This window comes from Euprymna scolopes, chromosome 33, assembly GCF_053919585.1.
Source record: "Euprymna scolopes isolate OS-2025 chromosome 33, ASM5391958v1, whole genome shotgun sequence".
In the NCBI taxonomy this organism is placed as follows: Eukaryota; Metazoa; Mollusca; class Cephalopoda; order Sepiida; family Sepiolidae; genus Euprymna; species Euprymna scolopes.
In genome coordinates this window covers 13,451,225-13,523,313 of record NC_136514.1, presented here as the reverse complement: position 1 = coordinate 13,523,313, position 72,089 = coordinate 13,451,225, and the positions used below count along the sequence as shown (strand labels likewise).

Here is a 72,089-nt window from a genome sequence, read left to right as displayed (position 1 = left end):
TCCCCCCTCGCCAAACTTTCACAAGAAATACTCGTCTAGCTGAAAACACTGTCAATAATTCCCCCCACTCTTTATCTGTGCCTAAACCTAAACGTAGATTCCATGAACAAAGCTTCTTTCTTAGAACTGCATGCCTATGGAATTGTCTTTCCTGCTTTCCAGCTGACTACAATATGGTTGTCTTCAAGTCCAACGTAAACAAGTTCTTGATGAGCCATTCCACTTAAGTTAACAAATTTACCGAATTTTCATTACTAATGATTACTATATTGTCCAATTGACTAGTGTACACGCTTAGCCCTTATCCTCGAGTAGTCTCTGGGCCTTGATAAGTGGTTATGCCTATGTAAAAAAAAAAAAAAAAAAATTAAGTCGGATTTACAATGTTGACAGATAGATCCAATGAATTCTTATAAATCATAGTGGTATTCTTTTATACAATGCCTACTCCTTTCATATCAAAATGTTAAGAAGATATACCACTAACCAGGAGAAATACTAGATTATATTAACATATCAATTACTTTTTTTTATTTTTCAATTTTCTTTCAGTATGACTTTGATCTTGAGGAGAGAGTCCTGCGTGATTTCCAGTTGAGCATGCGGCTACGGAATAATCGCTTGACGAATGACACTGGGTGATGAGCTTTTTCTGCAGAAAACTTCACTTTCCAGAGATAAACAGAGAATCAAGAGCATCAGAAGAATCTCACATTAACTTTTTTTTTTTTTTTCAAGAATTGGTTCTCAGAATGCTTTCCTTCCATGCCCTTAATTAATTTTATTTTTTTTTTTACTTTTTGAATTTAATTTTCTTTTTGTTTAATTAAAGAGTTCTATTTTTTATTTTAAAAAGTTTTGAATTTTCTAATTAATTTTTCTTTACTTTTTTAATTTAATTTTTTTCAAACATTTTTTGGATTAAAAAAGTTGGAAATGGTTTTATATTTTCTGATTAGTTTTTAAACAATTTAATTTAAAAAATTTAATAAAAAAAGTTCGTTTTTTGTTTTATTCTAAATCTAAAAAGGTCCTAGTTTTATTTAATTAATCTTCCTTTACTTTTTTAATTTATTAGTTTTTGAAAAGTTTTGTTTAATTTTGAAAAGATTTTCATTTTAAATTTGAATAGGTTTAGCGATTTTAATTATTTTTTCCATTTTTAAAAAAAATTATATTTTTTAAAATTAAATTTTTTAAAATTATTTTTTCTCAATCTGCTTAAAATTGTTTTTTGTTATTTGTAAATGTGTATAAGTATTTGTATTTATTAAGTCGTGGAGTATCGTATGAACGAATTCAGCAGTTTGTTTTGTATGCACTATATAAAAGCTTTAATGTCTGTATGCCTGTTTTAATTAATGACGTCATCTTTTTGGGATGTCATACAATGTGTATAGATACAAACAAGCAGACATGATAACAAAAATCAGGCAAGTTTTACAGAGACTCCTATATATAATATATATATATGACAGGTTAATATATATATATATGTATGTATATATGTGCATATATATATATATATATATATATATATATATATATATACATACATGTATATATACATATAAATGTATATATTTGCATAATGTATATATATATATATATATATAAATATATATATATTTATATATATATATATATTAATATATATAAATAAATATATATTTATATATATATATAAATAAATATATATTTATATATATATATATAAATAAATATATATTTATATTTATATATATATATATATAAATATATATATATATATATAAATATATATATATATAAATATATATATATATATATATAAATATATATATATATATAAATATATATATATATAAATATATATATATATATGTATAAATATATATATATAAATAAATATATATATATTTATAAATGAATATATATATATTTATAAATAAATATATATATATTTATATATATATATATTTATATATATATATTTATATATATTTATATATATATATAGATGTTATTTATTAGTGGTGGGACGATTCCATTATTTTTCCTGATTCCGACACAATTACTGATTCCATACTAAATTCCAGATTCCGATACAATTACCGATTCTGATACTTTATAAATCTCTAAATATTTAACTATAAAATTGGTATTTTGTCCCAATTACTGTAAAAACATATCTTAAATGAGCATATATTTTCTCAAACGTAAAAAACACACTTGTGCAGGTGGGGGGGGGGAAATCTGTAGATTTTAGTTTTACTGGAAATTTACATCAATAAAACACTTATTATTTTATTATTACTACCAGAAATTAAATTTTTTCTTAAGCCAAAATCAAATTATAAGATAATTAAAGGAATCGTTTTGGTATCGGAAAATAGGCACAAATTTTTCTGATATCGATTCCGATACTCGAGAAAATTATGACTTTTTCGATTCTGATCCCGATTAATCGTCCCAACACTAATATATATATATATATATATATATATATATATATATATATATATATATATATATATATTTCAGAATAACTTTTAATTGTGATTTTCCATGTCTCACTGACTTTAAACAATTATAATTATTTGCTAATATTTTCTCCTCTGAAGAGATGATAGACATCGAAATCCTATAGGATAAGGAGTTAGAATATTTCAAACGTATTCTTTGTCTTACAACGAATAATAAAAATCTTTTGATTTGAAATTTAACCATTTCATGTCATAAATTTTAAAATTTATTGAATGACTTAAATATTATATATATATATAAATCTCTGTAAACTCAGAAGATAAAGCAAAGCTATATAAGAACTTTATTGCATTATCAAGTCAATAAGTGCTACAAAAAGTGGAATAAGGGAGAAACCATTTCAAATCTAAATGCTTCTCATCAGAAGAGGAGAAAAAATGACATTATACAAATGTAAAGGTACAAAGACAATGACTTTAAAAACATTTAGATTAGAAATGGAAAAATTATATATATATATATATATATATATATATATATATATATATATATATATAATTAGTGATGGGATATTTTCAATATTTTTCCCAATTTTTTTTTACAGTTACAGATTTCGATTCCAGTTCTTTTAAAAATTTTTTCTTATTATTTATACGATGACTGTAAAAAAAAACATGTAATATATGCATATATTTTTTGCAAACCTAAAAATACAGTTTTAGGCTTATCTATAGATTTTAATTTTATTGAAATGGTTATCATGTTTTATTAGGACAAGTAAAGAAAAAAAAAAATAATAAAATAAATAAATAAAAAGTTAAAAATAAAAAAACATATATATATATATATATATATATATATATATATATATATATATATATATATATATATATATACTAACAAAGATACTTGCGCTTCGCTATCCAAGCAAAGTCCCGACGTTAACCTTTGATCTTGACCTTGAAAAATAGTGTGCACCATCCCTAGGTTGGAGACCATCATCATGTCAAGTTTGGTCATGATCGGTTCATTGGTGTGGGCTGTAGGAGATTATATATACATAGGCTATGACTTTGACCTTAACCTTGAAAAATGGTGAGCACCATCTTTAGGTGGGGGACCATCATCATGTCAGGTTTGGTCATGATTGGTCCACTAGAGTGTGCTGTAGAAGTGTTGGACACACACACACACACACACACACACACACACACACAAGTACGCCACTACTTTATATATATATATCTATATATAATTTCAGGTTAATATTTTTCAGAGCTGAAGCAACCAATGAAGTTTTAATAAGATTCACACAAGAGTGCTCAATAGCGACATGACATAGAGCAAGATATACTTTTTATTTGTTTTACATAAGCATTTATATGTCACTACACATTCATAAGCATGTTTCGGTCAGCCAGTTACAAGTAAGTAGATAACTCTTCAGGTGATACTGCTTATACAAAAATAGAGTCCATATACTTTTGTATAAGTAATATCGCCTGAAGATTTCTCTACTTACTTGTAACTGGCTGACCAAAACGTGCTTATGAATGTGTAGCAACATATATAAATGCTTATGTAAAACAAATAAAAGTGTGTATATATATATATATATATATATATATATATATATATATATAATAAAAATACATATATGCGTGTGTATATGTATGCTCTGAATATAATTGAGTATAAAACAAATGTAGTATATTGTACTATTTATATTATATTGTTGTCTATCCTACTATAACTGGAAAATTATACCATTGGAATATTTACAAGAAAACTATAAAAGTGTATATATATATATATATATAATTATTTCCACAGCTGAACCAACATCGTAGTCCACAAAAGCCAAACCGGAAGTCCAAGACTCGAGTTTCGCCCTCATTTGGGCTCATCAGTTAGACACATCCGGACACGGGATTTGAAACCCGAGCCTCTTGCATGCTAGGCGAGCACTTCAAATCCCGAGCCCGGATGTGTCTCACTGATGACCCCAAATGAGGGCGAAACTCGAGTATTGGACTTCCGGTTTGTTGGCTTTCTTGGCTCTTGTGGACTGCGACGCGACGTTGGTTCATCTGATGAAATAATTATATATTCTCTCACACTTTCTGAACATTTTTATATATATATATATATATATATATATATATATATATATATATATATATACACTATGCACAATACTGCAATAAATTATCTGTGCCAAAACCAAAACGTAGATTCCATGAACAAAGCTTCTTTCTTAGAAGTGCACGCCTGTGGAACTCTGTTCCGTCTGCCTGTTTCCCACCTGACTACAACCTGGATGTCTTCAAGTCCAACATAAACAAATTCCTGATGAACCGCCCCCTTGAGTAGACACTTTATCAAATCTCAACAATAACGTACTGTCCAAATAATAACCCTTATCCCTGAGTGGCTTCCGGGCTTTGATAAATGGTGACCACCTCGTAAAAAAATAAATAAATAAAAAAATAAAACTACAACATTCTTTCACACTATGATATTTACTTTGAAGATTTTAGATGCAACTTTTTTATAACCTTCATCACAAAACAGTTACAGACAATTACTTATATTCATTTACGTATGACATTCCGTTTTTACTTGTTACACATCATTCATATGTTAGGATACATTGCAGCGAATTTATTGAACCTAAATTGTTGGCAATTTTTATCAACTAGTTTTGGCTGTCTTTTTTCTTTTTTTTTTTTTTTTTTTTGGCAATGACAGGGCTGATTAATCTCTTGTGCAAATTTATGTAAATATTAATTTATTTCGCCGATTTTTGCAGATTAGGATATGTTTTTTGTTTCTCAATTTTTGAGATGAGGATCAATAATTCGTATTATTTGGATTATATTTGGACTACTGTTCTCATCTTGGGTGTTATTCTCACAAGGCTCTGTTTGAGGTAACCTCTTACCTTCTTCAAGTGTATCACGTCGAACTCGGAAATCATTCTGCTTTCTTAGAACTGCATGCCTGTGGAACTCTGTTCCGTCTGCCTGCTTCCCACCGGACTACTACAACTTGGATGTCTTCAAGTCCAACGTTAACAAATTCCTAATGAACCGCCCCCTTAAGTAAACACTTCATCAAATCTCCACACTAACGTAATGTACTTGCAATAACCTTTATCCCTGAGTGGCTTCCGGGCCTTGATAAGACATAGCTGAGGGAGTGAGAGCACGATGTTCCTGTTGATTAAATAAACGGTTACGTTCGAAATTCCGTGCAGATTCCCAAGTTTAACAGAAAGATTTCTGAGTTTTCTAAGATACACCTGAAGAAGGTTGGAGGGTTACATTGACCAAGACGTTGTGAAAATAACATTCAAGATGGGAACAGTAGTCTAAAGAACCCAAATAATACGAATAAGTATTGGTTTGCAAGAAACAAATAATAAAATGAGCAGGTTTTAATAAAAACGACTAAAATTGAAATATATTAAATATATTAAACATAATAATAGAATATTAAATGCATTTTTATTTCATTTTAAATTAATGTTGGTTGGTGTTATTATTTGTTCCTTACAAAACAAAATATATCCTCCACTAATCCTGCCACTAACCCTAAGTCTGGGTGCCCCTTCACAAAAAATCCCTCCAAACGAACCGAGAAAGAGAAGTTATCAGAAAACAAATTAATATTTATTTGCATGATAACCTGCCAAACTCATAGAATAAATTAATACAAGTATTTGCAAAATAAAAAATAAATTAATACAAGTATTTGCAAAATAAAAAACAAATTAATACAAGTATTTACAAAAAAATTAAATTAACACAAATATTTACAAAAAAAAAAAAAAATTAAACAAATATTTACAAAAAAAAAACCCCAAAAATTAAAACAAATATTTACAAAAAAAAAATTATACAAATATTTACAAACTAAAAAATAATAAACAATAAATATGTGAACCATTAATATTCACACAATTGATTAAATTGCCTTCTCATTGTCGCAAAAAAAGAAACAAAACTAGTCTGTAAAATTTTGCAGCCATTTTTGGAGCTAACTGCTTCAATATAACCGGACATAATGATCTGTATCTAGAGAGAAATAAGAAAAAATACACTTTTGATGAATAATTTATATTTTTAAAAGACATCTTTGTGTTTATATAAACAAAACTTGTTAATATAATTAAGCGTGTGGAGTTGTTTTTATAAATTTTTTTCTGTTTAAAAATTTTATTATTTCAAATTTGAAATGATTAAAACGCAAAACAAACAATAAAAAGGTTTCAATGTATTCCAATAAAACAAAAAAATGTAATTTATTTTAATTGGAATACATTATTAATTAAAAAATCTGAAACAAAAAATGAATTTTTAATGTGTTTGAATAAAACCAAAATTATATATATATTTTTTTATTGAAACACATTATTAATAAAAAAAAAATCTAAAAAAAAGTTTTTTTGATATGTTTCAATAAAACAAAATTTGTATTTAAAAAGAATGGTAGCCATCTTGAAAAACAAAAGAAAAGAAAATTTGTTTGAAAATAAAAATGGTTGCTGCATGACACAAATGAACAATCTGTGATTAATAAAGATATATTTTTAAAATTTATTACTGAAACTTTTTCGAAAATAAAAAAAATGTTTTCTCCTTCATAATGATCATCTTCTCTCGTTCTCTGCTTTTTATGTTTATGTATGTTGTAAATTATGGCGGAGACTTCTCTTGCCAAAGAAAGAGAAGCTAAATTATTGGTATATGTGCTTTGTGGACATTGTAAACTTGATTTATTCACCTCTGGCGACATCAGTTTTGACAGCTTCACCCCCATATCTCAATGCGTTTTGGCTACTGACAGTGATTCGTGTGTGCGTGTGTGTGTGCATATTTTCAACATTTGACATCATTAGCAACAGTTAGGCAAACAGAAACAAATTGCTAAGAGAAGCTAAATTATTCATATATGTGTCTGTGGATATTGTAAACGTCGTCAGTGAAGTTTTGATTGTCATCATATCGTATGAATCTGAAGAGTCTATTGTTGGCATATTATAAGCATTGGTTTGCCTTTTTATGGAGAGTAATTTTACCCCGGAAAAAGGTTCAATTCTCACACATAAGAATGTGGCAACAAATTAAGGATAAGCCCTGAAACAGAATATTTTGAGAGTTGGCTTGTGAGAAGGAACAAGATAAGTGTGTACAATATTTAAAGCAATTTTTTTTACTTGGGTGAACAAATGGATGATACAAGAAAAAGTTAATTGTACAGAAAAGAAGGAAATTTGCGAAAAACGTGTTTTGCAAGAACTTATTTGGATATGGAAAGTTTGATTAACAACATGTGCGCGTCCCTCAATTTTGGCTCTTTTTACATCAAATTTGGTTGCAATCCAAGCAGGAATTCGGTGATAAATGATAGCTAACTTGTAACTACCATCTCGACTAGAGTTTGTTACGGATAGTCTTTAGTTGAGGTCTGTGAATTAAAAAAAAGGCGTGCTCATGCAAGGGTTTGTATAAGCTACCTAACGTGACCCTTAAAGCAGCAGGTACGGGAAATCCTACCAGCTAAAAGGGACAAGGAAATAACTCTTCAATGAGGAAAGAGTAGGGAGACATAAATTCTAATAGTTTCTCCAATATTTTTCTAGTCAGAATTCTTTCTAGAAAGACATACTTACAGGAGGGACCACGTGAAGGTTGCCAACATCCTAAGTGAAAGTGATTTTTGTGAAATGAACAGGATTCGAACCTGGAACCTGCAGGTCGTCAGTCCGTGTCATTAACTCCTTGATTGTCATCTCCCAGTAAAGCTTTGATGAAATAACACAGCTCAACACTAAAGCCAGCAGAGTTTAGGCTATTGGGTGCAACTACATTATAACAGTGAAATTCGGAAAACAAAAAAAATCAATAAAAAAAAAAGCAAAAACAATGGTAACTACAGACTTTTTATGTCAGTTTCAACTAAAAGTAATGATATATACTTAATTGTCAGAAGTACTTAAATATCATCGCATTATTAAAAAAACATGAGTTTTCAATCTTTATTGTAAAAGCTTGTCGCCAGGGGAGACATGATATAATGACAAGGGAAGTAACTCAGTTATGTTAAAAACAAGGTAAAACGCACAATTTATTACAAAACTAGCAATAGTTATACACCATTTACCTCTCTTTGGAACTCTCTGGTGTTTTTTAGACAAATATTTTATTTTTGCTAATTTTCGTCTAAAAATGTTTTCTTTAAGAACTTTTTTCTACCTTATCGTTTTTCGTAATTTTTGGATATATTCATTACTGTAACATGGCAATTACATAGGAATCATTGCTTTGCCTTGAAATTCATTATCAAAATTTTGAATTTCGTTATTATAGTGTAGTTGCATCTGCTATTGTTGCAATCCCTTGTTTCCTGCTGTCTGACTTGGGGCTATTGCAGTTCTAACAGGTCCACCCTCTCAGGCTTTTGCCTTTTTCCTTTGAGAAAAGGTTAGTGTGTGGCGGCTGAATCGTGAAGTGATTCCTATAAACACTAAAAAGTAACTGGCTCTAATTGCTTGCACTCTTTCTTTCTGTTTCTCCGGAATTCGCTTTCTTCGTCACTTTCTTCATGACAAGTAAGTTTTCATAGGAATGTGTGAACTCAAAGTATTTTCAACCAATGAAAATAACGCATCTATGTAATAAGTAATAAGTCAGTACAAACTTTGGAACTCCTATAAGCCCTGGTCAACAAAATCTGTTTTCCCCAGAATTCTCAAGACAGCTGCAATACCAAAAGACACCAACAACATTTGCTCAACAAAATATCTTCCAACCGTAATTTTGGGGTTTGAAGAAGGAAAGTTGAAAAAAAAAAAAAATCAATGACTCACATACTAGCTTCTTTCATCTCACACACATATTTCTACACATGTGATGTAGCCACGGTGAACGCTGGTAGTTTCTCGTCAGCCAGAAAACAACTTGCAGCACAAACGCGTTTTTCAAGAAAATATAAAAATATTATTTTATTTCTTGACTCATGTACACACACCCGAGCTGTAGATGGAGAGGAGAAGCAGGAGGGAGTGAATTCAACAGCGGGTTTGTCTAATATCGTTTTCTAACTGACTGGCTTGTCTTCCCTTCTGGTATATATATAACCTGTTTTCTAACAGGTGTTCCAACCCCGAAGGCTGTGGGGGTCAATTACTTGCGACATCAGTTTTGACAGCTTCACCCCCATTGCTCAGTGCATTTTGGCTACTAACAATCATTCGTGTGTGTGCATGTGTGTGTGTATGTGTGTGTGCATAGTTTCAACATGTGACATCATTAGTGACAGTCAGGTAAACAGAAACGAATTGCTACCTACAACCATATATGCACTAACAAGAACAAGGTAAACCAGCACACATACACAATGCCACACTGACAAATACTCACATACATATATTGTTTGCACACACATGTTCACACTATGAAAATATTGCCTTACACAATTGTAAGCCTTGTGATGACTAACCCAAATTTTTCCAGCAAGTAAATCACTGAAAAATCACTTTTATATTCTTATCTTTTGTATAAAAATGCTTTGCTATAAAATTTTGTTCTTCTCAAAACAGTAGGTTCTTTGATATGGCAGGGGCACGTTCTGAATGGATTTTTCTGTTTAGAGCACAAATGAACCATGATGATCTTCTTAATTTTTTCATTTACAAAATTCAGTTTATGTTTTAGGTAGCACTTGCTACCTGGTGACCCTTGCATTTTCTCAATGTTTTGTTTTATTCTCATTTTTCTATACATGCATACCCGTATGTATTCTTTATTTTATTCCTTTGCGAAAATAACATTTATAAACAATGTAAATTAACTGTCAGCATGGTTCTTGGCACTATTTAGAAACACTGTTGTCTTTCCAAAATAACCTCTTCCAAATCCAGGGACCACACCGCCATTGTTGCTATGACTTGTTTCTTGTTGACTAAGATATGGTTTTAGTCTTGTGTAGATCTACAAGACCTGCCTTCCTGACTTTGTCTTCTCTGTTTGAGATGTCTCCGTTCAGTCTCGAAAGACAATGGATACCCCCTGTAAGAGTAGCTGTGTATGTTATTGTGAGGCAAGGGTTGGGCGATCCCAACCATACCTCTCCTGAATTGGTACTGGTTGAGTCCAGTGGCAAGGAGAAGTGCTAGATGGATGGAAACAATGCCGAGATAAGCAGAGAGCACATCCAGCACTTGAAATTCCCAAATGGTCACCCATTTTAGTACTTACCAGGTTTAACGTTGCTTAACTTCAGTGGTCTGTGTTAAGGAAGCAGGAGTTCTAATATATTTCCAAGAAACATGGGCACGGACACATGCACACAGTCTTGTAAGTTTTTTTAACTTTTAAAGCTATATAAAAAAACTATTTAATTTTTATATTTTTTATCATTCGCTGGAAAACTATTTAGTCGGTATATATATATATATATATATATATATATATATATATATATAAATATAAAAGCGAAAATGTGTGTGTGTGTGTGTGTATGTATGTATGTATGTATGTTCGCTTTTTGTGTATGTCCGAGAAAGGCTTCTTTCCAAGAAGCAATCGGTCAACTCACTTCTTCTTAAAACTTTTTATATCACATCTAAATGATAATATCTATGAGTTAACAACGAGGGTCGCCTGTCTATTTATATGAAAAGATAAATATTCAACATTTTTCACTCACCGCATGTGGATTAGGCTTTTTCGTATAATAAAAGTGACACTAATTCTGACGGTATTTTTCTGGTCAGTCGCAATCGCCAGAAATGTACAAAAGCAATCAACTTTGATCAATGTGGAGTTTCTCCTTATATCAGACAATTGCTATTCAATTTTGACAATCCCCTTATTATGGGGAGCTGGTGTCGCCCCCAACATCTTGGAGAAACAAACAAAAAAAAAAAAAGCGTTCCTGCAGTAAGTAAAATACTACCCCGCAGTCAAAGTGTACCTCATTAAGTCATTAAAACGTGCACCTGCCAATTCTAAATACTTAAATAAATTCAAACGTGTTTCCATTAGTATTTCGTGGTGACCCAGTGGTTAACGTCACACGTTTTTTTTTTTCACACTTTAATTTCCAACTTTGCCTCAAGGGTTCGGGTTTGATCCTTCATACTTACCTACCAAAATTTTATTTTTATTTTACCCCCCCCCCCCCCGACTCAAACACCCGGGTGACCACACACAGCTCCAAACACCCGGGCAACGTCGGGTACCCCCCCCCGCTAGTATATATATAAGTGGAAAACGTCAAGATATTGTAGAATTGAATTCATGATATTTTATTCGAAACAAGGAATATGAAATAAAGGTAAAGGGTTTCTTATTCCATGGAGTTTCAAAGATAGTCTATTCTCCTCAGAGGAAAAAACGTTAACAAAAAATATGTATAGATAAATATCTATTTTTGCTGGTAAGCTCCAGTTTTGAAAACAGTCGAAAAAAAAAGGTTTTGACAGAAAATAAAAGTTTATAGGAAAAATGAAAAGGAATACTCAGCAATATATAACAATTTTAGCTGCAAATATCCAGTGAGATTCAAAAAGTTTGTAGTAAGTGTGGGGATTAGTAAACCCAAGAAGAGTTCGGTAAGATATCCTTTGAAATCTTACTCTACATTTTTAAATTAAGACCTCATATACCTCTCTACATTTAATTTCATAGATTGGATTTACTCCCACTCTTCAATGCACCTTTCCACGTTTTATGTTGCCTGAAAAATTCTGACAATTTCTTTGTCCTCATTTACATACAGGGTAGAATGATAAAATTGTCGCCCAAAAGAAACAACAGCTTTATTTTTAAATTTTTATTGAAAAAATCAATTCAGGTAACTTGATTATGTATTAGAGCTGACATTTATTCAATGTAGCCACCTTCAGTGTCAATCACTGCCTTGATATGGGTCTGGAACTGGGAGCATGCCTTTTTCCACAAGCACCAGTGGGAGCTCGACAAATACTTGGCAGATGGCGGTGATCAGGCTGGCTTTGGGGTTATGGGAGGTCATGTTGGTGATTTTCTCGATGTATGACTAAACAAAGTAGTCCAACAAGCTCAGGTCGGGGGAGGAAGGGGGTTCCCAGTGAAAGAAGGATACAAAGTGATAGCACTCCTTCTGACATCAAACCTGGGTCTCTTTGGACGTGGGCCGGTGCTAAGTCTTGCTACCCCACACAGCGTCTGCCAGTGGCCATCTGATTGCACCAGGGGATCCCTAGATTCTTCAACATACCCAGGTATACTTGGGTGTTGACTTTCAAGTTGATTTCGAAGATGTAAAGTGGCATAATGTGGCCCTCACTTGAAACCAAACCAAAGACCATAACAGTGATCAGAAACGTTTTTTTCATCACCCTGTGCATGTCCTTGTTATTCGTGGCAATCCAGCGATGCATTTTGAGGGTGCTGGCAATGGTCCTGTTGTCATAATTTGGATCAGTAGGGAGAATAAGTTGTACAGGGGCATGTCTCTGTTCTCGCTTGTTGAACATTGTGTCACTTTCAGACATGATAGAAGGCTCCTATTGCTCTGGGTATTTGTACACAACTGGCCAACTAGTAGATGGTCTGCAACAAAAAAAGAAAACTGGATTTCATCAAGCAGAAATGGAATCATGTCGTCTTTTCTACGGCAACAATTTTATAGTTCCACCTTGTATATGTACCTAGATACATGGGTGTAGGTGATTACATGTAGTTTTACTAGGACTTTTGTGTGTGTGTGTGTGGGGGGGGCTTCCTACACAAACTTAGAATTAATGGTAAGGCAAGTAATTGTTTTTTTTTTTATCTTACCATCTATTCAGCATAAAGTTAAACCAAGTTAAGCAATCACCTTGACAGCTATATATTTTTTTTCTTTGTGTGTCAATAAGATGTCTTATTTCCAAATAAAAGTCTGAAATAAAAAAAATCTTACAGTTTCCACAAGTTAAAAATGTCTGGGTGTCGTAGAGAATTTAATTCTATTGCATTTGCTATGAATTATTTGTTGTTTTTTATTTCTTGTTTATGAGTGACTATTCTGGACTTTTCCCACAAAAATACTCCCGGCAACGCCGAGTCGGGACAACTAGTTTAGAATATAATAAAGAATAGAAAAAACATGTTGATATAAAGCAAAAAAATTTACTAATGAGTAACCACTCATCAAAGCCTGAAGGCCACTTGAGGATAAGAGTTATTGAATTTCTTTTCAAGTTGTCGGTGAGGCAAACACTTTAAAGATTGAAGAAGATGGTTGATATTCAACAGAACTGGATTATTTAAAAGGACGGCTCAGCAAAAATTTGTTAACATTGGATTTTAGAAACAGACATGATGTAGTCAGCGGGAAAGCAGCCTTGTGGTATTATATTTCACAAACAGATAGTTCTTGGGAAGAAACTCTGCTCATGAAAGTTCGGTTTAGCTAGAGGAAGACAGGAAAATTGTCTACAGTGGTTGTATCTAGACGAGTTTTTATTGTGAATGTTTCAGAGATTGGAACACAGTTCATGACAAGATGTATTTAAATAATCTACACAGAGTTGCTTCCCTTCGAAAAATAAATTTTTTTTTTCTACTCTATATTAATAGAGTAGGAAAAAAAAAATCTAGTTTTCAAAGGGCGGCAACTCGGTATATGCCTTATTTTCCTTTCTTTGGTGACCCGTTTTCTAAGAGATTATTATAGAATGTAGGTTGACATTTTATATTAAGATAAGCTCCTATAATCTGGTCGTTGTTTATGACTTCCTCCTTACTTTTCCTTAGCGCCCACTGGAAAAAAAAATGAATTATTTAAAAAAAAAAAGAAAAAAAAGAAAAAAAAAAAGAAAAGAAACAGTGGACTATTTAATAATAAAAATAATGGACTATTTAAAACAAAACTGTTTTTAAAAATGGATTTTAAAAAAAAATCCACCACTTTCTTATGGTGATGTTAAGTAAAGCTGAGAGCTGAGCCTCTGGTCAGTACCAGATGGGTGACCAATTTGGGAATTCCAGACTCTGTATGTGGGGAACGTCGACACTTATCTGCAAGAGTTGCAAAAACCTAACGTCGTCATCTCTCATAACGGGGATATGCATGCGACTGGGGATTGCTGTGAATTTTATACTCCCATGGAACTTTCTCATTTGGTGGAAACCGTTTTTTGCTTTGTTTTGTTTTTGTTATGGTGATGCAACTGCAAATAATCTTAAAATGTATCATGATTCTAGAAGTATACAAATATTACAGGTATTCACTCCCAAAATTATTTTTTAAAATTAATTTTTTTTTTTTTTTTTTTATAGCTGTAAAGAAATACGAAAATCTGAGACTATCTCAAGGGAAATAACTCTGGTTTACTGCCGACAAGTGAAAATTACTTATAGCAAATTGTAGATAAAAACGTTTTAAAAATTACGAAAAAGTATTTATAACTATATTTTTTTATAGTTATTTGAACTATAAGGGAAGCCTTAAAGTATTTGATAACTTTATATTCATTTCTATTTAACAATACAGAATGTTTTAGAGATATAAAACAATATTGAATTTATCTAAGGGCGATAACTCAATTTTCTCATGATTGTATTCGATTGAACGACTTTTCAAGATAATTATGTTTTGCTCCTAATTATTAATTCAAACACACAAAAGAAAGAACAACAGCTCTATAATACAAAACAATTGAGGTTTACTAAACAGATATAGAAAGTAGATCGGCCAGGAACAAGTAAGCTGTTTCTTCGGTGCTGGTTGATATGCCAAATTGCCCAGTTAGTTGAGTCGTCACTCATCAGCTTCTCTGACAAGAGTTGTAGGTGTATCAGAAATTTGGAGGAATTTTTGACACCCCTAACAGAAAACTGCGAATAAAATATAAAAAACTCGTAATTTCGCTTTTTAAAGTGGGTTGTTTATTTTCTGTATGGAATATACTTCCAAAATAAACTGTTAAAGTTGTTTATAAAATAATAGAAATATTATTTTTTATTTAAAAAAAAAAAGCAGTGTTTAAAAAATGTTTACAAAATGCCGGCATGCCTTCATGCAGCCATTTTTTTTACGTAATAAAATCAATAGAATTTTATGAGTTAAATATTTTTCAATTTTTAAATTTTTAAACTTATAAAAATTTTTCTATTGGTTCAATTTTAACGATATTTTCAGGGTCAATGTTGCACGAGCCTTTTCTAGTTTCGCACAAAAACACGTGTTCACATCTCAAACCATATTTCTTGTCATATACATACGCGCACACAAACATATGCGCGCACGTACACACACGTACATATATTCACGTTCGTGTACATACACTCACATTCACGTGTATACACACACACGCTAACGTACACACATGTACGCACACATACGCACACATGGGCAACGTCACTTCCCCTTTGAAGGAAATCCACACATGCGCAAAAGACCACCGGAAACTACTATAAAAGCAAGAGACAAGCTGTTTCCTACCCTTTCCAATTTGGCTTTGAGCTGAGAGGTCGCCGGACCAGCCGCCTCCGTTTTGGGGCGCCTCACGCCACCTGCTACTATGTGGGGCAAAAAGCTAACAGACAGTACGTACACTTTATACGCTTTCTATCTACATAACTTGGATTGACTTTCTTTCTCTCTTTCTATCTACAACTTGTGCCTGAGAACACCTCCGTGTAGCTGACTGCTAACATGGCGCGCAGCTTAACTGATGTCAACCCTCTCTCTCTTTCTCTTTCTAAATGCCGGACGGCCATTTCTCGTTCCACTGCATTACTCACTCCTCTTTCCACGCACAAACAAACAATGGTGACTCAAACGTGAGATGAACACACATTTCCTTTTCTTTCTATACCACCAGTCCCGCAACAAACGATCGTAACATGGACATGAACACGTGTTATACCTAAAACATTCATTTTTCAACAGAAAATAAGCGACACGTTTATTTTGTCCAGCAATTGAGTTTTGTTTCCTTCATTCCATTCGTTTCACTATTTTCTTTTGTAGAGAGTTACGATATTTATTTCCTGACCCGCAACAATGTGAAATTTTATGCTCTTTCCAATAAACCAAATATAATATTTTAGACAAACGTTTTTTTTCAAATTCACCCCCCCATTTTGAAATGTCTATTAAAATTTTAATAATTAATTTACGTGCCAAAGTTTTAGATATCACAAATTGAAGATAAAAGATCAATAAAGAAAATATTCTAATTTAAAACAAAAAAAAGAATAGTTTTTTTTAAATTTACCTGTAAAGTCCAAAGTGTAAAACCATTTTTTTTATTTAAAAAACATGTTGATATTTTTTAATGAAAGCTCATGTTATGCTTACATCGTCAAGTAAATACCAGATGCTGACGGCAAATTTTTCTATTTCATTGAATGTTTTCTTTTTTTTAGATATTTAAAAAAAAAAAAAGATCAGCCGATAAAAAAGTATTAAAATATATCAATCAAAAACTCGTGTATTTCATTAAAAGAATTTTAAAAAAAAAAAATCGATGAAGCGGATTATTTGTTCTAGGGGAAAAACTTATAAGTGAATGTATGTTTCCTTTTAACTATGGAGGATGAAAAATACTAATTTTGGGTAACACACCCAATAAAAAAGAGACATTATTTATGTCCCTTGGACGAATCCATATTTCATATTAGCAGCAGGAGCTCTTTAAAGCTTTGTGCAAAACACGTTACATAAATGCGATTTTCTAGGACCCTCGCTTTAAAAAATCCTTTTATTTAAAAAATACATGGAATTTTAAATATGGATGAATTATTAACAATGAAGAATGGAACTACTCATTTAATAGTATTTTTTTTTTAGGTAAGTGATTTTTTGGCATTTATATATATATATATAAATATATTTATAAGCAAGTCAAAATATGTTGATTTTCTTTATATATTTTTTTAAAAATAAATATTGCATAATTTGCTATTAAACCTGTTATTTTTAAAAAATTTGGTCTTTGCTCTTTTAATTGAAAATAAAAATTAGGGTTTGAATTACATTTTTCAAGTAGTTATAAGCTTCGAAAAATAGTAAGTTGAATTATTAAAGTTCTGATCATCATTTTTAATGACCACTTTCTGATACACCTATTGATAGGCTGGTGTGTCCAGAGAACAGTGGAGAGAGAGAGAGAGAGAGAGAGAGAGAGAGAGAGAGAGCAAGAAATAAAAAACCGTAAATTAAAATTTACATGTAAAATTTATTTTATTTTTCAACAGAATACCTAGAACAAAGATTATTAATACATCCTTCTTTGGCTGAGTTTCAAAGAATGCCAAACTCTTTTCTTCAGAGGAAAGAAAAATAGACTTTGTGGCTTAGTGGGGGATGCCCTTTTCTCTACCCTGCAACCCCTCTCTCACAGAAGAGACGTTGCGAGCCTATCCTTGTTTTATCGTTATTTTCATGGCAGGTGCTCGTCTGAACTCCAATCCCTGGTCCCCCCTCGCCAATCTTTCACGAAAAACACCCGTCTAGCTGAATCCACTGTGAAAAATTTCCCCCACTCTATATCTGTGCCTAAATCAAAACGCGGATTCCATGAACAAAGCTTCTTTCTTAGAACTGCACGCCTGTGGAACTCTGTTCCGTCTGCCTGCTTCCCTCCGGACTACAACTTGGATGTCTTCAAGTCTAATGTTAACAAATTCCTAATGAACCGCCCCCTTAAGTAAATACTCCATCAAATCTCCACACTAACGTAATGTACTTGCAATAACCCTTATCCCTGAGTGGCTTCCGGGCCTTGATAAGTGGTGATCACTGTGTAAAAAAAGAAAAAGAAATATATTAACAAATTTATGGTTGTGCATTATGTAACAGTGGTCATAAAATGCAAAAAGATATTTATAAACTGTTTATAAATGAATAAAAACGAAAAACAAACCGAAATTGGTAATTCGAGAAGTTGGAAAGCTACAATAAACATCCATATGAATACTTTGACCTTAGTTGCTGATTTCAAAAGGCAAAGAATTAAAAGATACATCTGCCTATACTTTTAATGCTAGCTTTATTTATGGTGTCTTTTACATATATTAAAAACCCTTCCCAATACTTTGCTGATGAGGAAACTTTGTTTGTTAAAAATACTATATGTGAAAACTATTGTCCGTGGCTTAATGTCTACCACAATAAAAACATTGTTTTCCGAAACGATCGTACAAATTATTGATTTTGTTTTTGTTCCTTCTTGTGAAACGGATTTTTAATTTAATTTAATTCTAATTTGAATTTTAAATTATCAATCGCATTACTGAATATTATATATATATATATATATATATATATATATATATATATATATATATATATATATATATATATATATATATAGGACTATCCATTTATCTAGTGTTTCCTTTTCAGATTAAATATGTTTTTAACTCATTTCAAAGTGTTTTTTAACATATTTCATTAACTGTTTGCTCATATATATATATATATATATATATATATATATATATATATATATATATATTATTTGAAATTTCAATCAATCTCAATCCACAATGATGATTGTAATCTAATAACCCGCATTATTCGGGGACTTTCGATGCCGGATCTGATTTTATTTTAACTGCTTCAAATTATTCATTTTAACCACATGAGGTTGAAATATTACCAAGCATCATCATAAGACGCCCTGGGATGGCTGGTTTGAATGCAGATAACGGTATGCATTATAGTCTATTAATAGTAATAATATAAAACTACACCACTATCTTGGAATTGTATTCAGTTATAAGAATGAGTTCAAGAGAAAACCTGGACAGAGAGAGGGGTTAGTTTAAAAGGTTATTTTCCAAAGCCATTCGACATATTTAAAAACGGACGTGTAGCAGCAAACAAAATAAAGAACTATTTTCTTCCGCAAATAGATGCCTCTATACTAAGCAATTCACATCTATCTATCTATCTATCTATATATATATATATATATATATATATATATATATATATATATATATATATATATATAGTAAGTTATGAAAATATATATGGCAATTTAAGCTACACAGAATATTTCGTGTTTTATCCTTGTGAGAATTTGCCAGGTTTATCTACACACACACACACACACACACACACACACACATATATAAATATATGTGAATAGGCAAATCTGCTGCCCAATGTTTTGCCTCCAACTCCACTTTAGACCCAGAAGGCCATCCCCTTCCAAATTTCCCTTCACGAACAGCAGCCACAATCAATGATCTGAAAATCAGCCCTTTCCTTGTTCGTGATGCCATAATAAATCTAGACACCTTGAAGACATGTGAGCTTGCAAAAGAACTAACCCATTAAATTATCACCCCATTAGCCTCTTCTCTATTTTCGTCAAAATATTTGAATCCATAATTAATCAAGCTCTAGTCCATTATCTTACAGTTGCTAAACTTCTGACCGAACAGCAATATGGATTTAGGCAAGCCTGTTCTACAGCAGATATCCTAACTGTAATCTCTGAATGCAAATATCATACACTGGACAAAGCAAAGTTAACTTGCTTCTGAGTTAACGTGCTTTAAATTGCAGGAACTCAGCATACAAATCCGGAGATGTGGCTTGCAAATCTAATTTAAATCACAATGTGGGCGTATGCCACTTCCTTTGATCCGAGAATATCGATTTTTTTTATCTCCTGAGCTATTTGTGTGGAGAGGAAAGGAGCCAGAAGCGACTAAACCACCCTTATCTTTGTGCAGACCGATCATGGCTAACTATTGTAATGTGTGAGCTATTTGGATGACCAGTATAGCTGTTGAAGTCTGTCTGGGTGTTCCATGATTCCGGATACACCTAGATTCAAACTCTTATAGGGTCTATGTTGGGTTATAGCAACATTGCTAGTCTCTCTCTACTTTATTATTATTTCCTACAGAAAGTGTTGATTGAAATCTATTCTCTTCCCCCTCCAAAAACATTCACAGCAAGAACTCGTCTAGTTATCACCTCTTTTTTGTATACCCCAAACCAAATGGAGTTTCCATTAACAGAGTTTCTTTCTTAAACATTCCAATCAGTAAGAATCGTTACTATGGAGCTGCTTCTCTGCATGCAAACTACAACATGATTTTTCCTGTAGAAAGCAGCCATTTATTAAGTCGCCTGATGAAGACATCTGGTTTTAACTGACCATTTGTTCAAAAAATAAGCATCTTCAGTTTAATTTCAACTGTATCTCTCGTGGTTGTCAGTAGCCAAATGGTTCAGGTCATTGTTAATGAAGCCAGACATGACTATTGTTTCCAGGGTTTGAATCTCTCGACTGGCGCTAATCATGATGCCCTGCACTGATGATTCCCGAAAGGATGAAACACTAGTGTCTGTAGGTATTTAATTATTATAGTAAATAATCAAATATATATATATATATATATATATATATATATATATATTTTGTTGTGTCGTGGAACAACTGTGAAAATAAGAACAATTAAGTCGAGGTTCGGTTGAGGAACAAGTGTATTAACAATAATGTACAAAAATAGGAAAGCGTGTATATCTGCTGGGCACTCGGTTAGCAGTTGAAGTGCAGTCACATCTCTCTCAACCGGTGTTGGAATTACTAGCGCTATTTATAGTGCTAACTGGTGTAAATTCCTCTGTTCAAGGAAGGCCGGTATAACACCCCCTTTGAAAATATCCCATCTAGAATTAATTTTTGTTTTAAGTTCACCCTAATCAATTCTGTTATTTCCATTTTCTGTTTGATCTTCTGTTCTCCGGAGCTGTCTCTGGTATGGGCACCTGAAAAGTATCAAACACTGTGTCCATGATGTCCTCCTCGGCCGATCTGGTCACCTCACTGTTCGAGTATCTTTTCCGAATTGGGTTAGTGTGACGTTTGTGCACGAAGTCTGGTCCCTTAATCATGTAGACCATGTTGCCTATTTGTTTCTCAACAATGCCGGACTCCCAGAAAGTCTTATTTTTGTGAATCTTGCAGAAGACTCTTTCGCCAACTTTATACCATTTTTTTGTTATTGATTTTTTGAGGTTTGGCCTATCCTGGTTTGGTAACAACTTGTGAAAAATCGATCTAACCTTGCATCTGAACATAACCTCAGCAGGTGTCTTTGACATTTCGATGTTTGCATTCGAAGTGACTCTGTAGACTTGTAAAAACTGTTGGATTGACTTATCCGTCGGTGACCCACTAGCTTTTTTCAGAGCTCTCTTGAATGTGTCAACGAAATTTTCTGCTTGTCTATTACTTCTTGAGTGGTATGGTGGAATGGTTATATGCTCGATTAGATGATCCTCGCAAAAATGTTTAAATTCGGTAGACGTAAATTGTGTTCCATTGTCTGTAACAATGCAATCTACTACTCCAAACCTAGCAAACAGTTCATACAGGAAGTTGATAGTTACCTCGGATGTGGGATTCTTACATTTTAATACTTCCGGATATTTAGATAGGCTGTCTACAACAATGAGATAGTAGAACCCATCTAGTGGTCCTGCAAAATCTAAATGAATCCTAGACCAAGGTCGATTCGGTTTTGCCCACAATCCAAATTGAGTCGGAGGAGCTTTCATAGCTAATGCGCATCCTCTACACTCCCTCATTTTTCCTTCTACATCCTTATCCATGTTTGGCCAATAAACGAAAGAGCGCATAAGGCTTTTCATTCTTGATATACCTGGATGTCCTACATGGAATTACGACCTTGTCGCTAAATAACAATTATCGCAAATTGAATAAATTTCTTCATCCAGTTTGTTATTGTGGATCCTTTCTTTTGTGCGTATAATAAATTCGTCCACCTCTGCCTTACTCTTAATCTCATCAAGCGTTACTGGAAGTGCTCTTCTTGTGTCACATAACATATTTTTTACTTCAATTTCTGCTTGAATGGCTGCTATTACCATATCCTCCAATGGTTCTGTCTGCTTAGGTATTAACCACGATAACCCGTCTGCATGACCAAATTTTTTAGATGGTACATACTCCATTTGAAAATTGTAATTCAGGAGTATAGTACCCCATCTTTGGAGTCTATTCGCCATATGTTGTGGTAGTCCTTTTTTCGATCCGAAAATCGTTAATAATGGTTTGTGGTCTGTTTGTAACAGAAATTGCCTACCGTGCAGGAAACAATGAAATTTCTTTACCGTGAATATAATGTTTAGTGCCTTTTTTTCAATTTGTGAGTAGTTCTTTTCAGTTGGCAAAAGTGATCGGGATGAATGTGCTATGGGTTTCACTTTTCCATCATCCATTTTGTGTAAAATGCATGCTCCTATGCCATAGGAGCTGGCATCGCTTGCAACTATAATTTCATGCTTGGGATTATAATGTGTCAGAAAAAGTCAGACGTTAAAGTCTCTTTAATTTCCTGAAATGCTTCTTCGCACTCTTGCGTCCAGACCCATTTTTGGTCTTTCCTTAACAGTTCATTTAAAGGCGACCTTAGTTTATGCATATTTGGCACAAATACATTGTAGTAATTTGCCAAACCTAAGAAACTTCGTAAAAACGCAATATTTTCTGGAGCAGGCATATTCTTTATTGCACTCAATCTATCTGGATCCGGCCTTCTTCCATGTTTATCAATGATTTGCCCCACGTATTTTATTTTCTCCATGAAAAATGTACATTTTTCCTGTTTTACTTTAAATCCATAATCCTGGATCCTTTTGAATACTTGGTTTACATGAGATTTGTGTTGTTCTTTGCTAGCACTTTTCATTAACACATCGTCCAAGTACCCTACTGTGAAATCCAACCCATTTAACATAATGTCCATAATTTGCTGTAAAATCGCAGGGAAGACTTTGACCCAAAAAGGGAGTCTGTTAAACTTGTATAATCCCTTATGGGTATTAATACATAGCAGCTTTGAACACTCCTCATCGACTGGAACTTGTAAGTACATGTCACTGAGGTTGATTTTAGAAAAATATTTCCCTCCACTCAGTTTCGCAAATATCTCTTTAGGGCTCGGAAGAGGATAATGGTGATCTTGTAATGCCCTGTTTACACCTGTCGCGAAGTCAGCGCAAACCCGAATCTCCTTACTCTTCTTTTTGATGTAAATCATTGGTGCAGCCCACTCACTGTGATTAATTTTTCTGATGACACCCATGTTTTCGAGTCTTTCTAATTCACCGTCTATATGTTCCATAGCGGTGTATGGAACATTTCTTTTCTTTCCGAACACTGGCTGTTCATTTACTTTTACGTTAAATTTTGCTACCGCTTTTGTACACCTTGCCAAACCACCTGAAAATACGTCTGGGAAATTCTCTTTTAACTCCCTCTTAAGTTTTTCTATCTCCACATTTGAATCCTCAATCTTTTAGCAAAATGAGCTTAAAGGCAGATCCCATAGTCTAAACTTTTTGAACAGATCAGTTCCAAAGAGGTTTGATTTTCGCATGACACACATTCTTGCTTTTTTGGCCCTGTTCTGGAAAAAAAATATTCGTCAATAATTCTCCTTCGAAGGTAATTTTTTTGCCACTAACGCTTCTCACCGTTTCATGTGATTTAATCATACTGGGTCTCCCAAGCCTCTTCCATGTCTGTACATTAATAATGGAAATGTCAGACCCATTATCAAACTGTAGCCTTACTTTTTTTTTTTTAAACATTTTGACCTGTACATATTTCCGGATATTTTGTTCCTCAGGTTCAATTTTTGTAAGTTTAATGGATTTTTTCTACAATGCAATATTTATGCCCTTTCTGGTGGCAGTTGTCACATTGTTTGAATTTGTAGAGACACTCATTGTACCAATGTTTATTTCCACACCTCCAACATGGTCCAGGTGGATCTTTTCCCTGTTTCTTTCTCTGGTTATTTTCGAAGTCATATTTTTCTTTTGATGGATCTTTTTAATATGCGACACTCCGCTTTCCTCTAGGTCGTGACTGTCTTGTTTCAACGCAATAAACTGTTCACAGTCTTCCGCTAAGTTTTGTAGTTTTAAATTCAGTTCATTTTCGAGTTTATTTAAAACATGAAGCCTGATTTCAGCGCCTTTATTTAAGACCAGCCCTTGCATAAATATTAAACATATAAAATTATATGCTGATAATTCCCCCAGTTAAAAATCGTCGCAATACTTGTTCACTTCACTATACTTGCATAAGTAGTGTAGTCGTCTTCCTCTCTTCATACATTTATATCACCTATGGAAAACAGACGTTTTTGCAGAAAACAGTTCTGTAAGTAGCATAACTGTTTCTTGGAAGCTCAACTCACTGGTCTTTTTTGGAAGAATAAGATTCACAAACTTTGTATGCTCGGCTGTTCCCAATTTCCTTTTTTGCATCTGACCAGGTACCACAATCTGATATAAAAATATCCTCATATCGTCTATAGTACTGGACGAAAGTGACATCGTCTTCTGGATTATAATTGAAATTTTCAATAGCGGCCCACACAGCTGTTTGAGAAAATGCGTTATGATTAATTGTCTGCTTTACTTAACTGTGTCGCCTCCAGAATTTTTCTTTGTTCCTCCTGTGTTTTCGAAGCGTTTCTGTTGTTGTAGCATTTTTTATTCAACTGCTTGTTTAAATCTCTCTTCTCTTTCTACTTGTTGAATTTGCTGCTTTTGCAATGCGAGATTTTGCTCTGCCTGGAATTGGGACAATTCCAACAGTGAATCTTTGAATTTCGCATCCATCATGCGAATTCAGTTTACAATTTACGTTTGTATTAAATAAATATTCCTTAGTAAAAAAAAGTCAACCAAGTTTTCTTTTGTTTGAAGAACAACAGTTTAGCAGTCCTTTTATAATTTAATTTGTTGAACGCTATATAGGCCGATATCCGTAGTATCGAATATGCTTGTGAGGGTATATAGAATAAATAATCCCACAAGATCTGATGCCTCTGCAGAATCCTTGGCACCCATCGCCAAATCAAACGAATTTTTCATTTTAGTTTTTATCCATTGGTTATTGTTATTTATTAGACCTGATTTTCTACATTTTTTAATGATGTTGATTTCTTCCGAGGATATATCAGTGTATGCCTCGGCAAATTCTAAGGCAATGTTAAAAAGTTCTTCGGATATCGAGGGATAAAAGTCTATGGTGTCAAACTGTATAAACGTACATTTATCTTTGTTTTCTATATTTTTAAACCAGGTGATTGCTTGAGTGATATTTGCCCACTGATTTAGTTCTAGGTCTTGTTTGATTTGTTTGTTTACTCTAGAAAGTATAGTTTTGCTAATTCTACCTATTTCTGGTTTTGTTGGGTTTATCAGGCGGGTGCTGGGATTATTATTAAAGTCCCATTTGTGGTCTTTAAGCAGAATTTATGCCTCTCTAGGTTTCAATTTGCCAACTTTATTGCTAATTTTCGATACTACGGATATTGGCCTATATAGAGATGATGGACTAGCTATAAAAAAAACTCCAACAAAGTCAAGGGAGAAAACTTTAAGAAAATCATACACAAGGAAATGAAAAAATGAAAATGCATTTAACAGGTCAACCAATATCTACGAAACAGCCCTAAAAAATAGTGGATACAAAAATATCGATATCAAATATAAGCAACAAAACACCAACAGCTATAATAAAATTAAAAATAGAAGAAAAAGAACTATAATTTGGTATACGGCCCCATACAATCAAATGTTAAAAACAAAACTTGGCAAGAAATTTCTAGATCTTATTGAAAAACACTTTCCCGCAACCAACCCCTTACACAAAATCTTCAATAAAAATACTTTAAAGTTATCCTACAATTGTTGCAAAAATTTAGAGATGATAATTAAGGCACATAATAACAAAATACTAAATAAAAACAATGTAAACAACAACAACAACAAAATAAACAATAAAAAAAGTAGACACCATGACAAAAATAAAACTAACACTAGCAGAAATAATAATAATAATAACATAATAATAATAATAATAATAATAATAATAATAATAATAATAAACCAACCCCGGACAAGAACAACCATACTATAAATAAAAATACTAATAATGAACAAGATAAATGCAACTGTAGACACCGCACACTTTGCCCAGTTCAAAATAAATGTCTAACAAAAAGCGTAGTTTATCAGGCAACAATATTTGCGAAAGAAAACCTTAATAACAAGAAATATTACGTAGGCATGACTTCCTTAGATTTTAAAACCCGATACTATGACCACAAAAGTACATTCAACAATAAAAAACACCATATAAAAACAACACTAGCAAAGAAATACTGGGAACTCAAAGAAAGCAGACATTCGCCGGTAGTCGAATGGAAAATAATAAGACAAGCTACCATGTGTAGGCATCTAGATGACCCATGTAGATTATGCCTTCATGAAAAATTTGCTATCCTGTACTTTAAAGAACTCCAAAATCTATTAAACTGTAGAAGAGAAATAGCAAATAACTGTGTTCACAAAATAAAATTTACTCTAGGATAGCGATACAAAATAGTTTTAAAACTAACAAAAACAATAGAAAATCACAAATAAATAAATTAAATAAACATGAATATACATAAACGATCACACATATATGTATGTATATATATATGTATATATATGTGCATATATGTATGTACACATATGTATATTTATATATAAACTAAAATAAAATAAAAAAAATGTCTGCCTTAAACCACTAACCTAGTTTTAAAACAGATCCTTTGTTCGATAAAATGCATGCCCATTGGCTGATAGGAAAGGGTGCGGTGGATACTAGAAAGCTGATTGGCTAACTAAATCCTCAATAGAAGAGGACCATATAAAAACGATAAACAACCACAGAATTCGCGCATAAGCCTGAGGAATCCTAGAGTGGATGAAACGCCGAATATTCAGTGTAGCTTAATCGCCATATATATTTTATAAATTACTAACTAGCTCTACCTACGTATTGAGCACTTTTGAAGTAAATACTTAAAGTTTACGCATAAATCTATACTTTCGTATATTAATTTTATGTGAGTAAATGAAGTAGTTATATATATATATATATATATATCAAATGGGTTTAAAGAATATAGATACATTCTTTACATGGGGACTTATCAGGACAGGATAAGCTCAACATTTGAAAGTGGAGCATAACATAATATGAAATTTAAGACGAGATAAAATAAATCTGGGTATATATGAATTCATTTGTCAGTTTAATAAGGAAAAACATAAAAAAGAAACACTCATTATTCCTAGGAATTTTGAAGCCTAATACTTCTCGTCAGAAGAGGAGAATGAAGTTAGGTTACAGATATAGGGAAATACGACATCTAGCTTAGAATACATTAGGATGAAAATGTAAAATAAATATAAGGTCATGAAATGCCTTGGTATAAAGAGCGTTTATAACCTGTCTTTCTTTTTGATGTATTTCCTTATTAAACTGAACAAATAAATTCATATACATCTATATTTATTTTATCTTGTCTTAAAATTGTGTGTATATATATATATATATATATATATATATATATATATATATATATATATATATAATGCAAATATCCATGACCCACCCAACTAGCAGCAAATCTCTACCCCCCCCCCCCCCCCTCACTTCCTTGGTAGAGCTCTCTTACTCTAATAGCTTCTTTTGTTTTGTGACTTGTTTTTGAAATTCTCTTTCCGCTCTTTGTTCATCCAAGTGTAGCAAGGTGCGAACGTTTAAATGTAATGTGAACAAATATTTAGCTGATCAGTTACCTAGGTTGCTCTCTATAAATCTGGCCCCTATCATAGTAACCTCTCAAAGGCAGTATGTCTTGTTTGGGATGAAAAAAGAAATAGGAAAGGATGAGTAAAATGAACAGTTTTGCACCACTTTTATTTCCCGTTATGAAAATTAAAATTAAGATTAAAATTAAAATTAAAATTAAAATTATAATGTAATGATACTAGTGTTAGGACAATTAATCGGAACTTAGAAAAATCGGAATCGGAAAAATTTATGCCTATTTTCTGATGCCAAAAACGATTTCTTTAATTATCTTTTTTATTTGATATTGTTTAAAATAAAAACTCCTACTGCTGGTAATAATAATGAAACAATAAATATTTATTGATTTTAAATGACTAGAGAAACTAAAATCTATAGACCCTCCCCCCTCTGCAAGTATGTCTTTACGTCTGAGAAAATATACGCACATTTAAAATGTGTTTTTATGGTAATTGGGGAAAATAGCAATTTTATCTATAGATCTATTAAAGAGAGAATGTGTGTGTGTGTGTGTGTGTGTGTGAGAACACTTCTCAACCTATATACTCAACGAATTTTTGATCTACAGAGTTGAAATTTGTTATATAGGGTATGATCTACAGAGTTTAAATTGTTATATAGGGTATGGAATTTGTTATATAGGGTCGTGGAAAACTTTTTAATAGGTTTTTATCTGCAAAAAAGAGCGGCTAAGGAGTCAAAATTAGAAAAATTGGTATGTGGGAGTATCGAATTTTTATGTTTGCTAATAGTTTCATGACTGCGCATGCGCGGATCGTTCTACATTATGTTTAGAATAAGTCAGTTTGAAAACATTTTTTAAAGAACGTGTCAAGATGGCCTAATGGTTATCATACGACTAACTGAATTAAGGTTTCAGTTTCAGCTCGAGTATTTTTTTTTTACTTGCAAGAATTGGACTGTTTAGAAAAAACGTAATACTCACATGACCATGTCCTAGTTTCCCTTTTTTTTTTTTTTTTTTTTTTCCTTTTTTTTTAAAGGAATTTAGTGTTATGTTTAATGCCAGGCAACACCAGGTGTACATCTTCTAGTAGTTAAATATTTAGAGATTTATAAAAAATCGGAATCAGTAAGTGTAACGGAACCGGGAATTTGGTGCGGAATCAGTAATTGTATCAGAATCAGAAAAACATTGTAATCGCCGTATCACTAAATGGTACTAAAACTTATGTCTACAAATTTATCCCAATTTTTATCAAAATTCGTTACATGACTTTGATTTTGGAAAATACCTAAAATTTAAGGTTTAAGAAGAAATTGGAATTCAGGGAATCTTGTTTAATTAGTGTCTAAATACTATGGATAAAATTTAATGCAAATCTGAAATATCTGAATTTTCAAATGAGAGATAATGCACATATATTATGCAACCTCTAAAAACTTTTTACAGTATTCTAAAGAAATGGAAATTTGTGGAACATTTATTAGTTTATGTCTTATACCGATCGTTAAAATTTTTTTTACAAAAATCGGAGTTATTAGAATTATCAGAAAAGAACCTCATTTTTCTTTGTCCTTTTGCATAAAACCTAAATAAAACTAAATATAGTCCATATTACAACTTGTGCCTATCAACTATGTTCCAAAATTCATAATGATCAGTTAATTAGTTTAGAAGAGAATCCTGTGCATACAAATATATAAACACTAGAAGCCTGTCTGGCATTGTCCGGTTTTAAAATACACATAAATATTATATTTTAATTAATCTAAATTTATTATTTATTATAAACAGAAATACCATAGGTATTAAAGGTAATGTTAAATTCTTTAAAAAAAAAAACGAAGTAAAAAAAAAGAAACTGAGACATGTGTATATGGGTATTATGTTTTTCTAAACAGTTCATTTCTTGTAATCAAAAAAAAAAAAAAAAAAATACTCGAGCTGAGATCTAAACCAAAACTTAAAAACAGTGAGCCAAGTACGATAACCATTAGGCTAGCTTGCCACTCTCTTTAAAAACTATTTTCAAACCTACTTATTTTTAACATACAGAATCTCCCATGTGAACGATTCACGCATGCGAAGTCGTGAAACAGTTGACAATCAGATAAACAATCTGATGACTCCCCCAAGTACCAATTTTTCAATTTTAACTCCTTAGCAGCCCCTTTTCTGGATGAAAATCGATCAAAAAGTTTTCCACATGTCTGAATACCCTGTGTACCAAATTTCAAGTCTGTAGATAAAAAAATTCATTTACTATATAGATATGTAGATATTAGCGATGGGACGATTCCAATATTTTTCCCGATTCCAATACAATTACTGATTCCGTATTAAATTCCCGATTCCAATACAATTACCGATTCCGATTCTTTATAAATCTCTAAATATTTAACCATAAAAGTGTTATTTTGTCCCGATTACCGTAAAATACATATGATAAATGTACATATATTTTCTCAAACATAAAAAAAAACACTTGTGATGGTGTGATCTAGAGATTTTAGTCTTACTGGAAGTTTAAATCAATAAATATTTATTATTTTAGTATTACTACAAGCAGTGGAAGATGTTGTTTCTTAAACCAAAATCAAATAAAAAAGATAATTTAAGGAATCGCTTTTAGCATTGGAAAATATGCTCAAATTTTTCTGATTCCAATACCCCAAAAAGCTCTGATTTTTCTGATTCCCGATTCCGATTAATCATCCCAACACTAGTAGATATGCACATACCTAACGTTATATATAGCTAGAGATAACAAAATAAATAATTTAAAGGGTTTTAACACAAGTCTGACTTTTATATGTGCTGCTAAGTCTATTCGCGTTTTTTTTTTTTTTACTTTGGGCCAAATCAACAAAGTCTATGGCAATTTCTGAAATGGTCTTTTCTCTGTTGATTGCAGTATATTGCTGGTCCTGTGTAGTTCTAGGAAGTCCACTCTCTCAGATTTTGCCTTCTCTCTTTGAGAAGGGAGTTAGTTGATTGTTAATCACATGAGGCGACTCTACCAAGGAATGCCAAGAGGGCTGCCCAGGCAATTTTTATATGTCAGTGTTCCTCCTTTGGGGCCTTGACTCTTGTGTTATATTTCTGACAAGTGAAAGGAAGATAGATACTGTGCTGGTCAGGAAAAATCATTATCTTCTTTGGAGAATGTAAGAAAAGAAAAGAAAAGAAAAGAAAAGGAAAGGAGATAAAGAAAAGAATAGAATAGAAAAGAAATAAATAGCATAGAAATGATGAAAGAAAACAAAAAGAAAAAAGGAAAAGAAAAAAGAAAAGAAAAAAGAATAGAAATAAAAAGAATAGAAAGAAAAAAAGAAAAGAAAATGAAAAGAAAAAAGAAAGGACGAAAAGAAAACAATGGAAAAGAAAGAAAAGAAAAAGACAAAAAAGAAAAGAAAAGAGAATAAACAAGAAAAGAATAGAACGAAAAAAGAAAAGAAAAAAGAAAGGACAAAAAGAAAACAATAGAAAAGAAAGGAAAAAGAAAAGAAAAAAGAAAGGAAAAAGAAAACAAAAAGAAAAGAAAAGAAAAAAAGAAAATAAGGAAACACACAGAAAAGAGAAAATGAAAAAAAGGAAAAAAGGAAGAGAAAATAAAATAAAAGAAAAAGAATAAAAAAGAAAAGTAAAAAAGGAGAAAAGAAAAAAGAAAAAGAAGAAAAGAAAAGGAAAAAGAAGCAAAGGAAAAGAAAAGGAAAAAGAAGCAAAGGTAAAGAAAAAGATGAAAAAGAAAACAAAAGAAAAAGAAGAAAGTAAAAATGACGAAAAAAAGAAGAAAAAGAAAAAGGAAAGGAGAAAAAGAAAAGGAGAAAAGAAAAAAGAAAATATAAGAAAAGAAGAAAACCAGAAAAAAGAAAGTAAAAATGACGAAAAAAAGAAGAAAAAGAAAAAGGAAAGGAGAAAAAGAAAAGGAGAAAAGAAAAGAGAAAATATAAGAAAAGAAGAAAACCAGAAAAAAGAAAAGAAAAAGGAAAAGAGAATAAGAAAAGGAAAAGGAAAAAAGAAAAGAAAAAGGAAAAAGAAAAGAAAAAGAAATGAAGCAAGAAAAAAAAAAGAGTGAAAAGAAAGGAGTAATATATGTTTCTCTAACAAAGGGAGATAACCACGACGCATAATTCTCTGCCCTTGGCAACTAAAACTACGTCTTTTTAAATAAGGAAAGTCAGTGTCGTTGTAGCCGTCGCCGATACCCACGCACTCCTGCCGGTCCTGAGCAGCAGAAAAAGGTAATTTTTAAAACTTTTTTTTTTTTTTTTATCTCGGTTTCAACTTAAAAAAAAATAATATATATATCACTGTTCATAAAAACCTGTTTAAATCATTGCTTTGTTTTTTTGTAACGTTAATGGTAATTTTAATCAAGAGACTCTCCTTGACTTTAACCTCCGACACGCTACACCGAACAGAACATGACTCCGTTTCAAAAAAAAAAAAAAAAAATGTTTTCTTTTTTTTTTTTTTAAATAAGTGTCTGTTTTTGCCTTAAATATTGATATTTATTAATACTTACTTAAATATTTTCTGCTATGTGTTTTTTTTTTAATATCCATTCGAATATTTAACAATAAAAGGGTACCTTTTTACGAATTAAAAATGTCGCATAAAAGAAATACTAAACCGATGCGCGTGCGAATATTCATGTTTTAGACAAACAAAAATAAGCCATCATATTTGGAGTTTTTTTTTTATTTAAAAAATTAAAACCAGAAAGTATCATGGGACGGTTTTAAAAAGAGTCCGTATGCAGAATACGGGTCGTGCTGAAATAATAGTAATATTTAGAAACCTATTCTTAACATGAGAACGGCATTTTGTAATTAATCTCTATTTTCACCCAACAATTTAATAAACAAGTTATTGTAAAAATTAAATTTTAACTTAAAAATCTCATCTTAAAAAATGCGCAGTTTTTAATCTGCATTAGTATTAAAAAGGTTTGTATTACAATCCACAGAGGTACGAAAAATTTGTCAAAACATGTAATCAAAGGCAAGATAAGTTACTTTTCTACCTAACCGGATGAGTTTTTAGTGTTTTTATTTCATGTAAAATGTTTAATCGGTCCTAAAAAAAAATAATGAACGCTACCGAACAAGAAAAAAATGGTCCGATATCTCTTTACATCTTTGAAGTCTCAACAATCACGTCGAAATAAGAACTGAAACAAAATGGTGGTAGAAATCTATCCATGTCACAGTAACATTTATTGGGTTGGTTTCTACCACCATTTTTTTTCTTTCTTATTTTGAAGTCTTTGAGACTTCAAAAATCTCACGGCCATTTTTTTTTTTTTTTTTTTTTTTTTTTTTTTTTTTTTTTTTTTTGTGTTCTTCGGATTTTTCGAACCGATATAAAAACACAAAACTTATTCATTTAGGTAAAAACGTAACTTATCTCGCCTCTGATTACATTTATTTATATTTTTGTTTTTTGACAAATTTTTCGTGCCTCTGTGGATTGTTAATACAACATGCTTGCTTCGCTTTCACTGCTTCTTCAGTGCTCTCTCCACATGGGGTTTCTTCGAGCCTGTCGAACTGAAATTGGACATTTAAAAAAATATCTAATACAGATTAATAAGTTTTTTTTTTGTGCTTGTTACGTTAAAGTCGACAGATATTTAAAAAAAAAAATATATATATAGGTAATCGTTTTAAGCAAAAACGATATTACGTACTTAAGCCGAAAACAGTAATATATCCCAAAATTACGAAAATTCATCTAACTGCTTTTGCTTTTGTTTATTTAGTAAAGTCTTTCGCTAAAGGCTACAAATGTCTGAAGCACATTAATCTAGTTTGCGTTCCGAGTATGTATGTGAACTCTTCATCGTCTATTTTATAACATCTAAGACAAATGCAGTACTTATGCACTTTTGTTACCGTGCTATTTTTGAAAAATATTTTCAAGTTTTAAGGTATCTTATTAAATTGTTAGGTAAAAATACACAATTACAAAACGCTTCTCCCCACTCATATTAAGAACTACTTTCTAAATAATAACCATTATTTCAGCATGGTAACAAAAGTGCATAAGTACCAAAAATGCAGTTTTGCCGAATTTACGGTAAAAATTACTTAACTATAAATAACTTCCTACTCTATTGATTTTCGTAATTTTTATATTACTATTTTCGACATGACAAAATAAGTACGTCATATTTTTTTTTTTTTTTTAAAAAACAATATATTTAGAAGAAAAATCAATCTGTCGATCCTATCTTCTTAACAAGCACCAAAAAACTTAAAAAAAAAAAAAAAAAAAAAAAAAGGCAAAAGGCCGGTTCATTGGTATTTAAAATGTGATTTCTGTTGAGAGCCTGTCATAAGGAATACCCACCATCAAAAAGACATTAAATTACAGCAAGTTGAATTCGTACACATGAAAATGCAAAAATAAAATTAGCCCAGGAAAATATAAATTGCGTGAATTTTTTTTTTTTTTTTTTTTTTTTTTAATTTTTTTATATAATCATGCTTCCTGCCCTGCATTTTTCCTCGGTAATATATCCGAACTCCATGATCACAATATGAGAAAAAAAAAAAATCTAACTTAATTTTAAACAAAACCAGGAAGTACGTTTATATCTGGATTTCGGACACTATTTTGGCGTAACACTTTTTTTTTTTTTTTTCTGCTAACTTCGAGTCGAAAGACTTATTTCATGTCAAATCTAAAAATATATTGCTCTATCTAGTGTATTAAACACTTCTCGATCAACATATAATACTTACCAACTCCCAGGCAACGTGGAATTTCCTGAAATTTCAACGTATAACGTTATTAATTTCGTGAACATTTTGGTCTTTTCCAGGTAAAAAAGTTTTTCTACATGCTCATAAATTTTCTGGGTACTTGTACAGTTTAATCAAGACATTAAAAAATGAAAATATCGAAAAAAAGTTATATTGTACGTATCCGTTTTGGACTGAAGATCTCTGGAAAAAATTTCACTTAATTTGATCGAGTATTTTTATTTTTTTTACAGCTGAAAAGCACGTTTTTATGACAGCGCGCTGGAGGCAGCCATGTTTGGATTTTTAGAACACGCCATGGGGAGATAAGTCTGTCTAAAGCGCCAACACCCCCTCCCCATCTTAAATACTAGTTTTTCTTCCTAAAAATCGAAACATGGCTACCTTTTGATCAATTTCATAACAAATTTTTTTTTTCTCGGAGAACTGAAGTTCCATAACGGATACGTTAGCAATTACAAGAAAATCCATTTTTTTAATCTATATAAATAAAACGGTAGTTGTCTGAAAATATTTAACTGATGAACTCTTAAACACTGAAATTAACAGGAAATAGTAATCATTAATTGGGTACGTGCAATTTACATGTGGAAACTGGTCGGGGCATATGGTTTTAAAAACCGGCTTTTTATTTGTAGGTTCCCGATTACCTTTTGTGTTTAAAATATTAAAGCTCAGTGGGGGAAGCAAATAAATACGCATGTTAAAATCCATCAATTCGGGGGATGGGGGGGGGGGATCTCTAAAAAGAACAAATTTACACGTGAAAGTCATAATGGAAAGTTTTCATGGCAGCGTCGGAAACCCGAAAAGTTAAGCTAAATTTGAAAGTTTAATTCATTGTAAAAAAAAAAAAAAAAAAAATTCCTTAAAAGATAAAATCTGAGACTATTTCAAAACTAAAGTCTAAAATTAAAATATAATAAATATAAAAAAAATCAACTTGTTTTCACATAAAAATAAATTAGCTCCCAAAAGTGAGAATTTAGCAACAGACTCGGCTTCGCACACTCAAAATCGCAGACAAAGCGTCTATGGAACCCCAAAATCTCAGTTTTAGTTAAAAATTTATAGAGGAAATGTAACATACCTTTTTTTTTTTTTTTTTTTTTTTTTCCCGTATTTTTGAAGATTATAAAAAATTAATTTAGGTAATCTAATTTTTTTGTAATAAAAAGGAAGTGTTTATTTCATTAGAATTAGTTGTGTCAGAATTTTTTGAGAATTTTTGACACCCTTAACACAAAACTGCGAATAAAATATACAAAACTCGTAATTTCTCTTTTTAAAGTGGTTTGTTTAATTTCTTTATGGAATATACTTCCAAAATAAACTAAAGTTTTTTTTTGAAAAATAATAGAAATATTATTTTTCATTTTTTTAAAAATTATTTACAAAGTGCCTGCGTGCACTCATGCAGCCATTTTTTTTTCTATGTAATAAAATGAATTTAATTTTAGGAGTTAATTTTTTTTTCAATTTAAAAATCTAGCAAAATTTTTTTATTGGTTCAATTTTTACAATATTTGCAGGTTTAATGTGAAATTTTATGCTCTTTCCAATAAACCGAATATAATATTTATTCTAGACAAACGTTTTTTTTTTTTTTTTTTTTACCCCCCCATTTTGAAATCTATTAAAATGAAAATAATTTTCTCACCTCAGATTTATATATCACAAATTGAAGATAAAAGATCAATAAATAAAATCAAATGTAAAACAGAAAAGAATAGTTTTGTGCAAATTTACTTGTAAAGTCAAAAGTTTAACTTTAAAAACCACGTTGATTTTTGAGTGAAACTTCACATTTTTAAAATTTTGTCCTGAAAAGATTGAATGCCTCCAATTTTTCTGCTTCATTCAATGTTTTTTTTTTTTTTTTTTTTTTTTTTTTTTATAATTAAAAAAAAAAAAATTTTACTCCATAAAGAAATAAAATATATTAAATCAAAGACTCATGTATTTCTTTAAGAGAATAAAAAAAAAAAAAAATGCAAAATTGGTCGAGTGGAAATTTTTAAACGGCAAAAACTGATAAGTGAAATTTGATCATTTTTAAAGTACGGTGGCCCATATAAACAAACTTTTGTTTACAGCAAACACATGCCAGAAATAGAAATAAAAGATTAATTCTGGCGCTTACAGGCCACCAAAGTTCTCAACTGGAAGAAAGTGAGACATTTGTCTCCCTCTTTCTTCCAGTTGTGACCATCTAATATCGTATTTTTGAATCCTTACTTAAAAAAAATTCTTTTATTTAAAAAGTACATGGAATATAAAATATAAATATGGATAAATTCTTAACAATGAAGAATGGAAGTACCCATTGATTAGTATTTTTTATAGGTAAGTGATTTTTTTTTGGAATTTATATATATTGATTATATTCGAAGTAAGTTAAAAATTTGTTGATTAATCTTTGTTAAAGAAAATCGATTTAAAAAAAAACATTGCATATTTTGCTATTAAACCTGTTATTTTAACATTTGGTCTTTGCTCCTTTTATTGAAAAAAAATTAGGGTTTAAATTACATTTTTCAAGTAGTTATAAGTTTAGAAAGATAGTAAATCTAAGTATTCAAATTTTTATCACGCATTTTTTAATGGCGATTTCTGACACTGCTACATGAGAATAGAATTTACTTTTTTACATGACTCTATTCTCATTAATGTTGTAATAAGTTAATCCTTTTTAAATAAAAAGTGCATTTTTAAGTACAAAAATCAGTTAAAATCATTAATTTCACTACAATTTATTTATTGAAAAAATAAGCAAAAACAATTTCTTAATAATTGAAGAGAATACGGCAGGTGGGATGCAAATTCGGGGAGAAAACTGCAATTCTTCCCTCTTTGTCAGAAATTTTGCTCATAAAATGAGGGTGAAAGTCACGTGCGTACACTATGGTCTACTTTCTACTCTATTTTTCTAAGTGCTTATTTCCCCCCCCCCCCCACCACCACCACTACCACACATTGCTTTCAATCTTTCTCTACTAAAGAATTTTTTTTAATTTTATGGCAGTTTTGTTCAATCAATAATTAATTAATCAGTTAATATCATAAATCTTGTATTTAAAATAATTTTAAGCATTATTATTGGTAGGTTGAAAAATGATAACCAATTTGTGTTTCAAAAAAAAAAAAAAAAAAAACGTAAGCCAATGGAGATGGATATCTGCATGGTGATGCTATTGAGGTTTTGTTGCCTCGGTGATATCATTGATGTAGGAGCTACTGTGATTGCAAGAATTGGGAGCTTCTATCATTACTAACCAGCAGTCAACTTAATGGCAGTCTAACAGGTATGCGTATGCATTTTGATGATGTATGGAAGTGAAACCTTTCGCTAATGAATGCAAATCGCATTCACATTAAATCCTGTACATCTGGTGTTACATGGTGAACCATGCAGGTTTCCTTTCGTGAAAAATTAAGTTATTCAAAAGAAAAAAAACATCAAGATTTACAAAACTGGATAAAATTCTCCCGTTTTTGCAAAGAGAATCTGGTTAATATCTTGATTCATAAAAATAAAAAAAAAATGTCAATTTGGTGTAACTGAAATTCACCAAAAAGTTTACAGAATCTTGGAAATATCCCCCCCCCCACCCTAGAAAAAAAACTTCAAAAAAAATCATTTTGCGCCTGTTAAAGTTTTTTTTAGTTATTTTTTGATCAATGTCAAATATATCTGTAACATATTGCAGATGCGCTTATGCAAATGTAGGTGAAATGCTGTCACTGGTTAAAAAAAAAAAAGATCACGTTTAAAAACTTGAACGTTCCAGATCACAACCGAAAAACGAGTTGGAAGTTTTTTTTTCTATTCTTTGTCTACTTTGCGACTGAGGCAACGTGTGGGTTCCTCAGACAATGTTACACATCGTTTAACACTATTTTCTCGGTTGTTTTTAGAGTTTTGAAGAAAAAACATTCTTTCCAGTTTTACTCCAATGTTAAAATCTCTTCATAAAAGGAAATGGTACAAAAATTTTATATGCTTGCATGTTAGATTTTAAAAAAAGACAGTACAGTAGAAATTACGCAAATTTATCTACTTTTTATTAAAAAAACATTTTAATGGCGAAATGTCTCGTCTGTCATTTTCTGCTTGCATTCAGGTCTAGGGCCAAAGGACATAATTCAAACTTTAATTCAGTCATAATAATGCTGGTTACAAATGGTTTATGAATCAAATTTTTTATTTTATAAAAAAACAAATAGATGAATTTGTACAAATTATGGTGTACAGCTTTTTTTTTTTTTTATTTTTATAATTTTTTTATTTACCTAAGAATAAAAAAGTATTTGTACAATTATAATTAAATATTTGGGTGAAAACTGAATAAGCTCAGTTTTGTTACAATTTGACCTGAAATCCCTATTTTTGTTGAATTTTACCCAGAAGAATTATTTAGTGGTAGTATTTTCTAAAGATAATCTTATATGCTTTTCAAATTCAAGTTATCGACTGATAATGGGCATAAATTTATGAGTTCCTGAAAATGGTTATTGTTTGAATCAAAATGATTCAATTGCTATGCTCTAAATCGAAGAGATTTTACATTACCATGGTGCAATAACGTTCAGTATATGAGCAAAATAATTTCTTCTTTAACATGAGTAATCCTCATAGTTTGATGTCAGTCTCTATCAGATAATTGAAAGAAAATGTTACATGTTATAATATACTATTTTTGAGGTTTTAAACATAATCTAATTTAACAAAATGAATGGCTGATCCCCAAAATGCATAAACATTTTGGCCCCTATCTTTAGCATTCACTAAAATTCAGGAAATCAACCAATTTTAATGAATTTTTCAGGATTTATTAACAATCACAATATAATGAATCTATTTTTTAATTTTAGTAAAAATGTATTTTTGTATAAAAAAAATTAAATATAATTCACTGAAAAATATAATTTATTCACTGGTACTTCATGCGCATGATTGATATTCATCTATGCCTGGCTGATACAGCAAATGTAAGGACTTGTGAGCACAGCCATTCATGGGACCAAATTTGTCAATTTATAAATTATGGACTCTTAAATAATAAAGTATATCCTCATTAGGGCTAGGACAACAGCATATTCTTTTCATTGTTTTAACTCTAGACTGTGTATTCATTGATATCTTACATGCTTTTACATAGAGTAATGTGGTTCCCGGTTGCTTAACTGTGCCTATCTGATATATACTCGAGTCAAAACAAGACTATTCTATTGTCTTAGCCCTAATCATCATACACAGTAAAGCTAGGGCATCTGGGTGATGTTGAGTATCCCTGCTAGTAATTTTTTGCAACCAATATGCATGCATGCAGCGACTCTGCTGTTTTAACAGCGTCGGTGACCACGACCCTCCAAATTGGAGAGCCGTGGTAATTTCGGGAAGACGAGTAAAGACGGTTGTTTCCTGTTCTCCATCTTGATTCGGAGGGGAGGGGGGTTGCATCTCCCTCCATGAGTTAAACGCGATCCCAGATACCAACGGAAATTTCTACGACTCCATGCAGTAAATACAGCATCTATGCTTCCCAAATGGTCACCCATCTGTTACTGGCCAGACTCATCATTGCTTAACTTTATCAATTCTCCAATACTATTACAACATGATCCCATTGATTACTGTACACACAATAACCCTTATCCCCGAATGGCCCTTTGGGCCTTGATAAGTGGTGACCTAGCAGTGTCAGAAATTTCGTGAAAATAGTGAATAATTCCACCCCATCTTTCCAAGCTTATAACTCCTCGAAAAATGTAATTCAAGCCCTAATTTTTTTTTTTCAATTAAAGGAGCAAGGACCAAGGTTTTATTAAAAAAAAACAAAAAAAAAAAACAATGTGTTTTTTTTTTTTTTAAAAAGGTTTTAAACTTCGGACTTTACAGGTAAATTTCTAAAAAAGCGATTTTTTTTTTTTTGTTTTAAATTTGAATATATTATTTATTGACCTTTTCTCTTGAATTTGTGATATATAAAACTCCACGACATAAATTATTTACTTTTTAATAGACATTTCAAAATGAGAGGCGTGAATTATTCGACCCCCTATCTTTCTAAGCTTATAACTCCTCGAAAAATGTAATTCAAGCCCTAATTTTTTTTTTCAATTAAAGGAGCAAGGACCAAGGTTTTCATTAAAAAAAAAAAAAAGACAAAAAGAAACAATGTGTTCTTATAAAATAAGGTTTTAAACTTCGGACTTTACAGGTAAATTTCTAAAAAAGCGATTTTTTTTTTTTTGTTTTAAATTTGAATATATTATTTATTGACCTTTTCTCTTCAATTTGTGATATATAAAACTCCACGACATAAATTAATTATTTACTTTTTAAGAGAAAGTTGAAAATGGGTGACACTTGGGGGGGGCGTGAATTTAAAAAAAAACGTTTGTCTAAAATATTATATTCGGTTTATTGGAAAGAACATAAAATTTCACATTGACCCTGAAAATATCGTAAAAATAGAATCAATAGAAAAATTTTGATAGATTTTTAAAATTTAAAAATTGAAAAATATTGAGTTCGGAAAATTCATTACTGTTTTTAAAAAAAAAAAAATATTTTTATTACTTTTAAAACAACTGTAATAGTTTATTTTGGAAGTATAATCCATAAAGAAAATAAATAACCCACTTTTAACAGAAATTACGAGATTTTTATATTGTATTCGCAGTTTCGTGTTAGGGGTGTCAAAAATTCCTACAAAAATTCTGATACTGCTAGTGGTGACCTCCATGTAAAAAAAAAAAAAAAAAAAAAAAAAAAAAAAAAATTCAGTGATCTGGCTGGCGAGAATTGGTGTATCAACATGATTGTGCCGTATACCAATATACAAGGCCTATAAATCTAAGGTCGATAAAATGGTTGAAAATTGTTTATTTACTGACACGTTTTTATACGATGTGACAAGTGATGCAAACTTCTAATCTTACAGTCTGTGGTCAAACGTCAGGCTTTATTTTAAGGATCAGGTAAGTTAAACGATTTTTAATTGCTTTTGTTCAAATCGTTTTATGGTGGTGAGGTTAGTTGGTAAAACTTTAATTTTGATTAACAAGCCATTTTAAAGTTGGTTTTGGAGGTTTGTTTGTAATCATTCAGGCATGAACCTAGCACTCCCTGTAATTTGTCAACATTGCTGATTGCTTCTCCTTGGCATGCGATCATGGATAATAATCAAACCCTTCCTCGCTTTCTTAACCGATTTCCCTATGAAATACTACAGTAGAACACCGGGATAGGTTTTTTTTTTTTTTTTTTTTTTTTTTCTCGGTTATGATGTGGAATACAATGTTTTTCTGGACCCCTGGTTATGGTATTTACCCCACCTTACAATGTTATTTATAATGTTATTTGATTAAATACATGTGCATTATATACTGTACTGTATTTTGTTACTAATTTTTAATGCCATATCCTGGGGCTCTATTATATTTGATTTATTTACAAGAATTTTCATTGTTTGATCTGCCAATATAATTCTGATTTGTTTTGGCAATATCTTTGATTTTTACATGTTAAATATGACTTTTTATTTAGACTTTTGATAGGCATGGCGCAAGATCTACTTCACAAGCTATGGAATAGTTGGAAATCTCAATTATTAAATCCTTTCTCTCTGGAATATAAGAGTAGTTGTCAATGAGTAGAAATAATAAACTCCTAGTATTGATGCTGGCATCCCTCAGGGTTCCATCCTAGGCCCAATTCTCCTCATCTTCATCAATAATCTCCCAAATCACACTCTTAGATCATTCGTAGACATGTATGCAGATGACGCTACCATCTACCATGACTTTTGGGCCAAGATCACAGTGTAGTATTTGTTCTGATGTTACACTTCACCTTTTCTGTCCTCGGTTAATGGAGGAGAAATCTTTCATGATTGAGACAATTTTTCATCATTGTTCCTATCCAGAGTGCCCCTTTTGGGAACTTGATTTTCCCCACATTAAAAACCGACCTTGTCTAACTCTGCCCTCATGGGGAAGCAAGTAAATAGGAAACTACCATCTATTGCAACACTTGAAAGCCCAACAATGACCAAGATCTTTGTTTCTTTCTCTTCTGATCTTGAACATATGATGCAATGGGGAAAACGGTAGCTGGTTAATTTTAATGCATCTAAAACCAAGCTTCTCTTTTCATCATCAATGCTCTGACCCCAATTGAAATGAATAGTTCTCATCTTGGAAGGACCATGCTTTGACAAACTTCTCGGTCTGATCCTCACTCGTGATCTGAAATGGAACACATTAAATCCAGATGTGACTTTTTAACTTTCGCTTACCATAACTGGCACAATGCTGTAGTAGGTGTGTTCTTACCAGTTGTGGATATGTCCTCAACAATCGTCTGACTTTGTTGCTGTTGGGCTAGATATGCTTTTGTTCAGTCTCATCATGTCTAACCTACAAGCTTTGTCTCTTTTAGGAAGGGGTTAATTCAGTTGTCTCAGGCACCCCTGTTGTGTTATGAAGTACTAAAAAGGGGGTCCGTCGTGTAATGTATCATACATAATACAGCATATACTTGTGTAATGTGTACCATGGTACCATATGTCAATATGCGTACTTGGTTCATCCTGATGTGTATACGTGTCACTAAATGCCTATTGTTGGTGATTCTTCACTATTTAAACCCTAGAATCATGTTGTTGCTGTCTATTTATATTTTCATATCTAATTGTTTGTGTGTGTGTGTGTGGTACATGTATTTTGGACATACCTTAACTTCATGCGTCGGTGATCTTGTCCACCTGGAATTCATTTTGTTCTTGGAGAGGCTGGAACCTGTTTAGACGAATATTCATTCACTTCCAAGAACGCTGGTTGGTTTTATAGTTTTTATTCATTTTCCAGGTGTCTTTCGCAGAAGAATGGAAAGTGAATATCTTTGCTTGCGTGGTTAATTCTGGGTCTCTATTTGACACACGTCAGCCCCCTCCCCCAGTGAGGGGAGGGGGCGACTTGTTAAACCATCTGCCCTGCTCAACATCCAAATTCCAACTCCTCTCCCCAGCTAACCTGATCCCCGTAACCTACATAGTTCTGTCAGTTGACCAGTTACTTCCGGTAAACTTGTCTACCTAATTTTGACAGATTTTATGAACATTCTTCATGTTCATCTCTTATCTCTCCAGTTAGATAGATAGATCGAGATGGATAGATAACCAGATCGAGAGATACATTGATAATACATGTATAGATAGATCGACAGACAGATCAATAACTAACAAATACTTTGTGTTTGACCTATTATATAACACCCTTACTAAAGAATGCTGATGAAGCTGTGTTGGCTTTTCAAAACTGCACTTGGCCTTGTGTCCAACCTCTTGAAGAGGAGTTAAATAAAAATATTTTCATTTTACTCCGTGTATTTTGTCATTGTTGATCTTTGGCATGCCCTAACGAATGATAATCATCACTTTTCAAACCCATTTCTCTCTAACTATTTAATTTTATTTAAATAAATTTTCACTATTGTGCTTGCTTTACTAGTAATTCTGATTTTGTCTTAGTAACCTTTTTGATGTTGCACGTTTACATTTCGAGTATGTCTTATTTTGAAGTAGTTTAGAAAATAAAGATCAATTTCAGAAACAAATGTTTATTTGTTCTCATTGATTTTTTTTTATTTTTTTTTTATATACAGCATTTCAGTCAATATAACCTCTTATACATTTCTTTTGGTGTATCTTGAATCTACAATCCCAAAAGTGCGCCCCCTTAAGTAATCCAATCTACCAAATTTCCATTAATAACTACTACGATATTATCCCATTGATTACTGTACACTCAATAACCCTTATCCTCGAGTGGCCTCAAGGCCTTGATAAGTGGTGACTCCCATGTTAAAAAAAGTCACTTATAACTAAATTTTACCTAGTACTTTATCCATCACCCTAAACAGTTCTAGTATCAATTTTGGGAACCTTAAACTTGTTTATAGATACATAATCTTAATACTGTGATATGGGGAGTTGTTGAACTTTTATGAAACTTTGAACTCTTGCAAGAATAGTATGCATGACGATATTACTCGGTTTATCTGTTTAAAATTATAATTTATTGGAAATGTATTAAAAATTTGTATTTGGATCATTCAGACTATTCTCATCTTTGGTGTTTTCATGTTTCGGCCAGTGTAGCCTCCGACCTTAAGGTGTATTTTGTCAAACTCCAGAATTTGTATGAAATTTTAAATTCTTTACATAATCAATGGGGGTAAATTCCTTGGACAAGATGAGTTGCCTTAAATAAGTTTCCAAACTTTTTTCATGTAAGCACTTTTCTTGATAGTACACACATGAAAATCTAGTCCCCTTGCTGTACCATTCCAACAAATTCTGGAAGGCCCCATAGAAGTCGTCTTGTGTAATCATGTCAATAACCCTCGGCACAGCCTCTTTCATCGCCTCAATTATCTCCTGACAGCCTCCAAGGTTTTCCTTGAGCCTAGGAAAAACCAAAAGTCACAGGGAGCAAGGTCTGAACTATAGGGGGTGAGGAACTATCTTGATGCCCATCTTGGTCAAATAGTCTGTGACAAGGATGGAGCACCCTTGGGACAAACTTTGTGCAGATCTTTCGTGTCCTCAGTTCCTTCCAAATAATTGTCCGTACAGTTTCCACATTGACATCAAATTGTTCACTTATTGTCTCTATAGATACAAGACTGTCCTTAGCCATAAAATTCTTTATTTGACCAATCAACTCTGGTGTTCTGACTTCATTACTCCTTCTACACCTCATCATCCCTCAGACTCCCTGCCTTCCTTGAATCTTTTATGCCACTCAAAAGCTGATGCTCGGTTAATGCTTGATTCATGCAAGATGGTCCAAAAGCAGTCTAAGAAGTTACATATGTTTTTGTGGCATTTTTTCCAAGTTTAAAACAGAATTTTATTGCGTATTGTTCTTCTAACGTGTCCTCAAGTCCAGATTTCATTTTTAAAATTCATCAATTGTGATAATCAGGCTTAAGTGGGGTGAATTCCAAATCCTGCTGTAGCTGTTCATTTGAACCTGAAATCATAAAAATTAGTCAGTTATCTCATAGTATGTATAGCAATAACATACTGAATTTCCAAGAGTCCACAACAATTTTAAATGCATGTACAAAATGTCTGGAAACTTATTGAAAGCACCTCATACATCGAAAGGTCAGAGGTTACATTGGCTGAAATGCGAACAGTAGTTTATATAATACAAATTATCAATCCTCATCTCAAAAAATTCAGAAACTTGTATAAGAGTTCACGTCAAGCTTGTAATCAGTCGAGCATGTTGAGAGAAAATGTAGAAATTTTGAAGTAGAAAGTTGGCCCACCCATGAAAACTTGGATACAAATCAACAAGAACTTTAATGAAATTTGAATTAATTCTTAAGGCTTCCCAGTTTGGAGACCAAAATTGCAAGCTGTAAAAAAAAAAAAAAAAATGCCCCCCCCTCTCTTCAGATGTGATCGTCATCATTTGATTTTGGTATAGTGGCAACATGTCACACCTTTTCTTGGTCACAGTGCAAACAGTCAAATTACTTATCCACGCAATCTAGGTCCCTGACGGATCACATACACTAGTACCTGTGGTATCCAGATAGACTATGGAATGATACAGAAAGTTGCAGGCTGTACATGACCAAACCGCTTGATCCCAAGTACATAATGTATCCAAAATTCCACCAATATCTAGCTTTTAATGAAACATGGTTGATGTGATTCTTTCCTCTAGTTTGTTACTGCATATTCATCTGATTATGGCATAGTCATTATGGTGGTGTGAAGACTGGCTGAAAAACCCTTATTGCAAATTCTGAAAGAAATGTGCCTAGATAGATAGATAACCAGCAGATTACTGAAGTTTGCTTCAATCTTTTCCATGCATAAGGCGAAAAAAATGTTTTTTTTTTTTTTTTTTACAAAAATAGTAACCTAAATCTATTTGTTAATAACAAATAAAAAAAACAGTATTTTTTCCCACATAAACCTGATTTACTGCATTTAAAGGATTTTAAAGTCCCCCCCCCTTGAAAATTTGTGAAAAACAATCTGGTAGATCCTGCAGTTTAACTTAACAAGTGTGCATTCATTCAAAGTGGATGTCGGACATATTTTTACTGATTTTTTTTAAACACCACTTGCCTAAACTTGTCTAATCTTCCTGCCATGAAAAGGAGATAAATAAAATCTCTCATTCATTTTCCATTTCCAATTGGTTGCTTCCGGTCTGTGCGATGCAGCTTAAAGTGGAAATTTTCCAAACTAATACTATTTTTGGTTCTCCTGACAAAGGAGATATCTTGTTCATTTGTTTACACTTTTCTCAACCATGCTTTGGAGTTTTTAGAAATTTTGCACAAACCTTAGTCATGGTGAAAAGAAGTTTTTTGCCAGAACGGATTTTCCGGGATAACTGCCCCCCCCCCTCCTCGGGGATATTATAGGCATGAAATTGCCCCCAAATCGTTCGTCCATTCATTTGTTTGCACTTTTCTAAATAACCATGCCTTGAATTTAAAAAAAATTTGCACAAACATTAGTCACGGTGAAAGTAAATTTTTCACTTATAGAGGTTGCTCTGCTTGTTCATCTTGCTACAGCACCTTTCAAAATTCTCCAGCTATACCTTGAAGGTATTAGATAAAGATACGTGGTCATGCCTGGCTAGCATATATGCCCTAAATGTCTTGTGTATGGCTCCCAAGTGTCATATCCTGGTTAATCTGAATTGACTGATCCTGAGGAAAAGCTAGGCTCACGGTGATGGGAAGGACATTCGGCTGTAGAAGTATGCTCTATCTTAATGGTAGTTGGAGGCTGAGCAGATCGTCATCTAGCAAAATTTCCACAGAATATGTTTAAACTTGCATCTTTTTAATGTTGGTACAATGAAAGAAAAAGCTGAAATAGTAAAGACCATGCCTTTGGTTGTTTTGCTGCAGAAGATGGGGAAGTGATTCGGCTTGGATGATACAGGGAAAGAATTGATGGTAAAAAATCTTTTTTTTTGGGGGGGGGGTTGATAAAAAATGAACGTAAATGTGAAAAATCAATTTCTTTGAATTGGAAATTTCAATAAAGGTTAAATTTTACAAAGTATCTAAAGACGCCTCTAAAATGTTCTTTCTGGTTCACTAGGAGGCAATTATCGGTTACGTCCATAAAATAACTGAAATACATCAGAACCTGAATAAACTTAATTTACATTTTTACATAAAACAAAAATTAAACGATGTATTTATATATTTATTATCCTCCTCTTCTAGCTGTTTTCACGTTTCGGCCAACTATTCCTCTGGCCTTCGTCAAGTGGTAAATTCTGAAAAGGATTCCAGTATTAAAAATAATAGAAATATTAACATTAAGAAATGCTTCAACAAGTTCCTTTTTTAATGCGAGCTACTGGCGACATTTATTTACTTTTTCTTACTTGATTTTCAAAATGTTTTTAATTTTAAAGATGAAATTGGTTAACATAATGATGTTTGAAATTCTTTTTTCTAAGAAACCTAACCAGCAATATATATCACGACACTGAGGTAAATACTGATTGTGTGTGTGTGTGTGTATATATATATATATATATATATATATATATCTATATATATAGGGTGATCCTCCCCCCCCCAAAAAAGGGCCCCAACTTGTATTAGGTCCCGTTTCTTAGTGTTTTGTCCAAATGAAATGAAACTTTGGCCATTACTAGTTTATAATATTCAAAACATCACATCAAAACACTAGGGTCTTTGGCCTTTTTTTCTCTGTTCTACAGCATATGTTCTAGATTGCCTCCATTTAGCTTTTGTTTTGTTTTTGGGGGTAACCCTATATATATATATATATATATATATTTATTTTAATTTTTTGTAAACCAGTTCAACTTCTCGAAATGTATTATAAAGATGTGTATTGTGCAAAACAGTTAAGTTATGTGAAATAGAGCAAAACTGTTTTGAATTCTGATTTTTACCAAACAAAAAATATGAATTCACACATTTTGCTTTGTTCATATTTCGTTTCATATTACGTTTTAGAATTTTTTTAGATGACTATTTAGATTGTTGGGACTACTGTTCTCGCGTTTCCTCATTTTTATAATGAGGATTGATAATTCGTATTTGGATTATTCGACAGAAAGATGGCTAGAGTTTGATAAGATACGTCTGGAGTTTACATCGGCCAAAACGTTGTGCAATTAGCACTTTAGATGAAAACAGTCCGACTCCATAATCCACACACAATTTACTTTTCTCATCTTGGATATCGTCATCACAATGTTTCAGCTGATGTAACATATTTGAACACATCTTGTCAAATTTCAAAATGAACCATTTATTTAATCTCCTTGGGTACTTTGTGATCATAGTCTCATCACCTAATTCCATGGCACAATGGATATAAGTGCTTAGGAATAGTCAATTCAAAGTGACAGTTTTCTTAGGTTGAAGATTCAGTGTTCTTTAGCGATAAGAATATTGAATTACTCAAAACTTTTACCTTGTCATCGCTGATGGAATACAAAGATTAAAACAGTAAGAACAGGGCTTTACGTTGCGAGTGATTTTTTTTTTTTTTTTTTTTTTTTTTTTTTTTTTTTTTTTTTACTACTAGAAATAGTAAAACGCTTATATTTTTGGAGTTTTTTTTCTTCCTAAGCTTTATTAATAAGCTCATTAAATTAAAAAAAAAAAAAAAAAAATGCTTTTTCAATCTTGACTTTATTTTTTAATAAAACGAGCAAAGTCAAATTATTTAAACAAAAGTTTAATAGAACAATATATTTTTTTTTACGAAGGCTGTTTTTAAAACAAAAACATCTAAAAGAATCCAAATTTTTATACCTTCAAATCTCAACATAAAATTTGGCGCATGTTCAGAATTACACTTTAAAGAATAAAACACTGAAAAATCTTTGTACATGCTGTCATGGAAGGAAGATGTCATATTCCAAAAAATCATGTTGATTTGGCTTGTAACTTTTCTATTTAGCTACTAAACAAAAATAATTAGTTGTCAAAGGTAAACTAAATATACATTTGTCTGGAGAATATCAACGTCCAAGGTGAGAATTGTTTAAATCGCTCAGCCAAGTGTAGCTGTTATTTCATCTTGTGTTAAATATTTTTTTCTATGAATTATACACCATGTTTAATAATGAAATATCGGTTTTGCATTTAGATGTGGCAAATCATTTAATAGCCTAAACGCGTTTATGGATGCAAATGTGATTTCAAACTGAAGTTTAATAAGAACTTTTTTCCCCTTCTATCTGGAGAATTTTTTTGACAGAATGCCAAGTGAAGTTGTCTAGCAGGCTTTGTATAAGCGAAGGGCAAATGAAGGTCATTTTCCATGTACAAAAATGGGTGCTTATGTCAACGGATCATTAAGGGAGATAACCAGCATAGACAGAATAAAAATAAGCATATTTTGCAAGATATAATTTGGAATGCTGAAATAATCAGAGCAATGAAAGAATGTTAAAAAAAAAAAAAAAATTACACGATTACTGTAGCAGAGTTCCGGAAATTGCTGAAGCAATTTATGAAAAGGAAACAAATTAGCGAAGTTAATCAACAAACTTAAAATATAACCATGTTAAGTAACAAAATAAACTTAACGTACACAAAGCAAAAGTAAATTGTTACAATGTGACGGTGTTAATTAATCCACAACAAAAATTAAATAAACTTGTTTGAAACGATGGTAAGGGAGAAATATTCCCCCATATAATTATTGCCATCAGGGAGCAATATGTGATACAATTTTTAATTTTTATTAACTTTTTGTTGTTGCTTGACATCATTTAATTGTAATAAGTTGTTTACTTTCATTTTATGTACGTTAATAAGTTAATTTTGTTACTTAACATTGTTATATTTTAAGTTCGTTGATTAATTTGTTTTGTTTTTGTTGAAATTTCCAAGACTAACTTCAACTGGCGCTTGCCGGTATAGTAATTTTTTTTTTTTTTTTTAATTTTTTTTCATTTAACATTCTTTCATTGTTCTGATTATTTCAGTGTCTCAAATTATATCTCGCAAAATATGCTTATTTTTGCCATGTCTCTGCTGGTTATCTTCCTTAGATTTAGTAATCCATTGACCCAGAAATGAGTAGGCTTTGTTAGAATAAAGTCGTCCTTAAATGCGACATCAAATGTTAGAATTAATGTCGCATTGAAGAACGTTAAAGCCACGTTGGAGTAAAAGTACATTAGGGTTCTGTACCGAGTCTTTTGCAATTCATCCATGTTGTAGAACTGTCCCTGTAAGTTCGTATGGGTTGTCGAAAAGACGCTAATTTAGTACTAGCCTGTAAAACAATGAAAGACCTACCTGTTAAATTAAAAACTTGAAATATTATGGAAAGTGTGGCAAAGCTATTGAAGTTTTTAGCTTTATTTTACTTTGGAGATAGCATTGGTGCACATGTGGAACATAGTGCATATGAGCACGTGGGGGGGAATATCAGCAGCAGCAAATGATAGATTAGCAGCAGTAGCTAAAAAAAAAAAAAAAGCACCTATGCAAATTAGGAAGTGTGCAGAAGTTGGGGCGATAATAGAAAAAAAGAACACCACGTGCTCAGGGAGAGAAGAAAAGTGAGCATCAAAGAAAAAGGACATGTAAAATGAAAGCAAGAATGGACCGGCATGCGGTTGGAAGAAAGAAACTCATCTCGGGTTAGATGGACATGTGGCAGCAAAAGACTTTAAGTGGTGTCAAGATGGGAGAATAATAATTAAAAAAAAAAAAAAATAAAAAAAATAAACCCAGATTTTTATTCTTTTGTTCGTAACGGCAACGTTATACAGGGTGGAGCAGGTGTTAGTTTCATTGTAAGAGTTATAAGTGTATGATGTTGTTTCAGGGACCGTCTGCCATTATAACCCCTGTTGAACAAGGAGTCTAAGAGCCATGTGTATGCATTGTGATGATGTATGGAAGTAAAACCTGACTAGTAATGGTTGAGGACATGTGTTGCATAGAGAGAATATATGATAGATGTGTGCAGAACAAGAAACTTTGATGGTATGACCGCATTGGAAGAAGAAAAAAAAGCAAGTTTTTGGATTATATGTAGAAAGTTGAGTTAGCAGGTCGAGTTCATGAGGGAAACTGAGGAGAGATAGGTAACTTTAAAACTCCATTATTATTATTATTTTTTTTTTTAAACTGTCCAACGGATGCTAGCATGCAAAAGTGTATGTTAAACCACAGATGATTTGTATACACCAATGATCTCCCAAAACACCTACTTAAATCATTCGTTAACATCTATGCTGATGACACGACCATCTATGGCAATACATCAAAGGCCGTAAATGACAAAGTTCTCTCAGATTCTCTCTCCTCTAATCTTGAGCGCATGGTACAGTGGGGGAGGAGGTGGCTGGTTACTTTTAATGCATCTAAAACCAAACTCCTATCCTTACATCATCAATGCTCTAATCCCCATCTGGCATCAGTTGAAATGGGTGGCTCTCGTCTAGGGGACGCTCCATGTTTTGATAAGCTTTTGGGTTTGACCTGAAATGGAACATGTACATCAAGTCAGTTGCCAAGGTCGCTGGAAAGATGGTAGGATCCTTCTAATGCTCCAGAAGATATCTCACCCCTGATACAATTCTCTATCTATATAAAAGCCAAGTACGTCCAAGGATAGAGTACTGTTGCCACATCTGGGCAGGAGCTGCTAAAAACAGCCTATCCTGCTTTGACAGAGTACAAAATAGACTTCGTGGCTTAGTGGGTGATGCCCTTTTCTCTTCCCTGCAGCCTCTCTTCCACAGTAGACATTGCGAGCCTGTCTGTTTTATCGTTACTACCATGGCAGGTGCTCGTCTGAACTCCAATCTCTGGTCCCCCCCCCCTCGACAATCTTTCACGATAAACACCCGTCTAGCTGAAACCCCTGTCAAAAATTTTCCCCACTCCTTATCTGTGCCAAAATCAAAACGCGGATTCCATGAGCAAAACTTTTTTCTTAGAAGTACATGCCTGTGGAACTCTGTTCCGGTTGCGTTTCCCACCTGACTACAACCTGGATGTTTTCAAGTCCAATGTAAACAAATTCCTGATGAACCGCCTCCTTAAGTAAGACACTTTATCAAATCTCTAACACTAACGTACTGTGCACACACACACAAAACCCTTATCCTCGAGTGGCTTCCGGGCCTTAGTAAGTGTAAAAAAAAAAAAAGAATCTGTTGATCCAATATAACATGTTCCCTCCCCCCCAATTCTTTTCATAACCAGTCAACGCATACACATGTGGCTTTATTTATTTTTTCGAGTTTATAAAGACACAAAGTTCATGGCTTAATTGTTTCAAAGTTTTTTTAATTAAAAAAAAAAAAAATTACAAATTTTATCAAACTGTAAAAATGTGGCCTGGATGTTGATCTCTTCACAGACTTTCCCAAAATTTCTAGTTTGAAAGCTCCTTCCCAACCCCCTGCCATCAAAATGTACAATATCTATAGTTATGTTACAAACTAGTTTGATTACATCTCTTTTCTGTGGCAAATTTTTAAATTAACAAGTGAAACATGCATGGTTCCCTGTGAGTACACAGTGAACAAGGCATAAAAAAAAATAACTAAGTTCAGCATTGCCCCCCACCCCCATTTAACCCCTCCCCCAATCCCGCGGGGCATGTCAAATCCTGATGAAAATGAACAAACGGCGCAGTTTTAAGCCTTAACATATGTAAATTTGAGTTCTGCACCATGCAAAAAAAGAAATGACTAAGTCCATCACTTGTCCCCCCCCCTTTAGCCCCCAAAATCCTCAAGGTCTTAACATGTAAATTTGAGTTCAGCACCATGCAAAACTGCTGAATGGGCATACAGAGAAAATTTTTGACAAATATAGTAAAATAGTTATAAAAAAAAAAAAAATTTTTTTTATTTTTTTTTTTTATTATTATTATTATTATTATTATTAGCCCTAAAAGAGACCCTGGGGCACACCCAGGAGTTATCGTGAAGTATAGATAAAATAAATATTATAGAAGTCAGTTAATTACAACTCTTCAGAAAGTTTTATAAAAATCCAAGGCATCAATTTTTTATTTATTTATTTATTTTTTTTTTTTTTTTTTAAGCACAAAAGTGTCAATTTTAGCCATTTTAACCCAAAAGGCACCCTTAGGGGGTCGACCGGAGTTTTGCCAGAAAATCTGTTCTGTTACTTTTTTAATCGTATCATGTTTAATGTTTGTGCAAAATTTCAAAAACTCTCAAGTCGTAGTTATTGAGAAAAGTACAGACGAGTGAATTTACAGGTCCACCCTCCTTTTGTTGTGGGACCAAAAATTTTTTTAGTTCTGTGTTTTCACTGCAAATTTTCATGTTGCCTTGAAATAAATTAAATAATAAAACGTTTTTCTATAAATGATGAATCTTGGAAGGAAGGTAATTTCTTTTCTCTTTATCAAACCTTACCTTGAAGATATGTGGTAAATCCTTAATAACAGTTTGGTGCAAAAGTTTTGGCAGGTTTGTAGAATTTTCATTGTAAAACATTGTAATTTATTTTATTCATATTGTTATTAATTAATTGTATCACAAGATTTAATTTATAACTTTCTTTCAGATTATTCAAACATGGTTCATATTTTTCGGCAATATTCTCACTTGTTAACCCAAAAACGTTTAGTCAAGAGAAAGCGAGTAATCTTCCATTTATGATAATGTTTGTCCTCATCCAGCACTACTTATCCTAGGAGAATTTGGTTAGAAAATTTTGACCTAGCCTGCATATTCCCCTAACCTAGCTCCCTTAGATTATCATCTATTTTGAAGATTACAAAACCATTTAGATAGTCTCAGTTTTCAATCCTGACAAGAGATTGAATATGAGCTAGATTTATATTTCACATAAAAACGTAGATTTTTTACAAGCGTGGTATTTATGAGCTCGTTAACAGATGGAATCAAGTTATAAGAGCACAAAGGTTGTTATTGTCATGAATAAAGATTTTTAAAAATGCATTTTTTTTTTTTTTTTTTTTTTTTTTTTTTTTTTTTTTTTTAAGTTGAAATTTTAAATCTGCAAAACTTAACACTGATATAAAAAAAAGTTTTTCATGGTCCAAAATTTTAAGTTCCTCCATACAAATGTGATGAAGTCATTTTGATTTTTGATCCTTTTACTTAAACAGAAAAATAGTTTAGCTGTAATGGAGAAGATGACTCTAAAAATGAGTTATTTTCCTTATTTATTAGTTACAAATGTTTCATGAGATTGTCTGTGGTTAGACAAAGTAATTTTAAAATTCAATTTACTGATTAACATGGTACAGCGATAACAAATGGTAATTGGCTAGTCAGAAGCAGTTTTTGATTTATTAGCTTGACTACTATTTGAGTCTGACTTTAAAAAATCTAACATAATAACGTTATATCGGATATGATAATTGCAAACACAATCTAGACGCAGATTCAAATGTAATTTTATACAATTATATAATAGAATAGGCAAGTTTCTAGAAGCATCTCCACTCTCCCCTAGTCTAAATTTAAAAATTGAGCCAAAAACTCACTGAACAAATCATACCAATTTCGGTGACCCTTCCCCCCTCTCTCACCTACCCTGCACAGATGGGTAAAAATAAAAATGAGACCATACGCTAAAGTCGACCTGTGTGCAATATCATTACCTCTTCATCTGGCTGAATGAAAATAGAAAAAACATCAAAAATCAATGATTGCAAACTGAACTAACTTGGGACAGTGACAAACTTTAAACAAAATAAACTGATAAGGGTCGTTCTGAAAGTAATGCTTTTTTCTTTTTTTTTCTCTTTTTTTTTCTTTTTTCTTTTTCTTTTTTTTCTTTTTCTACTCAAAAGTTGCAGAACTATGCAGACAGGAGTGGTACCATTTAAAATGAGCAATCTTTTGTGCTCCAGAATTTATTTTTCTACATGGTCACCACCATTCTCAATGCACTTTCGCCAGGAATTTAATGATACATCTGCTTCTGACACCTGTCCATGACGGGGAGGGGTACCTTAGTTTCATACCATCAATATCTGCAACTGATGAAACTTTCAGGTCATAAATTCAGTAATTATATTAATGCAATTTACTATCCTTTCTGATCCATTCAGATGGAATAAAAAAAATAGGAGGCATTAGTTTTGAAACGATTTTCGTATTTTTATTTTTTACCATCGTCTTGTTTTGTCTTTTCATCTATATAGGATATTTCTACGTTCAAATTATTTTTTTTTTTAATTATTATTTATATATTTATTTATTTTATTTATTTATTTATTTTTTTTTTCAAGGTTGTTCCATCTTGATGGCGTTTTCTATGAGACAAGTGGCTGTGGCCTCCAAAACCTCCCTTCGCCGATATTTCTCCCGGACAGCTCTGCCACTGCTGAGAGTGACCCAGGTAATTATTACCTTTAAGATATTTACTATTGAATTGTAGTGAAATGATTTATTTGAAGTAACATTACTTCATAATGACATGCGCAACACAAGTATATAAGCGTTCATTATTGTAAGTGAACAAAACTTGTAACATATACGGGAGAATGTTGGTTTGTTCAGTATTCAAAAACTAGCACAATCTGCAGAGTTTCCGTAGTTTTATTGTTAATGCATATTGTTGTCGGGCTTTAAAATACAGGGTGCTCCAAAAGTCTTGGACACATTTCAAGTCTTGATATCTGCTTAACTATGGTAAAAGATGACTCCCTTTTTAAAGCTAATGCATTAAGTTTTTTTTTTTAATATTCTTAATAGTTCTCGAGATATTCACTGTTAAAATGTGCCCAAGACTTTTGGAATATCCTGCATTTGCATTTTTTTCATTTTATATACATGCAGCTTGCACGAAGATCCTACTGTGATATTGAATCGCTTTTATTATGGCATAATCACGTTGACACACAGATTCCCTTTAGATCGGCATATTTAAACAATGCTGAGCTTGGTCAATACTAAAATAGGTGATTATTTGGGAGTACCAGGTGGTGTATATACTCTCTGCTTATCTCTGCATTGTTTCATCTTTGATTTCTCCTTGCCACTGAGTACTCTAGTTAATGTAGTTTCAGAATGTCTGTTTAATAGGGTGGGGGTAACCTTTCCTCAGGATCAGCCAATTAAGATTAACCAGAATGACACTTGGGAGCCATACACAAAACAATTAGGGTATATATGATAGCCAGTCATGACCACATATCTTTAATATCTTCAAGGTATAGCTGGAGAATTTTGAAAGGTGCTGTAGCAAGATGAACAAGCAGAGCAACGTCCATAAGTGTAAAATTTACTTTCACCATGACTATTGTTTGTGTGAAATATTAAAAAAAAAATCCAAGGCGTGGTTATTGAGAAAAGTGGTTTATCCCCAAAACCTTTGTAGAAATTTGACATTTTCATTCTATGGTTATGAACACCCATTACTATAACATTTTTGGACAGAACAGATACTACACTGGTCCTAGGTTGGAAAACCAAGAAAATGTATTTCAGTTAGTTTCACAGAAGTGACATTGGGCCAAATTTTAAAATATATACTTTTTTTTTTTTTTGTTCTATTTGTTTAAAAAGAAAATACAACTTTGTTATATATAGGTTGTGGAATTGCAGTCATCTGCAAAAAATCTAGCTAATTTGCATATTCTTTTAAACATTTGTTTCAATTCCCTATTAGTTTTTTCAGTTTTCTTATGGGATGATCATCTTCAGTTAACTACTAGCCTGGGCGCCTGGTGGAAAAGAGAGTGAAAAAAAATGTGACTCATTAGCTCTTGTGCCGATTGCCAAACCGGAAGTGACGTAGGTTTAAATTAAGGCTAGACAATCGAAGAGGCGATGACTTTCGAAAATATCGGCGAAAAAAGCCGCCCCCTCCCTATAGAAAAGTGCCCAGTTGAGGGTGAAGGAATTAATGTTTTTGGCCATTTTCTTTTTATATTTGTCGTCCGAAGGGTCGAGCTTCAAAATGATACCAATCTCATAAAAATCCATCGCTTCTTTCAAAAGTTTTTGCGAGACATTCATACATGCATTCAAACACAGGTGAGATTTATATTATGGACTAGTGGGTTGCCCGTGTGTGTTGGGGGGAGAAATAGTGTTAGTAGGCTCAGACATGAAGCCTTAAGGCGGAAAAGAAAGTGAAAGAAAACGTGATGTATTATCGCGATGCTAAGAGAGCAGAGGAAGTGAGAATTATTGAAATTAAACGATTAAAACGTTAGTGAATGACTTGCCACAAGTGTGTAAACATCACGCACTTAACTTTGGCTGCAAGCCAGTTAAGCTTGAAGCTTTCTGTGTATTTGTTTTCTCCAAGATGTTGGAAAACCAGCTCCCCATAGAATAAAAAAAAACAAAATGAATAGCAATTGTTTGATATGAAGGGCTTTCTCGACATTGATCAAAGCTTATTGCTTTTCTGGACGTCCCTGGCACTCGTGCCAGGTAGACGCATTGCTCTGGATTCAATTTCGCTTTTTTATATGAAAAAGCCAAACAAACCCGCGAGAGGAAGAAATAGCGAATAGCGTGAATTTTGTAAAATAAGTCGCTCAAATAAAAGATACACAACGTCCGTTTGCAAGCTAGGGAATGTATAAAAAATTATGAGATGGTACCCCACCCAAAAGCCTTTGCAGTACATGCAAAAGTGCACACATTTTCACTTTTATATAATAGACTAATGGGGTTGCCTGGGTGTTTGTGTGTGAAAAAAGTGCTCAAACCGGAAGAGGGAAGGAGGAAAAGAATGTGAAAAAGTTAGTTGACAGGTAGGCTTGAATTTGTGTGAATTTTGGATTCTTTGTAGTAAAAAAAAAAAAAAAAAAAAATACCTGTTTTTTTTTTTTGTTTTTTTTCAATTATTTTCATGGCAAGTACTCGTTTGAGCTCCAATCTAAGGTTCCCCCTTGCCAAATTTTCATGGAAAATACTCGTCTAGCTAAAACCATTACCAATAATTTCCCCCCAGTCTTCATCTGTGCCTAAACCTAAATGTAGATTCCATGTTTCACAACATGCCCGAAATCGTAAAAAAGCAATATTTTGGAAAATTCTTGGAGTTACAAGCTCAAATGTTTGGGATTGTCTAGTTTTTATCATGCCAACAACTAGGGAAAGTTTGAAGAACATCCAAGATATATGGGTTATTTTTTTAAAAATTTTCGAGATTTGATATGAAAGTATTCTTTCTCTACAGACTTCCATTCTCTGGTTTGTTCACTTAAAACGTGTGTAGCAGGAAATTGTCTTTCTACCCAATGGAAAATAAAAACTTTCCATCCCTATAAGCAGTTGTTTCCAAGATAAATGATGATTTTTATCACGTTTAAAATTTTTCTTTTTTAAATTGATTGTCTTTTGAGCATATTGATAAAATATTTAATTTTTGATATATTCTCGTTTTATTTTTTAATTTCTTAAAATTTTTTTTTTTTTTTTTTGTTTACCAGGGAGAAGTTTCTGCACGGGGCCGCAATTTTGACCACTTCATTTTGCCTGCTGCTGTAGCGCTGACATTTTTTGGTGTATCCGTCTCTGTGTTCAGTACCCGACAGCTCTATGACAATTCCTGTCGGACTCTGAAGAAGTAATAACCATGCACAGCACGTAGCCTTTTCTACATAGATGTGGGATTTGAAAGAGTTTAGATCTGTTGTGACCTCCACTATTCAACTTTAAACCTTTTTTTTTTTTTTTTAATCAACAAGAATGCATTCGGTGAAATGAGGTCTTGGGAGAAGGGGTTTAACTTTTCGAATGAACCTGGTTGACTATGCTGGACATTTACTCCCAAATAAGTACATCATCTTAAACTTTCTCTTGTAGAAAAGAAAAGCTGACCCTGTATAGATCTTGTTTTTTTCTTGAAGGAAATACATTTCATAACAGTTTAAAAAGATTCTGTTCCTCAGTTATCAGAACAAAATCTTTATTTCTGTCTTTATCAGATTGTGTATAAAAATAAGTTTGTTCCGTTACCAGAACAATTTTTCTGTTTTGTTATGAAAAGTTTTACTGCAGTAAAAGATGAGATTACACCAAATAAACTTGTTTTTGTTGTCTTTTCTTTTTGTATTCAGGGTTCAAAAGTCCTTGGATTTTTTACTTTTGAAAAGGCTTTATTTCAATTATTACCTTTTTGAAAATATGGAAAATTTCTTGGAAATGTCTTAAATTTATTCTTTCAACAGTAATTTGTGTTGAAATAAATATTAAATTATTTGTTTAAAGTATTAATAAAAATACCATGAAAATATTTTTAAATATTGAAAATAAAATCGAAATACATTGTTCTGAAATTGCATAGTATTGTGGATACAAGAGTTATGTCCCTTTATCACAAAACTACCTCAGATAATTTTGTGATAAAGATTAAAATTTCTATTCTCATTCACAGTTTAATCTTGGGTGGGGGGGTCAAGAGAGAGCAGTGGTGATCACCATAAATAAAATTACATTCCTCCCCTCCTCTAAAAAAATACTTGTGCGAACGGAACTCTCCAATAGTATAAAAAAAAAAAAAAAAATTCTGATAATTTAAATTTGGGCTGGCTAGGTTGGAAATTAAAAGCCATAAAGAAATGAAATAAGAATCATTTAAAATGACTTAAAAACACCAGAAAATGATGCAAGTGGGTTGCAAAGTAATTTTTATTGTCTATGGTTATATTTGTTGTATATTTAAGTTTTTACCACTTTTTGAATCACTGGATTGTAAAACAAATCCCAAATCGTTTTGAAAACTTGAATTTTGTCTGGAGAAGGCCTTGAAAAATTCTTAAAAAAGGACATTGAAAATCTGGTAATGAATGAAATATATTTTGTCTATCTCCTAGCAGTTATTATTCATGGTTAACAAGATGCCAGTTTTTTTTTGTTTTTTTTCTTTTGTTTTGGTAATTGCTCCAGACAAGGCATGAAGTCTCTTGATGTAATGAGCCTTAAAAATACCACTTAAAGGTAAAAAAAACTAGATAACTAAGTGTGGTATGAATACATTCTGATTTAGAAAAAAAAACAGCAATTCTTCCCTTTTTGTCATAAACATTACTCATGGAATATGAGAACTAAAGGACAAAATAAGAAAGCAAGAGTTGGAAGGTTGTCAAAACTCAAGGTTCACTTTCTACTTGCCTTTTTAAATGTCATAGAAATCAAGTATGTGAGATCTTTGCTTTTTAGCAGAATTCTGTTTTTTGATTTTAAAGAAAAAAAAAAAGTGCCTCCCCCCTCACCTGCTTATTTTAAATCTAAGTTTTTTAAATATAAGATTAAAAATTTTTTTTTTTTTTTTCACCAAAGATTAATTTCTGATGAAAACCCTTTATTAAAAATTTGAGTAAAGAACAATACATATGTTAACTAGAGCAGGGAGTAAAAGCCTCCAAAACTCATAGATAATCTGCATAAAATGACGCAAATGGTAGACATGCTGTAAAATCCAACAAAACAAATTTTCAAAGAATGGCTTCCTGTTCCTTTCCCAACATAAGAGAAAGATCAAAGTACCTAACAACCATGAAGCAAAATTTCCAGTCAGCAGAAATCGTTTTAGCTCCTGTATCAATGCAAAGATTTTACTGTTGGCATTGGTTTCTCCAATATTTTTCTCTGCAATTCTTTTGAAAGACATTGAGTACTTCATGTGAAGGTTGTCAACATCCTAAGTGATTTTTATCGAAGAAACTGGATTTGAACTTGGAACATCCAGCTTGTCAGTCTGTGTTGTTGACGATTGTCGCCTTTCAATCTTTTTAGCTGTTCACCAGGGTTTGCACAAGCTTGAAAGGTCCTTATTTCTATTATTTTGAAAATCCTATTCTTTATCTCCAGTAAATTTTCTGTTACAATATCAAAAATAAAATCGAAATACTATTAAATTTAAGTATTAATAAAAACAAACTATTTAATGCAAGTAAAATAGAAATGCATTGTTCCAAAATTACATTGTGGTTACAAGAGTTGCATCCCTTTTCTCATGAAACCGATGTTTTCTATATAATTTGCCTGGGTGTTGAGCAAAAAAAAAAAAAAAATAAAGTTGTGGTAGGCAGGCTCGAACCTGTACCACGAAGGAGGAAAAGAATGTGAAAAAAAAAAAGTGACATCTTTGCTGTTGCATCCATTGCCAAACTGGAAGTGACGAAGGTTTAAATTAAGGTTAGTCAATCGAAAAGAGGAAAGACTTTTGCAAATATCAGCAAAATAAAAACCTCCTCCTTGTAGAAAGGTGCTCAGTTGAAGATGAAGGAATTAATTGTTCAAGATTTGTCAGCCGAAGGGTCCAGCTACAAAACGATACCGATCTTGTGAAAATCTGTTGCCTCTGTCAAAAATTTTAGGCAAACATACATACATTTAGACAGGTGAAACTTATATTAAAGAAGATAACATTGGGTAGTTTCACGATAAAGGGATGTAATTCTTTTAGCCATAATACTGGAAATTCAAGATTTAAAAGTAAAATGAAGTGTAGACCAATCTCTAATGAGAAAAACATTTAATTGCGCTTGCTTGGCCAAATATAAGTAGGATTGTTGACAGGCATATTGTTTTGTATATAAATGAAAATGATTTTTCCTGTTGTGAATTAAGTTTTTTTTTTTGTCCATTATGTCATGTCAAACTTTTTGAAAATTTGAACTTTTCTCGGAAGGCCTTGAAAAACTTAAGGTCCATGTTCAAAGATTTTTCAATCTGTATGAACACTGTTCACACTTCACTCATTTCTCACAAGAAAAAAAAATATTGGATAAACAAAACTGTCAATGATGAAGAGATAATCTTCAGATTGGCATGAAAATTTTACAAAATATATAAAATAAGTTAAAACCATATTAACTGCTGCATTAATTTAAAAAATTCATAATGGCACAACAGTTCTCAAAATTCAATTTTGACCTTTTGCAGTATTCCTTACAAAGTTAAAATTCAAATATAATAGACTAGCTGACTTGCATGCCGGTGTTGCCCGGGAAAGTAGATTACCTTGAAATTCCATGAGCTACTGAATTATTTGCTGTTTATGATTATCTGGCATGAACGCAGACCCCCACAATGTTAAAATTAGATCAATAGCTGAAGCATCCAACCAATCTTGAGACTGCTTACTTTGTGCCTGTCGACTTTTCTTTTGAAAGCCAACTGCTTTAATCCAAATTGTGAAAAAGTAAATATCTACTGGCTAGGTTATTGATTTGTAAGTTTATATATTAAAGAAATGAAAAGTGTGATTCATAAATATGCACGGGGGGGGGGGGCTATTCTTACCTGTATAACACTGGCCAACAACAAATTTGTTGTCTGTTTTTTACAGCTGATTTATGATGAATGTAATGAACTAAATCCAAAAATCACATTTGTTTTGCTCAATCAGGTCGAGCTTTTGAGCTATGGCCACATGTCATTTTAATACATTTTTGTTCACATGTACCCATGGTGCAGGGCATTTTAGAAGTTGTCCAATAATTGTTTTAATGGAAATGATTACAGTAGAATACCGAGATATGGCATTAAAAATTAGTAACAAAATACAGTACAGCATATCAAATAACATTATAAATACCGTAACCAGGGCCCAGAAAAACGTCATGTTCCATATTGTAACCTGAAAGAAAAACCCATATCCTAGGGCCACTGTATCCCGGGGTTCTACTGTATTTTAATGACAATAAGTATTTGATTTGATAGTTGTGGGTGATTATGTTAAAAAGGGACTAGTTTGAAGTCATAAAACTTCAAAATCTTCCAAAAATTGATTCTCAGCATACACAAAGAAGAACTGGCATGGGTGTGTGGAAGAATTTGTGCCTTGCAAAGAAAGGAATGCCATCAACGACCCTCTTGTGGACAGAGGTAGAATACTCTTCTCACTGCTTCACATCAAGCTAAGCTTAATCAAGCAGTTCATCAAGTTTCTGGACAAGGAGGATAGTGACTGCTTCACTTGTCTCAAGTTTTTCCAGGATTGACCATGGAGAAATTGAAAGCTGGCATCTTTGACAGTCTTCAGATCTGGTAAATCATCAGAGATGCAGAGTTCAAAAACTCAACAAATAAAGTGGAACTGAAAGTGTGGGAGGCATTTCTTCTTGTAATGAAGAACTTTCTTGGAAACAAAAAGGTCAGAAACTACACAGGACTTGTCAACAACATGCTGACTGCCTTCAGAGACCTGCGCTGTAACATGAACATCAAATTTTCACGTATTGACTGTTTTTCTGACAACCTGTGTTCAATGAGTGATGAGCATGTCGAGAGATTCCATCAAGACCTGATGGAGATGGGATGCAGCCATGATGGCTGAGTACTTTTGGAATCTGAAGAGAGACCTCCCTGCCGCTGACCATTCCTAAATTTATGTGCGCTTACTTTTATCAATGCCCACCATTCAGTTTATAGTAATCGATGTTTCTATCAGGTAATCAATACATGTTAGCAAAACATTTTTTTCTCTTAAAATGATGTGTTGACAAAAATCAGCTGATAATGCCAAAAAATGTAATCGATTTTGTCACAAGATCTGATTTTTTTTTTTCAAATCAACTTTGCACAAAAAACCTAACTTGATGGAGAGAAACAGATGGCATTTTCTGATTCAGCAAAAAATATGCTAAATCAGTTGTAGAAATCTAGACAACATTCAAAAAGTAAAGAAATTGTTGCCCTGTGTATTCATTTTGTAATTTACTTTTTTGAGTTGAAACATGTTCGCATGTGAAAATTTTTGTATACTGGAGACTAAGGATGATTACTTTGCAGGTTTTTTAATGCTGATTTAAGCAACAAATTTTGTGAATGTTACTAATACTAATTTAATTATGATATTGTAAATGAACAAATTAACTCCCTTTCATCAAAGAGACATTCACAGTCTACACCGTATTTTCAAATGATAGGCACAGTAACATGCAGCCTTTTGTGACTGGTCTGAATTTGAGGCAAATAAAGGTAAGCATATGGAAAATTTCTCTCCTTTCGGTTCCTATCGAATGAACATTTTTATTTTGTATTTTAAATCACTGTCAAAGAAATTATTTCTCTATCTTTCAGTTTTCATGTTGAGAAATAAAATAAACTGCGACCACGTGCGATACGAAAAATAAAGCATTCTTCATCAGTCATACTCTTGTTCCTCATTTTTGAACTTGTGCTACCACATTACATGTATAATTTTTCAAAATGTTTTATGGTTTAGATAATGCATATTGTTATATAATAGTCTTATTATTATTGTTTTTGTTGTTATATAAAAGTGCCTGTTAGAGAGTCTTATTAAGAGAGAGTCTTAGAGAGAGATGTTGTTGTAAGTGATGTTGAGAGAGAGGGAGATGTTGTAAGAGATATTGTTGCGTTCCGTGTTCGTGTTATGAAAAGGTTCATATATATGAATATGTTCACACTTAGATGAGTAATGGAAGCTCTTTGAGTGAGGAGATAGTCTTTAGACAGTCTTAGTGTTCATATTGTGTATGTAAGATGTGTATGTCAAGACATTTTATAACACAGATATATAGACATAATAACAATTTTCACTTTACCTTTTGGTCGAATTACAACGCAAAGACGACGTTTCTAAAAACACATGATGGGTTTATTTCTTCTCACGACCGGCCGTGGTTTTCATCATCAAGAATTCAAAGCTTCGCATATTAAGTTTCAAAAGTGACCGTCTCGCTTCTAGACGTTCGAATCCCAAACTGCAGACTATCGTCTGTCGTTCTCAAACTCCCTCTGAGTTTCTCCCAGTTTCTCCTTACTTAACTCTAAAGTTTTCTAACTATATCTAGAACTTCCCATTTTTCCATGACGTCATACACATGTTAAAACATGTCTTCTTTCACGTGTTCTGGACATGTGTGTCAAAAACTTTTCCTTTTTTTACAAAAGGAATTTTAACCTATATTCTCAGTAACCTATATTTCCAATATGTTAAAAACGTTTATTAAATTATCTTGTAGCTGCATTCTTTCAATTGAATTTTCATAACAAAATTGACAGTGCACATTCTTTTCTTGAAACTATTTTATCCCTAAGCTAAACAATCGTTTGTTTTACATTCCATTTTCTAATTCTCACATGTAATCTATTTCTAAACCTAAATTACGAGGTTCGAATTTCGTCTATGCTATTTCATTTTCATTTTAACTAAATCTCTATTTTTATACTTACATGAAAAGGGGACAGCCCTTATCATGTAACAATATTTTATTGAGATTAATTACTAATAAGTTATCAGACATCAATCATAATTGTAGACAAGCATTGAAGTTTGGATAATGCCAATCGTGTGGTTTTGGTTATTGCTCTAACAAAAGGAGTTTCCTTAAAAAAAAAAATGTAACTCAAATTTTAAACAAGTTACAATGATATCTTTTTTTTTTGTACTGAATGACACACTTGCGATCAGAAATCTCAAACCAACCGAATTAAAACATAATTTCAAGCGAACACAGTCCTTCACTTTGGAGCTCAGAAATTCAACTGAGGCCTTTGCTCATCTTAATGAAATTGGTGTTACTTGGCATAACTTACACAGCCTATTTAAAAATGGCCACATTTCCATTTGAATTAAAAAAACAGTGGAAAAAAAAGTCTATGATACATTATTACTTATTCAATCTTTTTTATTTGATTGCACTTGAAATATTCTGAGCCAACGATTCTTTTTGTCGAATTTAAAATGATTGAAATTTAAAAATTTGTTCACTATTGAAGTCTCTAAATGTCAATAAGCTCTCTACTCTAATAATTTCTTTCCTCGAACCGCTAGATTTTGGAATTCCTTTCCTGCTAACTGGTTCCCTGATTGTACTGATATGCAGGAGTTTAAATGTAACGTAAACCAACATCTTGTTAATTTTTTCCTAGGCATGGTCCCAAATAGTAGTCCGTTACATCCAAGTGGCGATATGTTTTGTTAGGGGTGAACGTGAGTAAAAGAAAAAAAGAAGAAAGAAAGGAAAAAGAAAAAAGATTTGGAAAAAAAAAAACACAATAAAAATTCGCCATCTAAAACCGTATGTACGGTAAAGTTATGAACTGTGAGTATTTTATTATTAGATATGATAGGCTCATAAGAGTAGTGGTTGATGGGCAGAAATCAGAGGCCCACAGTATTAATGCGGGAGTCCCTCAGGGGTCCATACTGGGCCCAACTCTCCTGATCTACATCAATGATCTCCCAAAACACATACTAAAATCTTTCGTTGACATCTATGCTGATGACATGACCATCTATGGCAATACATCAAAGGCCGTAAATGATGATGTTCTCTCTGATCTTGAGTGTGTGGTACAGTGGGGGAAGAGGTGGTTGGTTACCTTTAATGCATCTAAGACTAAGCTCCTATCTCTACGTCATAAACGCTCTGATCCCCATCTGGCATCAATTGAAATGGATGGCTCTCGTCTAGGGGAGGCCCCATGTTTTAATAAGCTTCTGGGTTTGACCTTTACTCCTGATCTGAAATGGAACACATACATCAAGTCTGTGGCCAAGACCACTGGGAAAATGGTGGGATCCTTCTACCGCTCCAGAAGATATCTCACTAATGATGCAATTCTCTATCTATATAAAAGCCAAGTACGTCCAAGGATGGAGTACTGCTGCCACATCTGGGCAGGAGCTGTTAAAAACAGCCTATCCTACCTTGACAGAGTACAAAATAGACTACGTGGCTTGGTGGGGGATGCCCTTTTCTCTTCCCTGCAACCTCTTTCCCACAGAAGAGATGTAGCGAGCCTATCTTTGTTCTATCGTTATTTCCATGGCAAGTGCTCGTCTGAGCTCCATTCGCTGGTCCCCCCCTCGCCAATCTTTTTCAAAAAACACCCAACTAGCTGAAACCACCGTCAATAATTTTCCCCACTCCTTATCTGTGCCTAAATCAAAACGTAGATTCCACGAACAAAGCTTCTTTCCTAGAACTGCATGCCTGTGGAACTCTGTTCCGCTTGCCTGTTTCCTTCCCGACTTCAACCTGGATGTCTTCAAGTCCAACATAAACAAATTCCTGATGAACCGCCCCCTTAAGTAATGACACTTTATCAATTCTCCAATACTATTACTACACTATCCCATTGATTACTGTACACACAATAACCCTATCCCCGAGTGGCTATTGGGCCTTGATAAGCGGTGACCTCCATGTAAAAAAAAAGAAAAAAATATGCATGCCAACTTTTATTTCCTTTCGTTTACTAAATTTTTGATTCATTAATACATAACCCAATTTGTTCTTTTCATATATTTTATTGTTAATTGGAAAAAGAGCGCATATGATGACAACATCTTGCGCATAATTTTTTTTCAACATTTGTTTTGTGAAACATTTCCAAATCCTAAAAGTAATGAGTAATCGTGCTCATATCAGTTGATCAGAAAATGGCGAAAGTACAGGAACAAAATAAACAAAGCTATTTTATTTGTGACCTGACATGCTTCATTTTACCAATGATAAATTTAACTATTGTGTACACGTTTAGAGACTAAAGCTCAAATACCAATACCCCCCCCCCAAAAAAAAAAAAATCACTGTTGTTTTGGTATCCAATAACAATGACAAAATTAAAATTGTTTCTAAAGGTTGCAATCCATGTCAGTCCGAATATTTTCGCCTGTAATTTATAAAACAACCGGGAATGATCCAACCGTCAGGCATTTCGAAATCTTAACTCCTTGTTCTAAGGGAGGTAACTATTTTACTAAGAAAAGAAAAAAAAATGAGCTTTTTTTTTCGACTATTTTTTTTTTAATGTAACAATTAATGTAATTTAATATAAAAAGAAGAGAAAAATGCGGCAATATAATCATTTTTTAAACGAAACGGTCGAGTAATTGTAATAATAATAATAATAATAATAATAAAAAAAAGGTGTAAGTCTATAAACGGGCCACAACAAATCTTTTATACAATAAAAATCTGAAAAAAATCTTTATAATGTACGTACTTGTCACTGCATGAAAATGTCATATTCCAAAAATAACGTAAATCGATCAAGTAGTTTTTTTATTTTATTTAAGAAAATCAAATATTATTGGACGATTCATCGAAGAAAAAGCCACACGCCATGTTGTTTGAGAGATAACGCAACTAACGACCCCTGGCGGAAATATGGGCCAACAAGGGCAGTACATGCAGACCATCGAATATTTTATCAATCAAGTACTTTATTTTATTTATTTATTTTTTTAAGAAAAGCAATTTTTACGATTTCTAGGGATAATAAATAAATAAATTGACTTCTTTTAATAAAGAGAATGTGTCTTTGGGTTTGTATTACTGTACACATAGATTTGAAAAAGTTGTCAAAAAACAAATAAATGTTAATCAAAGGCAAGATAAGTTACTTTTCTACTTAAGTGAATAATTTTTTAGTGTTTTTATTCAATGTAACATGTTTATTCAGTTCGAAATACATACAGTATTTACCGATGTATTGGAAAATTTAAAATGGCGCCGGCTTGTCTGTTGAACACGGTATGTTTGGGAAAATTAGTTAAAAATAAAAAATATACAAAATACTGTTAAAAACCCACCGAATATATGTCAGCCTATGTCACGGTAACATATTGAGCGACTTTCTAACGGTATTTTGTCGAGTTTTTTTATTTTTTATTTATAACCCCTTTTCCCAAACTTACCGTATGAAAGAGTCGGGCGCCATTTTAAATTTTCCAATACATCGGTAAACACTGTATGTTTTTCGAGCTGAATAAACATGTTACATTGAATAAAAACGCTAGAAAATTATCCAGTTAGGTAGAAAAGTAACCTATCTTGCCTTTGATAACATTTATTTATTATATATTTGTTTTTGAAAACTTTTTCGAATCTATGTGTACAGTAATACAAACCCAAAAAGGGTTTTCGACATGCAAAAAAAAAAAAAAAAAAAAAAAAAAAAAAAAAAAAAAAAAAAAAATAGTCGATGGTCTGCCCTCCGCATTATCTTTATTAAAAGACACATTCTCTTTATTAAAAGAAGTCAATTTATTTATTTATTATCCCTAAAAATCGTAAAATTTGTTTTTTCTTAAAAAAAAAAGTACTTCGCTTATTAAAGTCTGTTTTCAGACGAACAAAAAAAACCTAGTGTTTTCCACATTCTCTTTATTAAAAGAAGTCGATTTATTACCCTAAAAATCGTAAAATTTGATTTTCTTAAAAAAAAATAAAAAAAAGTACTTGATTGATAAAATATTCGATGGTCTGCATGTACTGCCCTTGTTGACCCATATTTCCGCCAGGGATCGTTAGTTGCGTTATCTCTCAAACAACATGGCGAGTGGCTTTTTCTTCGATGAATCGTCCGATAATATTTGATTTTCTTAAATAAAAAAAAAACTACTTGATCGATTTACGTGATTTTTTGGAATATGACATTTTCATGCAGTGACAAGTACGTACATTATAAAGATTTTTTCCAAATTTTTATTGTATAAAAGATTTGTTGTGGCCCATTTATAGTCTTGCACCCCCCCCCCCCAGAACTGATTTCATTTTACAACTACTTATATAAAATAGATTTATCTCCCTTTCTTCCTGACTTAAGGTCCTGGATATGACCTTAAACTATATCCAGTGGCGAGGCCCCAGCTTGCGGGCTTTTGGGAGTGTGGAGCCACCCTTTAATTGCCATTGCTCCCACGTCCACTCTGACCCGGAGTGGTAGTACCTGTTAGGGTCCCAACTATGGGTTAAATAGAAACCGACTTGAAAACAACAAATATATTCTATTAAAAATTTTTTCAAAATCTTTGGATTCGGCATTAAATAACCTGAAAAGGGTTGAGATGCCGTAAAACAAAAACAACCAACCAATCCTAATTTAAGCTTAGGCACGGTCAAAACAGAAGGAGGGAGTAAATATGTTTTGACGGAGTCTCTCTTTAAAAATCTACCAAAAACCAAGTTATAATCACATCAATGCGATATTTTCATCGATTATTAAGTGAAGAATGAACTTTATAACGGTGTACGTTTTTCGTTTTTCATAATCGATATTTATGTGTATTTTTTGCCTACAAAACCTCACTTCTTTATCTGTTGTTACAAATATGCTTAAAATAATCAGCCAAAGCTGAACAAAATATATTGTATTGTGGGGGCAGTGAGGATTGTAGATAAAAACCAAAAAAAAAAAAAACAAAAAAACAAACAAACAAAAAAAAAAAAAAACGAACAAAAACAACAACAAAAAAACTGCACGTATTACACTTTTAGGTTGAAAATCAGAGTTTTGAATGTGTTTAATTTTTCATCTTTTATGTTTTGAAGTGTTAAATTTGTTAAATATATTAATAATGATTATTCTTTCATATATATATATATATATATATATATATATATATATATAGAGAGAGAGAGAGAGAGCAAGTAGTTAATAAAACATGTTAAAAACACTTTGAAAAAGAGTTAAAAACATATTTAATCTGAAAAGGAAACATTTAATAAGTGGATAGTCCTTAATCCGCGGAGTTTTGAAAAAATACTTTCCTTCTCATCAGAGAGTAGGAATTAGCAAAATGCGAGATCGTATTCTGCATACAAAAGTATTTGATGAAACTGCAAGTAAGTCAAAGATCTTACTTGATAACAAAAAGTGAAGCAGAGGGAATATATATAAAATGATTAAATGTTTTTTTTTTTTATAATTTACAAAATAAAAACATTAAACAATATAAATAAAATGTTGGTTTTGTTCTCGAAAAGAAATAATGAAAGATGAAGTTAAATATTGAATTATTGTGGCGACGCATCATTATATGAATCCAAGTACAATATAAAATGTAAAATCAAACCAAAATATTATTTCATTGTTCAATGTTTTAAATTTTAAATTATAAAATAAAATTTTTTAATTATAAAATAAAAATTTTAAATTATAAAATAAAAATTTTAAATTATAAAATAAAACACATTTAATGATTTTAAAACTTCATTTTTCATTTCTTTTTATTTGTTAAACAACGTATTATTTGTATTGTTTAATGTTTTAAATGTTTAATTATAAAACAATAATAAATTATAAAATGAAACACATTTAATCCTTTTATTTGTTAAACAATGTGGTTAATCTAAAATAAATTATACGTAAACAAACTTCTTGATATATTCCGGTGACGATCCAACGTGTCCTT

At 32.1% G+C, this 72,089-nt stretch overlaps 2 long non-coding RNA genes across 3 annotated transcripts in view; both read left to right on the top strand.

Moving 5' to 3' along the window:
* Positions 1–941, top strand: part of LOC145258145 (uncharacterized) — an 81,483-nt gene extending 80,542 nt beyond the window's left edge. Inside the window, exon 4 of the long non-coding RNA XR_013864055.1 lies at positions 553–941. This is a non-coding gene — a long non-coding RNA (uncharacterized LOC145258145). The remainder of the gene's footprint in view (positions 1–552) is intronic.
* A 31,285-nt stretch (positions 942–32,226) lies between these two features.
* LOC145258142 (uncharacterized) lies at positions 32,227–59,991 on the top strand. 2 transcript variants are annotated; one of them, XR_013864053.1, is made up of 4 exons: positions 32,230–32,380; positions 41,860–41,896; positions 56,233–56,342; positions 59,395–59,991. It is a non-coding gene; the product is annotated as an uncharacterized LOC145258142 (long non-coding RNA). The 2 variants fall into 2 exon arrangements; XR_013864054.1 differs by lacking the exon at positions 41,860–41,896 and having other exon boundaries at positions 32,227–32,380.
* Positions 59,992–72,089: the final 12,098 nt, after the last annotated feature.